Source organism: Anthonomus grandis, chromosome 6 (assembly GCF_022605725.1).
Source record: "Anthonomus grandis grandis chromosome 6, icAntGran1.3, whole genome shotgun sequence".
NCBI lineage: Eukaryota > Metazoa > Arthropoda > Insecta > Coleoptera > Curculionidae > Anthonomus > Anthonomus grandis.
In genome coordinates, this window is record NC_065551.1 from 6,067,235 (window position 1) to 6,139,323 (window position 72,089).

A 72,089-nucleotide genomic window follows, 5' to 3' on the forward strand; every position below is an offset into this window, starting at 1 on the left:
TAAGAAAGCTTCCGTAGATAGACTGGATACGAATTCTAAATGCAAAGCTTTAGTCGCAAAGCAAACAAACAAACATAAATAGGCCTTACTGGTACGACAGCCACGGTAACGAGACATCATGACAATGAATAGACCAGTATAATCAACGCCGGTATGAATAAAAGGTTTTACCTGTGATACGCGGGATGCAGGCAAATCACCCATAGCAGGTTGAATTGACTGAGGCCTACATCTAAAGCATCTAACACATTTACCAAGAATACGACGAATCACGGCTTTAGATGACAATATTCAAAATTGCCGTGTAATAAGAAACTGAACACTCTGCACACCAGCGTGAAAATACTTTAAATGAAAAAAAGGAACTACAAGCCTTGTAAACGTGATTACTGGGTAGGAGAGCGGGATCGTTATTGTTAAAACTTAAAGAATGTTTTAATCTACTACCGACACGTAGTATCCCAGCACAATCTAGGAAAACATTCAATTTTCTAAACGCTTTCGAAGGTATTTTATTTCCTTGAATTAACATTATATCCGAGGAAAAGGTTTGCGACTAAACATGTCTAACCAAAAGCATTAATGCATTGTGGAGTTCTACCAAAGTAAGGTTACCCTCATATTTTTTGCGGGGTAATGAAATATTATGCTTATAGTGAAGAATATAGGCCATAATGCGTTTCAGTTTGTCGAGCGACGAGAACCTTGAAATAAGATTATCCAGAAAACCCTTAAAAGAAAAAATTGAGAGACGTGTTTTCTAGGTAAAAAAGGTAATATTTCTTAGATAAAGGAAACGCGGTTGCTAACAAAAGTACTCCACCGATGCGGAGAGGCTTTAATCCAAGAAAGTGCTATTGTAGAATCACTCCAGGCGTATATTTTATTGATAACAAAAGATGTTTTATAAATATCGTAAACATGTAATAGCAAACGAGACAATAGCACGGCCGCACAAAGTTCTAGACGTGGTATAGAAAGTGTCTTTAGTGGTGCAACTTTTGATTTTGCACAACTAAAACGAGCGGTTGCCTACCATTAGATAGTAAACTACAAAAGTAAATAACGACACAATAACCCTTATTGGAGCAATCACAGAAACCCTGTAGTTCCAAAGTTTCAACAGGAGAATAAGGAAATAGTAGGCGATGAATTTTGAGGCTAGAAAGGGGTTGAAATATCTCTAACATAATATTGTTTCCAAAGATTAAGAATATCATTTGGAGGCGTTGCATCCCAATCCAACTTTAAATTCCACAAACGCTGAATTAAAAACTTGACGAAAAACGTTAAAGGTGAAAGAAAGCCCAGTGGGTCAAAAATTTTTGCCAAATTAAATAACAATAGGCGTTTAGTGCAACCCCTATCCACAGAGTTAACGAAAAATTGAAACACGTCAGAGAAATGGTTCCAATAAAGACCTAAAACTTTTAGCGGACTTTCTGAATCAAAATTCAGCGAAATGTCCTCATTATACAAATAAGAAGGGGGTAAATCAGCTAGCAAGCGAGGATCATTGCTACACCACTTTCGAAGTTTGAACCCTCCTTTCTGCAGCATTAGTACTAAGTCCTTTTGAAGTTTTCTAGAATCTTCTGAACCTCCAGTTAGATCATCAACATAGCATGAATTTAAAATATATTGCGAGGCCTCAGGAAAATTATCCTTTTCCTCTTCAGCCAGAACAAACAATGACTTGATAGCCAAATAAGGCGCGCATGTTAGTCCATACGTTACCGTGAGAAGGCGGTAATCAGCTATAGGTTGATCTTTAGAAAAGCGCCAAACAATTCTCTGATAATCAGTGTGGGCAGGGTTAACGATAATTTGCCGAAACATTTGACGAATATCCGCTAGGAAAACAAATCGATGAATTCTAAAACCAAGAAAGAAAGGCTGAAGAAATTGAAAATTTAGCTCAATCATTTTTAAGTTTATCCACTCAAGAAGGTTCTCAACTCACAAATCAATCAGACATGCAGTCTAACAATAAAGATATTGGTCTCTTAAGGTACCAAGCTGATAACATACCTCCGTATGATGGCAACCCTAGGCAATTAAATAGGTTTCTCACAGCTTGTGAACACTTTTTAAGTAACTTCCAAGATACAACAAATATAGCTAATCCCATAAATATTTGCCTAATAGATACCATTTTAATGAAACTTAAAGGTCGAGCCGCTGATATAATTTGCTCCAACTCAGATTTAAATAATTGGGCCGTAATTAAAGACGCCCTAATAGTAGCCTTTTCAGATCAAAGAAGCATCGAATGTCTTATCCAAGATTTAATTTCTCTAAAAATTCAAAGGTTCGAAAGTCCTACACAATTTGGCATGCGAGTGCAGGATGCCAGAAGTAATTTATTTTCAAAATTAAACACCTCTGTTGCTAATGATAATGAAAGGAAAATTAAAATTCAACACTATGAAGAATTTGCTCTGAAAACTTTTATTAGTAACTTGCCCCCTCAAATTCAGTTAGTTGTTAGATTACGTCAGCCAGAAAATATTGAAAAAGCTTTATCGTTAGTAGTCGAAGAAGAAAACTTTATATACTTTAGTCAAGGAAAAAATTATAACTTACAAACCTACCCACCACCATTTCGCACTCATTACAAACAATCAAAACCCCAACCAAGATCCCCATTACCACCAACCCCCAGCAATTTTCCATCATTTATACCAAACACTTTTAATTACGCCAGACCCCAATTTCAAAAACCTATAGGACCAACAAACTTTCAAAATTCTAATCCAAATCCCATATCGATTTCTAGGCCAAATATTCCAAATACAAGTTTTCATAATTTTGTTAGACCCAATTTTTCAAATAACACCTTTAATAGACCTCAATTGAATCTAAGACCCCCTAATTTCAACCCAAATAATAGTTTACCCAGTTCAGTCATTCGTCGAAATCAAGTCGAACCAATGGACACAAGTTCAGGAAATAGTCGACATACCTTTGTTCCTAGAAACAAAAGGCCCCGCGTTTCAGAACTATATGCCCATCAAATTTCTCCAGAAAGTATTGACTATAATCTCGATTCCGATAATACCTACTCCGACTATTATAACCCTTATCAGAATGATCAATATTATTATGACGATAATAATTATTACGATCCATATAATCATATTCCTGATAATTCATTTTCCAACCCGATCGAAGATGACACTTATAAAAGTGACGACATAACCATTTCTAACGAACAACAAAATTTTCAAAACCCCGATATCAACACACACCCAACATAATCCATTTAAATAACATTAGATCGGATTTACCATATATTTATATTGCTGACCTAAACGCATATTTTTTAATAGACACCGGTAGTAGTCGAAGTTTAATGAACCCTAAACTTGCTTACACGTTTTATCATAAATTTATTACAAATGAGAAATTTAATATCCAAACGGCACACGCTATGTCCTATCACAGTGAAGTCGCTAATATTCCAGTTTTTAAAATCTTTAAATTTAATGGTTACCATAAATTTTATTTGTTCGATTTTTCGCAAAAATACGATGGACTTATTGGTAGTGATTTATTAAAACAACTTAACGCTAATATTGACTTAAAAAATTGTAAATTAATAACACAAAATTCTACTATTCCAATTATTTATGAAATAAAAAAAACCAATAGAAACTCAAAATACCTTTAATGATCTTCAAAATTTTTCTATAACAATTCCGTCAAGATGTCAACAAATTGTAAAAATCCCAGTGAATCTAAAAGAAGGCTTAGGCATATTAGAATATCAAAATTTTGAAAATAATACAGAAATGCCTAAAGCACTTGTAAACATTTCAAATTTTTTTGCCTATACAACAATAACGAATGCCAATGAATATCCCGTTACCATTAATATTAATAGACCCTTTAATGTTGAATTAATAGATATTTTAGAAGTAAACTTTTGCAACAAAATCGAAACAAACCAAACCCTAACTAATGAACATGATAATATACTTAAAGAAAATCTTAAAAACCTGCGTTTGGACCATTGCAATAAAGAAGAGAAAGACTTTATTAGAAGATTATGCTTTGAATATCGCGACATATTTTACTGCGACAAAATACCCTTAACATTTACTAACCAGATTCAGCATAAAATCAATTTGACAAATGACACCCCTTTATTCACTAAAACATATCGCTATCCTGAGATACACAAAAAGGAAGTTAAAAATCAAATATCAAAAATGTTAGATCAAGGAATTATTCAAAACTCAGTCTCCCCTTGGTCTAGTCCAATTTGGGTTGTCCCAAAAAAAGTTGATGCATCCGGAAAAAAAAAATGGAGAGTCGTCATCGATTATCGTAAGCTGAATGAAAAAACCATAGGCGATAAGTATCCTCTTCCCAACATCGCAGATGAACTTGATAAATTAGGTAGAAGCCAGTATTTTTCCACACTGGATCTTGCTAATGGATTTCATCAAATTGAGATGGATCCCAATGATACTCAGAAGACCGCCTTTTCAACAGAATCAGGTCACTATGAATTCCGCCGAATGCCATTTGGGTTGAAAAATGCCCCATCAACTTTCCAAAGAGTTATGGATAATATCCTCCGTGGCCTCCACAATGAAATTTGTGTCGTGTATCTCGATGACATCATCATTTTCAGTACTTCCTTGGAAGAACACATTTCTCGCCTACGTCAAGTTTTCTCACGACTCCGAGAATCCAACTTCAAAGTACAAATGGATAAAAGCGAGTTTCTTAGAAAAGAAGTCCAATATTTAGGTCATCTTGTAACATCCAATGGCGTAAAACCAAACCCTGAAAAAATCCGAGCAATTCAAGAATTTCCAATCCCCAAAAATTCAAAAGATATTAAATCATTTTTAGGTCTCCTTGGATATTATAGACGGTTTATTAAAGATTTTGCTAAAATAACCAAACCTATGACCTCATGCCTCAAAAAGGATTGTAAAGTCATCCATAGTCCCGAATTCATAAAATCTTTCGAACACTGCAAACATCTTCTAATGAATGCCCCTATCTTACAATATCCTGATTTCGAAAAGCCATTCATTCTAACTACCGACGCTAGTAATTTTGCCATAGGTGCCGTATTATCACAAGGTAACGTCCCTAACGATAAGCCTGTTGCTTATGCAAGCCGAACCCTTAACGATAGCGAATGCAAATACTCCACTATTGAGAAGGAACTCCTAGCGATCGTCTGGGCATGTAAATATTTTCGCCCATATCTTTTTGGGAAAAAGTTTAAAATATATAGCGACCACAGACCCCTTGTCTGGTTATTCAGTCTAAAAGAACCTAACAGTAAATTAGTTAGATGGCGTCTTCGTTTAGAAGAGTTCGATTATGAAATTATCTATAAAAAAGGCCTCCAAAATACAAATGCTGATGCCCTCTCTCGCATTCAAATCAATGCTTTTGAAAACGAAAGTATTGTAAACAACCCTGGTGAACAAGATATAGACATAGATGAATTCTTAAATGACCTTTGCAACGAAGCATTAAAAAACATGAATCTTGAACCCCCTACCCACCATAACATCATATCCCCACAAAGTTCTAATACAGTAATACCCAAAATAAATATAATAGAAAATATTCAAACCAGACCACCCCAAACCAGGCTTCGTAAAAGACTTGAAGAAGCACAAAACACCTTAGCCACACCACACTCTTCTAGCGATCCCTACATAATAAACGAAGGCATTACAATTTTGGAAGACATAATTAACAACAAACCCCACCAAATAATAATTTCCAAAAATCCCTATAATAAATTAAACATTAAACAAGAACAATTTGGAAATAATAAAATACTTCATGTAAAAATTCCTAACTCTAACTCTAATGATTCTCTTATCATTGATTTATTAAAAAATTACACTAAGGAAAACAAAATATTTTATCTTTACTTCTACGATGATTCGATGTACTTAAATTTTAACAAAGTTTACATGAAACATTTTTATTCCTCCGGACTTAAATTAATAAAATGCACAAAATTAGTAAACTCCGTCTCTGAACTCGATGAACGAATCATGCTAATCAAATATCAACACGAAGGTAAATGCAACCATCGTGGCATTAATGAGACATTAGAAAAACTTAAACGTAATTATTACTGGCCGTCAATGAAAGCAGATGTAACAAAATATATAAACGATTGTGATATTTGCCAAACCAGCAAATATGCAAGAAAAAATCCATACGTTCCTCTGGTATTAACAGAAACTGTCGGAAAACCTTTTCAACTAATTAATATTGACATTTTTAAATATGATAACCAAGATTTTTTAACTATTATAGACGCTTTTACAAAATTAGGACAGGCTTTCCCTATTCAAGGAAAAACAGCTATTGAAATCGCTAATGCCCTTATTCAGTACTTTTCCTTTTATGGTATTCCTGACAAAATTACCATGGACAATGGCACAGAATTTAAAAACGATACTGTTAAAGAGCTTCTGCGTGCTCATAAAATTAATGTACATTTTACCACTCCACTCCACCACGAATCAAACTCACTCGTCGAAAGGCTACATTCAACCCTTATCGAACATCTAAGAATCCTTCGACAGAAACATCCGTCAGATAGTACCATCTCCCTTATGAATTATGCCATAATAGCATACAACAATTCTATACACTCTTCCACTAAATTTACCCCGTTCGAATTAACTTTTGGCCATACAAATTCTAGAGATCCAAGTAATCTTTTAGAATCGACATTTTATAACGAGTATGTTATAAATCATAAAGATAGAGTTAAACATCTTTACGAAAATATAACACAAAACTTATTAGATAAAAAACAAAAAGTCATAGAAAAAAACAATAAACTAGGTCCCAATCAAACTCAATTCAAAAAAGGAGACAAAGTTTACAAAGTTAACAACTCTAGAAATAAAAAAGATAACAAATTTAAAGGCCCCTATCAGATTGTAGAGCTCCTTAAAAGAAATAAAGCTAAGATTAAAAACCCTATTAACAACAAAATAATAACAATTCACATAAAAGAATTGAAACTACCCCCTGTTGTTACAGAATCTTCCAGCTCGCAGGCGCAGAACTAGCAACCCCTAACTTCCATAAAATTAATCAAAATCCAGGACTCCTTCCCCTAAAAATTGGTAATGCTCAAAACATAGCTGACTATTGGTCCTTTGTTGAAATATTAGACGTAAGTGACATCATTAAAGATTTTAAGTCCCTTGAAAATCATTATTTCCAATTACAATCTTCCATAAAAAACACATCCACTAATTATAATCATTTTCTAAACTCTTTTAATTTGATCGCGTCTCTAAAAAACAAAATCAATATACAGATAACACAAATCAACCCTTTCTATTCATTTTCACGTACCAAGAGAGGTCTCATTAACGGTTTAGGATCTATAGTCAAATCCTTGACTGGAAACTTAGATCAAAACGATGCTGAAAGATATGACAACGCTATTAATACTATAACAAATAATGAGAATAAAGTTAAAACACTTCTCAAAGAGCAAATTACTATCATAGAAAAATCATCAATAAATTTTATAAATATTAGCAAGAATTTAACATACAACCAACAAATTTTAGAAAAACACATTAGGCAGATAGACACGATTATTAAACAAATTCAAAACAATAATACCATTTCTTATGGTTACTTTACAAGCCAAATAATTTTATCTCAAGTAATCAATGCTTTTCAAAACATCTACGATATTCTAGAAAATGTCGGTATAGCCATCACATTTTCAAAATTAAATATATTTCATCCTTCCATAGTAAACCCTAATGACCTTTTAAATGAAATCATGTCTATAACACCACACTTAACATACAATAAACTTCCTTTCACTGCCACATTAGAAAATTTATTGCTTTTTGAAAAAATTATTGAAATTAAAAGTTACATAAAAGAAAACAAAATCACATTCATCATACAAGTACCTATAGTCGAAATAAAAAACTATGTATTGTATCGTCTATATCCCCTCCCAGTTCCCTTTAAAAATACCTTTCAAATCATCATTTCACCTAACAAATACCTCCTTTTAAATGAAGTTAGCTATATTGCATTTGACACAAAGTGCCAAGAGATAACGCCACAACACTTTATATGCAAAGAAAGCAGCCCTATGAGCATAGGAACTGATCCTCCATGCGAAGTAAACCTACTATCGTATGCAAAAAAAACCATAAATTGCCAAATTGTCGAGACAAAAATCAATAACCTAAAAATCCAAAAGTTAGAAGAAGAAAAATGGATGCTGATAACACCTAACGAAACAATCGCAAACCAACAATGTGGAACTAACAAAGAAAACATACCTTTAAAAGGAACCTATGTATTAGAATTCCCGCCTAACTGTACCATCCAAATAGAAGGTCACCTCCTTAGGAACTACCACCTGAAAGAACAAACAAAATTCCAGAACATTCAGCTGCCTAAACTCATCTTTGAAGCCAATCTGAATCCTAATTATATAGAAATCCCGCCCTTTAAAATGGATAAACTAAACCTTGAGGACATTGAAAATATACCCAGTATTATTGCCCAAGAAAAGGAACAACTGAAGGAAGCCCTACTCTTCAACGGACCTCTTCATATACAGCCCATCAGCATTTGGACCCTGTTAATATATATTATTATTCTCAGCTTCATTGGGTACCAAGTCTACGCGAAATACTTCAAGATGGTGCCCAAACTTCTAGAAGATGCCAACCGCTCTCCTTCACCCGAAGCCACAACCAGTCAGCCTCAAATCGTCATCTAAGTTCCCCTGCATCCCCAGGCTCACCTCTACGAAGGGAGGAGTTACACGCTACCAATCTGCCTATTCAGCTAACCAATTACCTATTGATTTACTTATTTGATTACTAAGCAAACCAACACTATAAATATATATATTGCCTTGCCATTAAAAACTAATTACATTACTATTAAGTTACTGTTCAAATTAAGTTAGATTTTAAGTTGTAATTTCCGCTCTCGAATAAATAATTTTTAAAAAAAGTTATTTTCGTGTTGACTACATATAACTAGCAACTCAAAAATGTCAGCTTGCAATTTCGGGCCAGACAGAAGATGATCATTAAGTGACATACCATCTGATGGTTTGGCAGAGGCATTGAATACGACACGAAGCTTAGTAGTGGGACTTGAATCCTTTAAAACACAGTGATGTGGAATATCGAACGACTTTTTTGGGATTACATCTGAAGATACTAATTCCATATGGTTCTGATCTAAATATTCCTTTATAAAAGCAGCATAATCTGCATAAAGCTTCGGATTTTGCTGTAACCTGCATTCTAACGATAAGAAATTGCGAAGAGCTAATTCTCTACTTCCATAAAAAATAGGCTCATCACCTCGGAAGGGCCAGGAAACCACTAATCGGCCATCCCGATTGCGATACGTAGTTTTACGGAAAATATTTTCGCATTTCTCGTCCTCGGGAGATAAAACGTTTACATCTGATACTTCTTCAACTTCCCAAAACTTCTGCATAGTATCATTAACTGATGCCTGATAACAGAGAAGCGATTGTGTAGCGATAGGTGAAGAGTTGGAAACCGTTTTACCCATCAATATAAAACTAAAAACAGTGTTAATTCCCACTGGCTCATTATAGTCACCGGTAAGTCTATCCTCCAGTAAAATATAGGGAAACAATGGAGCATCTATTAATACATCAATAGAGCTAGGAGTATCATAGAAAGGGTCAGCCAAGGACGCGCTGCGTAAATTAGGCCAGTTTGCGCTAGAAATAGAATGACTAGGTAATAGCCCGCAAATTTTTGGAAGCACTGCAGCTTCCAAATCAAAATTCGGAGTGAATGTATTACAATGTCGAATCTTGGTAAATACACTTCTTGCACAGTTTTGTACATGAGCTTCTCCAATACCTTGAACGGAGCAAGGCGTCTTATAGGAAGTAAGTCCAAGACGTTTAACACAATTTTGTGAGATAAAGTGAAGTTGCGAGCCAAAATCAAGCAATATTCTAATTTTCTGAAATGTTCCTGACATATCTAACATATCTATAAGAGCCGTAGAAAGCAGCACATTACTAGAATTATAATTGTTAAGGCTACTCGCTACCAGATGCGAAGAATTGGTAGACCTGGAATCCGCCTGAGAGCTAGATGGTTGATCATTGTGGATGGAGCTGGTTGATGAGAGTGCGGGTGGTGTAGTACTGCTGCTACTATCAGAAAAATAATTTCTCTAAATTCTTTCACAGAATGACTACTACTTAGGCAATATAAACACATTTTCAGCGATTTTACAAGTTGGTATCTATCATTAGGAGTTTTTGTTAAAAAGATAGGACAACGATAAACAGAATGTGCTGTTTTACAAATAGCACAACTGCTAGATTTAGATTGCTCAGTGCCTAGAAGAGCAACCTTGGAATTTGAGAAGCGATCCTCTCTCTTAAATGATTTTTTATCTTTTCCATGAAGGGCTGAGCAAACATTGTCGAGAGCGGCACAACGCTTATGTAGATAAGTTGTAAGCTGTTGAAATGATGGAGTAGTATGTGAATCATATTGCAATTCGAATTCAGTAGCAATAGAAACATGTAAGCGTTTAAGCAACATCTGAACCAAAATGAAATCCCATGAAGCTACAGGAAAGTTAAGATTTCCTAATGCAGCAAGATTATTAGAAAATGTATCCAAAAGTTGTCTTAACTCGGCAGGATTCTCAGTTGTGAGTTTGGGGGTATTTTCGATAGCTGCCCAGTGTGTGGCCGCAACTAAACGAGGGTTTTCATATCGCTTAACTAGCATTTCATAAGCGGTTGTGTAATTGACATCTGTCATCGGTAACTTCTGAACCAAGGTCAGAGGCTGACCACGTAAGAAACTCAAAAGATAATTAAATTTTTCTATGTTACGCAAAGTACTGTTATTATGAATCAAGGCATTAAACATATCTTTAAAAGTGGCAAACTGTGTAATATTTCCAAAAAAGGATGGAATCTCTAATTTTGGCACTGTTACATGGGACTGATTACTAGACGATGAAGACGAAATATTTGTAGTCAATGATTCTAAAAACAACTCAGATTAAATCGATTTAATATACCAAAAATATTTTTCAAATGAGCTTCGTACCGCGCCTTGTTCGGTGAATTGATCCTCATCATCTAGAATGCAACTAATGACAACGTTATGCTGCTTGAAAAACTCAGTTCTAATTGATTCCAAAATATCATAACTCAATTTAAAGATTATGCGTTGGGAAGTGTCTTCTTTAGCACTTCTCGATATATTAAGAATATCCAATAGACGATTAAATTCAGTTTGTCTAAGAACTTTGGCTCTTTTCAGTATATCGGACATCCTACTATATCCGAAAAAAAACGATGAAACCTGTTGGAAAAAAATATGTGCACTGTTTACCTTTAGATATAATCCTGCAAAAGAATTCAACTTGAAAAACGACCTGTGTTGATTTAAACGATAATTCATAAATTCTTGTTAAGAAAAATGCGATGAAATGTTTGCGATTGATATTTAAACTATCTGTAAACCAACTAAAGATGAAATGAACAATGCAATGTATTTTTGAAATTGAAAAAGAGAAGAAAATTGATCAACTAATTAATTGTACTTTTTAAGCCTATATGATTGAATTAACTGGGCGGTTTATTCTATAAAATTATAAGTTAATTTTTAAAAGGCCAAAGTGTGAATAGCAAAAAATGCGGTTCGAAGTGACCAAAAATAATGTTGATTATTATTGATATGATTGATTGTTGATATTGTTTGACGATTAGAGCTCGAATGAATCGCGCACTGTTTAAGGCCTCAAAACCAGGAGTTGAAATTCAAGAAAAAAAAATTAAAATTAACTAAAGAAAAAATACCGAGTGATAAAAGAACATGAATTAATATGAACTAAATAAACTAAATGAAAATTAAATGAAAACTTAACAAAAAGTGTGAAAAATTATAGTGAAAATAAATATTTCTAGTAGCCGTAAGTAATCATGTTTAGTAGTGTAAGTGTGTAAATAAATCAGTTGACTATTTTCGTGTATCGATTATTTTAATACACCTAAACGAACGGGAAAAACGCTACATTGGTGTTACGGGTGTGAATTGGACATCAGTCAACTACACATTGGTAAAAACAAATTATAGTGGTCTAAAATAAATCGGACTAAAGTAAGTGAAAATGCCAAAGCTAGTGGATTTAAAAGTTGCTGAGCTGAAAATGAAGCTGGAGAAAAGGAACTATACGACGGGAAATAAAGCGGCCTTGCAGGAGCAGCTTGGAGAACTAAGGAAAGTCGACGAGTGTGTGTATGAAACCCTCCGCACTGTGCTGCTAGATACAGATGAGGCAAAGACAATTAAAGGACCCAATATAGTAAAATCTCCAGCTAAGTTTCGGCAGCAAAATAGCGTCTACGAACTCCGACGGGCCATGGAGCGAATGTCCGTGGTAAAATAAACGTCATGTTTATCATACGAAAAGCCACATTTCGGCTGTAGAGATCAGCCAGGAAACCATTCTGAAAGATTTTGAAGAAATGATTAAGATTTCAATAAAGGTGTTTCACGAAAGTTATTAGAGCTAGGCAAATATTGTCACTGGCATAGTTTAGATCTTTTGAAGAAATTTGGTCAGAATCTTTGAAAAATTTTAAAATTCGCTTATAACTGGAAAACCGTAAACATTTCACTAAGGTCATATTGACATAGTTCGAAAGCCCATAGGAAGACATAACCCCAGTTAAAAGGTTTTACAAGTGTAACAGGACACCCTGTATATACAGTGCGACCGTAAAGTAGCCGATAAATTCAATAAAAATGAACCGGACCGTTTCCGAAAAAAATGCCCGAACCCGTCGATTTCAATATTTGGTTTAGGGTTCTACGTGGAAATTAAATATAGAGCGTGACTTAAAAAAAAGATCTGACATCATCAATATGTTTTTTAAATGGAAACTACCATTTTTAAATGCAGAATCAGAAAGAACGCATTTTTTACAAAGGATATGGTACAAATGAATAGTGGCTACACAAGCAATTTTGGACGAAAAATTATGATAAAATATAAAATTAAAGAAATACCTATCGAAATGAAATGTTCATAATAATGTGTGAAAGAATGGCCACTATTAAAAAAACAATCATATATATATTTTTTTCAGATTTTTGAAGGTAAAATTTATTAAAAATTAGGTTGGGATACATCAATCTATTCAGAAAAAAAATTGACGGTAAAATATACAGGGTGTTCCATTTAAAAAACAACAAGTTTATGCTCAATCTTAAAAATGGTGCTCTAAATTTTTTTTTAAAAACGCCACTGATTTTTATATAAAAATATCTATTATAAGCAGTTTTCATTTTTTTTCTGTTGCTGCTCCAAAGTCTCTGCAGTCAATTTTTGATTAATTGGGTTTAGAAATGCACATCAACTCTCCAACCAGAATAACTCAAAATAGTTCTAGCACAATCGACTATATTGTGTCATCATTTATTCCATCATTCGTTGATTGTACTGTCTTAAATGCAGGGTTTTCTGATCATGAAGCTGTGATTTATAGATTTTCTTTGGAATCTAAAAACAAAAATACTTTACGTCAATTAGGCCCTATTTTTGGTGATAAGAATTTATTAAATTTCAAGAATCAGTGCCTTGAGTGCAATTGGGATTTTCTTTCTGATGATATGATGAGTTTTCTAGATTTACAAGAACTTTATCAAATATTTCAGATAAGTGTTTTCCTTTGAGGCCTATAAAAATCAAACATCCTAAGCCTTGGTCTACTTGTGGCTTACGTATATCAGCAAAAAACATGCACTCATTATCGCATCTAAAAAAATTCTCCGTCAGCGACGTTTTCCACAATTACGTCAAGCGATACAGAAGAGTTTATCACAAGACAATAAAAGCTGCAAAGGATGCCTATTATAACAAAAGGCTTACTGATTCTGGTAATGTGTCTAAAGAAACATGGTCTATTGTTAACGAATTGAGAAATAAATCTTCCTCGCCTAGCACTATCACTACTTCACCGGAAGACCTTAACAATTACTTTGTAAATGTGGCTAAGAACCTAATGACCACCATATCACCTTCTCACGATCCACTTTCGTATCTTTTTAATGGTAATCTGCACAGTTTCTTTTTTACCCCTGTATCAATCACCGACCTTCGAAGTACAATTAAAGAAATAAAAAATAAATCATCGTCTGGTACAGATGGCCTAACTCTCAAAATGTTTGCAAACCTGCCTGATTGCACCTTAAGACACTTGGTGAACAACCTAATTAACATGTAGGTATTTATTTCAGAGGGAAATCTTTCCAAGCTGCCTTAAGACTGCAATTATTATTCCACTGCATAAAGGAGGGGATAAAGATCAAGCCTCAAATTATCGCCCAATAGCACTTCTCCGAACTTTATCTAAGATTGTTAAAAGACTGGTTAAAGAAAGAGTTTTTTCATTTTTGCTTAAATATAGAATTCTAACACCGAATCAATTTGGATTTTTGAGAAATAACTGCACCAGTGATGCTATGTTTTCGCTCCTAAATAGTGTTTATTTTAGCCTAAACAATCAACACTCCGCAGCTACAGTTTTCTGCGATTTCTTAAAGGCATTTGATTGTGTTAATCATAATATTTTAATTAACAAACTGCAACACTATGGGTTTAGAGGATCTTCTCTCAAATGGTTTAAGTCATATCTTAGTTTCAGAAGTGAACTCGTTAAGGTTGATACGACAACATCTTCATGCCAACCAATTGAATGTGGTGTGCCGCAAGGTTCAGTTTTGGGCTCTATTTTGTTTCTCCTATTTATTAATGACATGGCCAATCTGCCAAATTTATCTGTTCGCCTACGATACCAGCTTTACTTGGAGCACTCCAGATATCACGTCTCTGCATGCAACTATATCTAACGATTTACTTACCATTAAGTCCTGGTGCGATTCCAATCTTCTATGCCTTAATATCTCTAAAACCAAGGTTGTATCATATGAAAGTACTATTCAACCTTTTACTCTACAAAATACTAGTTTGGATATTGTTGAATCTGTCAAGTTCTTGGGACTAATTTTAAACAGCTCTCTAAAATGGGAATCTCATATCGACACCTTATCCACAAAGGTAAGCTCAGCATGTTTTGCCATAAGATCTATTTCCAAAGAATTAAGCTTTTTAACATCTAAATCAGTTTATTTTGCCCTTTTTGAGTCACTTCTTCGTTACGCCATTCCATTCTGGGGTTCATGCTGTGCTACTCAATTTGAGCGCGTATTCAAGTTGCAAAAAAGAGCGATACGCTATTTACTGGGACTTGACAGTACAGCTCACTGCCAAGAATACTTTAAAAAACATAGAATATTAACTCTTCCTTCACTGTTTATATTTGAATCTGTTTGCTTAATCCGAAAGCATGTGTCAGAATTTCCAAAGAGGCCTTCTCATAACTATCCACTTAGAAAAGCAGAGCATGATATTTATCTGCCAACCTCACGGTCGGAATTAGTAAAAACTTCTATATTCTATAGAGGAAAAAAATGCACAATCATCTTCCTTTTACGATTAAATCTATGACAACGTTTTCCTGTTTTCGCCATGCCTTAAAAGCTTTACTATTGGAAAAGTCTTTATACACAGTAGAAGACTTTTTTAATCTTTCCTTTTAAATACCACACACACACTGGCCCTAATTACTTTATAGTCTCCATCCCTAGAATTAGTTATACCTATATTGTGATAATAGTCGTAATTTAACTTCAACTTATTTTGTATACTTCTTTTACCTAATTTACATTTTTGTATTGTTTTATAATCTTTTTAATATCAACTTCTGACTTTATAAACATTTAGCTGTATAAGTAATTTGACCATGTACAATAGGTTACCTATTTTGTATAAAATCTAAATGTCTTGTGTTTTTGTTTTTGGTGTACTCATGTGTTTACTTGTATGTGTTTATTTATTTATTCATATTAGCTTTATCTACAAAATTCATAATTTTTTGACAATAAAGCGATTGTATTGTATTTCTATCTTATCAACATGTCGAAAAGTGAACATTTTCGTTTTCGCCCTGTATTTAAGGAACAAGAGTAGTTGGAATCTTTTTGTTTGTGGTTTTAAAACTTTTACAAAAAAGTGTTACAGGGTCGCGAAAACCGCAAAGCTGAAAATTGACAGAGATACCCTGCAATCTCATCCAAAATGCGACACATGATCATTAAATAAGAAACAATGATGTTCGTCTTCTTAGTGTTTGAACAAACGTTTTGAGAAATCCTATCGACGAGGTATTACAGGTATATAATAATTTACCAAAATAAAATTAAAAAAGAAATTAACTATAATAAATTCATAAAAAAAGTAAAACTTAAGTTTGCAAAGTGAACATATGTACATAATTATACTAGGGTCCTACGCAGACTGTAAATAAGGTTTAAAAACTTCGGTACCAATGGTACATACAGTACCAAGCAAAAGTGGAGAAACATTTTATTTAATTAATATAAAGCCAAAGTAATCGACTATTGCCAATAAACAAATACTCACATTATTTCTTTAGGTTCAAAGGAATGCAAAAACATATTTGGTATTTATAAATTCTTGCAACAAAAACAATCTATTTGCTTATCTTTATTTTATGAGGAGCAAAAGTAGAGAAACATTTTTAAGGTTCTTAGTTTATGTTTGCTTATTGAAAGCAATACACAATAATATTTTGTTAATTAATAAAGAATAACCTGTAAATATGCCTCGAGGTATTACTTTGGCGTTATGTATAAAACAGTTGATAATATCAAAATGTCAGTCGGGTGTTAAGCAAGCAATCATTGCTAAGCAGTTAGGATTAAACCGCTCAGTCGTTTCCAAAACCATAAAGTTACACCGCATTAGGAACTCATTAATAAGTCCACCTAAAACTGGTAGGCCTAGAAAAACGACGCCTAGAGTTGACGAGAAGATTAAATCAGCGCTTAACACAGCAGTGGATATAAAATCTCAATAAGACTATGTAAATATTACTAGTAGTGTCCATACTTGGTGTTAGATGTTGTCCACTTGCATCGCCCGGTTCAATACCACCACATAGGCGGCGTGAAGTGGTTCCATGGAACTCACGTTTCGCCGCCATGTCGATGTGTCCGGTTTCCAAAGGGGAAATGGAGAAGAAGAATAAATGCACGATGGCGCCCTCACGACCAAAACTTTCCGGAGGTAAACTCGCCTTCCATTCGGATCTCCGGGCGGAGGCTGGTCGGAGGGGTCTATCAGGCGGATCTAAAAGCCTTAAAATCAATTTCTGCAACATCAAAGGCCTAAACACCAATATTAATGCAGTACACCAACACCTGCAATTAAATAAGCCTCACATTCTGGCATTGGCAGAAACAAAGGTGAAACCTTCAACAACAAATGTTCACCTCATTTATCCTGGATACGATCTACACACCCGATTTCGACTAAACATTGGATTGGCAGTATTTGTCAAGAACGATTTGAGTTGCCAGCGGGAGGAAACGCTTGAACCTGCGGACTTCGACATCATGTGGTTCAAAATAATAGCCAGTGGTGCCACGAAATTTATCTGCTGTATCTACAGACCACCAAGCGACAACCAATATAGACGGCTCTTTTTGAACCTGGTTGATTGCATTAACCATCTGCAAATTGACCACCCAAGCGCAGAAATCATCGTCATGGGTGATTTTAACGTTCACAATATCAACTGGCTGCGCTTCTGCAATAAGAACGACGATGAAGGATGAGAAGCTGAGCTATTTGCCACCATATGCGGGCTTACGCAGCTTGTGGAGGAACCTACCAGAATCCCCGATCGAGACGGCGAGTTCGCGAGTCTCCTAGCTCTGGTCTTGGCTTCAGATCCTGACTCGTATACTGTATCAGTACATGCTCCCCTAGGAACATCGGACCACAAATTGATAACAATCTCTTGCCAGTTGGAGGTTAAAACGCAGGATCCGCCGATGCCGCCGAAGGTATGGCACTATAAATCAGCAGAGTGGAACCATCTTCGGGAATTTTATCGCTTATTCCCTTGGAAAGAAGTCTACTTCAGAACCAATAACATCTCAGAATGTGCAAACCAAATTACACAGACGATCTTGGCAGGAATGGAAGCTTATATCCCTTTTTCTACTAAATGCGGATCAAACAACAAGCAATGGTTCAACCTGAATTGCAAAAAAGCAGTAAACACCAAAAAAGCAGCATACCGCAAATGGCGTCAACATCCTTCCATCGAAAATCGGAGGAACTTTTTAGCCTCCAGAAATAGCTGCAAGCGAATTATTGATGAATGCAAACAGAGTCACAACAACAGGATCAAAAACAAACTGCTAAACTGCCCAAATGGAACAAGATCTTTCTGGTCGGTATCGAAAGCCGTTAGTCAAGGATTTGCAAAGTCGGCCTTGCCACCCCTAACAGCAGATGATGGTTCTATCGCGGTAACAGCAAGGGAAAAAGCCAACTTACTGGGTAAACTCTTCGCGTCCAATTCTACTCTGCACTCGCAAGGCAAAACACCGCCATATTTGCCAAGAGTGAATTTATCGATGGGAGAAATTTCGTTTCCCCAACGAATTATAAATAAAATTCTTAAAAGCGTAGACACCAACAAAGCTTCTGGACCCGATGGAATTCCAGCCCTAATACTAAAACGTTGTGCAGACGAATTGACTCCTCCCTTATGTAGACTGTTCACGGCATTGTATAAGCAGGGCCAATTTCCAACAAGCTGGAAAACAGCTCGAGTGCAAGCTGTACCCAAAAAGGGTAAGAAGACGATGCCCTCCAATTACCCCCCGATTGCACTCGTTCCAGTAATATCGAAGATTATGGAGAAAGCAGTCAACCAACAACTGTTAAGATATCTGGAATCATCTGGACTAATCAGCGATCATCAATACGGCTTCCGAAAGCTTAGATCCACCGGCGATCTTCTGGCTTACGTCACACACTTGTGAACAGAGGCCATGGAGAAGCACGGCGAGTCCCGCTCAGTCGCTCTTGACATTTCCAAGGCAGTTGACCGAGTGTGGCATGAGGGACTACTAACCAAGCTCTCCTCAATCGGCATACAAAACTCATTATTGAATTGGATCAAAAGTTTTCTTGAACAACGAACAATCCAAGTAGCCGTCGATGGATACCTTTTCGACAAATTTAACATTAACGCTGGAGTCCCTCAAGGATGCATTCTATCCCCCCACCCTTTTCATGATATATATCAACGATTTGCTAGGAATCACTGTCAATCCAATCTACAGCTTTGCGGACGATAGCACACTTATTTCCACATTTAAGTCCGCCAAACCAACGACAGCCGCAAGTTCTCAGAATCTTAGGCAGCAACAAGTAGCTTCAACCAACAACGATATTAGAGCAATCTTGAAGTGGGGCGGTAACAATCTGGTCAATTTTAACGCTAAAGAAACGCAGGCTGCAGTATTTACGATGAAGACTAACCTTGGTAGCCCGGAGCTGGTTATGGCAGGGAAAACATTGCCAATGAAATCATCTTTACATCTTCTAGGAGTCGAGGTCACCAACAGTGTGTCCTGGCATGACCACGTTGCCGAGGTCGCCAGGGCGGCTTCCAAAAAACTCGGAGTGCTTTTCAAAATGAAAAAACTGTATACACCAGAACAGCTGCTGACTCTCTATAAGGCTCAAATACGCCCTTCCCTCGAGTATTGCTCGCATGTCTGGAGCTTTGCACCCAAGTATAGTTTAAACCTGCTGGATTCTATACAGAAGAGAGCTATTCGTCTTATCGACAAACCAGAACTGACAAGGAGTCTGTGGTCTGGAGCACAGGAGAAAGGTGGCTGATCTCTGTTTATTCTACCGTTATTATCACGGTAAGTGCTCCTCTGAGCTGGCAGGCCTGATTCTACCCAGGGCTGTTCCGGCAAGAAGGACGCGTCTATCAGTTGCGGCTCATCAACATCGGGTCCACCTGCCTACCCCAAGGACGTCGCTGTATCGGGACTCATTCATCTGGAGAACATCTTCTTTGTGGATCGGGCTTCCACCTCACGTATTTCCCGACGCATACAACCTACAGCGATTCAAGATAAATGTCCACAAATATCTTCGCGCAAGCACCACTCCAAGAGTGACATAGGACTTTCCTCTTGTGCTTGTGTATACCATAAAAAAAATACAGTTCGAAGACGTTTAAGGGACAGTGGCTTGCCGGCAAGAAAACCATCCAAGAAACCCTGAATTGTTTGAAGCAGTTGAAGCTGCATGTCATTCTGTACCCAAGGAGACCTTAGGGAATCTGATTGGATCTATGAAAAGGAGATGCCTTGCAATATGCCTTGTAAGTTATTAAAAATGAGAGATATTCAACTAAATATTAATTTGTTGTTATTATATATTTTCTTTAAATATGTGTTTCTCTGTTTTTGGTCCCTTCTTTTTTAATTAATTTACATATGGCTTTATAATAAGTAGAATTATATTGTTTATGTTTTATTTTTATTATCTAGTTTGGTGTAGTATTATAGGATAAAAAATTTTAGTTAACTTTAATAAAATAAATTTAAAAATAAAAAAAAAAGTTTCTTTACTTTTGCTCGTGTCTAAAAGAAGGTGCTAGATAAGGTAAAAAGATGACTGGAGGATTTACGTGACTTTCGTCATGCTTTACTTTTACTTATTCCATTCTCCCGTTATTCGCGAAACCGTAACATAAGCCCAACCTACATCTCTTACCCCGCCAGCCACAAGCAATAAAATTGTTTACAAACCGTCTGAGTCAAACTAGAATGTTATTATTGTTATTACTTGTAAAAGAACTATTTAAGGAATTCAGACCAGCCGGTCTGAATTAAAACCGTTTTACCGGCATAATTAGGCGGTTACTCAGTGAAAGTCGACGACGGATGATTTTAAAACTATTTCAAATTGTCAGTTAGTAATGGACAAATAAATGTATTATGTATTTAGACGGATGTAGGCACATTCACGCAAAAATTTCCACGTTAATCATTCACAAGAATGTTGTTGTTGTTTTGACGTCTCGAAGTCAATTAAGATCCACAATCTATATTGTAGGAATGGAATGACCTGATATTTTGTTATATTTCCTATTATTATATAGATTTTTATTCTCGGTAGAAATACTTCTAGTAATTAAATAGGATTAACAGTTTAAACTGAAGAGGTTTTAGCATATCGGATTAAAAAAAAGTTCATAAAAAATTGGTTCATTCTTATTCATCATTTTTATTTTTGTGAATAAAAAACCTAAAACCTTATATTAAAAATGTTGTAAAGAACCAAAGAACATTTTAATACATATTTTGTTAAAACAAATGTGTTTTATTTTACCAGAACACATAAACGAATTATACGACAACAAGAATATTCTGAAGAGCCGCATCTGGGTTAATTCAAGAGTTTTTGTATAAGATTAACTAAGCGTAGTATCATGAAAATGTAAATACGTTAAATATTCTCCTAGTTTTTGTACTATTTTATTAATATTCTGTAGTTAAAGTTGATTCGTAGGCTTTATTTAGGGTTCTACTCAGTGGCGGCTCGTGGGTCAATCTTCAGGGGGGTCATTTTGGTTTGAAAACTTATAGTTTACTCTAATAAAAAAAAAACAAATCAAACTATTGATTTTTTAAAGTATTTGAAAGATCTTTTAGCATTTATATTTTAGATAAAAAATACAGACTTAGATAAAACTCAATAATATTTACCGAGATATTTACCCTATTAAGCGGGTAAAAATAACTTTAAATGCTTAAATCGTTTTCCGAAAATTAACTTTGCCTTTTTATTAGAGTAAATATTTTAAATAAAAATATAAGAAAAAGGGTATAAACAGGTTATCGAAACCACTCTACCCAGAACCATCGTACGTTTTGGAGATCGGCCGAAAAAGGACGAAAATGCGTATAAATTTACAAAAAATATTTTTATTGGTTTATGTTGACTCGCCGCTTTTTGCAGGATAAGATTAAGTTGATGGGCATAGCAGTGAATAAAGTGTGCATTTGGGAATATTTCTTTAATTTTTGTTTGTACTCCTCCCAGTTTACCGCTCATGACTGATGCACCATCGTAACTTTGGGCAATTTATTTTTCAGGTGCTTGATTAATTTTTGATAATTGAAGTTCTTCCAATATTACATTAGTTAAATGTTGTGCTGTGGCACCTGGAGGGTTAACAAATTTCCAAAATCCTTCATGTACAATATCAGTTAATACATATCGCAATATGACAATCATCTGCGTTTTATTGAAGCTGTTTGTGGTCTCATCTACTTGAATTGCCACAAAATTTGTCTGGCCAATCTCTTTAATTATATGAGTATGTACAATGGCTAACATTGATTCTAAAATATCGTTCTGAATTGTTTTTGATGTGCCTTTAAATCCTGTACTTTTTTCAATATGTTCTTTAAACATTAAATTCAGTTCAGAAACAAAATCGATAAGGCCCAGAAAAATTCCAGGATTATTGGAGCTGATACTTTCGTCATGACCGCGCAATGCAATTTCGAAAACTCCGCAAAATTTTACAGCGCCGATTAGTTTGTTTAAAATATACCTATTTGTAGAAACCGATTCATTAAAGTCATGCACAGATTTACGATATACATTATCAAGTTGCTGTCTTATGTTAACACCAAAGTATATAGTTTTCAACTGTTAGACTGTGTTAACACGTCCTAAACTTGCGTAACTCATTGATGAATTTATATGAGTAGTGGAAGAAGCAAGCTTTGTAATTTTCACTTTTAAATGCTTAATGTCAATTACTCCATTTTTCGTCCATACAGCATCATTCGAAAACAGTAAACACGGGTAGCAAAAAAATGCATTTCTCACACTGCAGCCACAAATCCAATCACACAAATTGTACATTGATTCTTTAAAATATTTTTGAATATCTTTACCCCTATCCTTTGTTGTTTGTTTTAAATTCATATTTGGTTTTGGTCGACCACTTTCCTTTTTCTCAAGCCGTCATAATTATTTAAATTAAAATCTGCTGGAACATCATAACTTAATGTTCCAGCATATTTCGTGCGGGTGGCAAACAGTAACTATCTAAAACAAAACTGAAAACATTCATCCAGTCGGGCCGTCGACTACGTTAGCGATATAGGACTGAAAGGTGACTCTCACTCCCGCTCACGAAATGCTAATCTGCCTTCTTTGTTCTATTTTACATGCATTTCTTCATAAGCCGTAAGAACTGTATAGGGACAATTTAAAATACGGCCCAGCCATGGGCTTGTGATGCGCGCGAGGCGCGACGTTAATAATATATTTATTTGTTTTGCCAATGCAGACTGCTTAGAGAATTTTATAATTCACAATGAAGTTTTAGATAAAAGATATTTATAATAAAATTGGTATTTTTATGAGATTATTTAAGGGGGGTCATTGACCAATTGACCCTAAGAAGGAGCCGCCACTGGTTCTACTTACGTTTGATTTATTATTTTTATCTATAGTATCTAAGTAGTTTTTAAGTAGTTCATCTTGTTTGAGAGCCCCAATTTAGGTTATTTCTGTTATATTATTGTAAATCCCTGTAGTTTTAATTTTCTACAATTTGTATACCGTAAAACGAGGTGACTTTACTCTTCTTTTTGAAGATTGAAGATTGAAGATTGAAGAAAAATTGCTAAAATAATTACAAAATTACGAAATTTCTTTACTCTAGTTGCATTCTACATACAAGAAACATCTTAAAGAAATACTATTTTGAAGATTTGTGCGTAAAAATATCGAATATCTTGTTTTTTTTTTAGTTTAAAAAGTGGAGCAAACACGCCCATAGCCCGGGGTTATTTTGCCCCACCCTAAATATGTAGGCAAAACTCTTACATTTTATACGTTGGAGCAAAGTTAACCTTATGTTTTATTTACTTTTCCCCGGCGAGTAAAAAAAAAGAAGTTTTTGAGGTTTTTAATATAAGGAAATGCAAATGTCTCTTAAATATTACAAAAAATGTTAACACTTGAATAACGCATTGCAGTTTAATTAAAAAATAAATGCAAAACTACAAAAATTAAAAATAGATTCTAAAAATAGGAAAGAAAACACGTATAATAGGTAAGGCATTAGGTTAATAATTAAAGTATGGATTTAGTCACTATACCAGCAGGCGAGCTCAGGCACAGAGAAGATGCCTCTTTTTGTAACTTGTTTAGGGGGTTTAATAGAACCGAACCCGAATACCCCGAACATCAGACCATGAATAAGTAAGCTCGTCTGGCTTTGAGGGCCATTTCCACATCTTTAGCGACTTTTGCATAGATTTAATTTGGACATCCTCTCTGGTAAAGGCAACGATTTACCCGGGGTAAAGTTGTCCTTCATAAACAAATACAATAAAACGCCCTACTTCCTTTACAACCATATCGAAATTATCTTTTTTTTGAGGGTCTATTCCTTCAACAAAATTTATAAACTCATTTAACTCAAATAACAAAGTCACTGCTCTGGTATTGCTAGATTTTACTAAAGCCTTCGATTTTTTAAATCATCAAATATTGGTAGCATTATTGCATTACATAGGATTCTCAAATCATGCTATAGCTTTGATAAAGTCATTTCTAAGTAATAGGTCTCAAATGGTAAAAATTGATGCAACCTTTTCAAGTCGTCTTTCAGTTCTTAATGGGGTGCCTCAAGGGAGTATATTGGGGCCACTACTATTTAGTATTTATACAACATGCTTTCCTCAATATCTTGAATACTGGAGGTATCACTTCTATGCAGATGATACGCAGTTGTATCACTCCTTTGCACCTTCTGATTATTTAACTGCTTTGAACCATATAAATGCTGATCTTGATGCACTTGTTAATGTCTCTAGTAAGCATATGTTAAAATTAAGCCCTTAAAAATGTGTAGTTATTCTCTTTGGAAGTAACGTTCAAATAAGGACTATTTATAAAGAATTTTCTTTGTTTGTTGGACATAAAAAACGTCAAGTAGTTGAGAGCACCAAGAGCTTGAGTTTAACACTAGGTTCACAGCTAAAGTTTAGTGGACACATATCAAATAATCTTAAAAAGTCGTATTGTGCTCTAAAAGCCATATACCCTCATCGACATTACTTAGATCTAAATATTAAACGTGAGCTATGCGACTCTCTTGTGTTGTCAAATTTTAATCATTGTGATGTGGTTTATGGACCTTGTCTAGATGGTCAAGACTCCTATAGAGTTCAAAAAATGCAAAACTCTTGTATTCGTTTTATTTATGGTATAAATAGGCGAGGTCATGTATCACATGAGCTTAATGATCTTAAGTGGCTTAATATGTTTAATAGACGTAAGCTACATTCCAGTGTGCTATTTTATAAAATTATTAAATACCGCAGTCCTCCCTACCTATATAACAAAATTACATTTCGGACAGACATTCACCACTTAAATTTAAGAAGTAAATCTTTAACTATTCCTAAACACAAAAATCAATTTTTCAAAAAATCATTCTCTTATAATATTTCTCATATCATTAATGCGCTATCACCCGATATAACTGATATTTCGAATTCCATTTATAGATTCAAAACAAAAGTAAGGCAAATCTTATTAGATAATCAGTAACATGCATATTAGAGCTAGAAGATTTATTTTTCATTTTTCTTGTTTATAAATTGTAATTGAGTGGCTAGTATTAGATATATTCTTCCGTATTTAATTGTTGTATTGTTGTAATCTGTACGAAATCATCAACTACCTAGATGTAATGTATGTACATATCTAGTAGTTAGTTTAATTTATTAGTTGTTAGTTTAATTCGTTAGTTTTATTTAAAAAGTAGTTTAGTTTAAAAAGTTTTTTATGTTGTAGCTATGTAGGTAGAACAGAACCTGCATTTTCAATGCAGGAGTCTGATACATTGGCTTTTATTTACCTCAATTATTGAATGCACCTGTAAGTTTATATTCTATGTAATTTCCATGGTAAATAATAAACGTTATTATTATTATTATTATTATTATTATTATTATTATTATTTTCGATTTCATGTTCTTTCTCGAGCTCTTCAAAGTTTATATCATCTGATGAATTGTCATTAAAATGAAGTATATCCTCTCTCTGTTAGGTGCCTTGTGTAATAAAATCTTCTTGTTCCATGGCTTCATCTATTGCTCCATCTTCTTGTTCTATTGCTTCTTCTTCTTCTTCTTCTTCTTCTATTTCATTCTTAGCGCACACACTCTTGCCTGGAGGAATATTAATTTTTTTTCTACGATTATTTTTTGTAATCGTACACAAAGTTCTTCTTGTGTCCAGTATTTTAAGGAAAGAAGATTCTATCATACTTTTATTATGTGAGGTTGAAGGAATGCGGGTTAAAACCTCTTCAATATTTAAAGGAAATATTCCGCATTTGCGAAAGCCGGAAAGCAAGTTATCTTTGATGGTTGGCTCAATCATATTCATCATTTTTGATAAGAGTGGAGGAAAATTTTGTTTCTGAATGTTTGTGTTTCTAATAGCATCTTCAGTGCCTTTCCATTCTGATAATACTTTGCGCCAAGCTATTTTGATTGGACGAAAAAATGCCACATCCAAAGGCTGTGTTAGGTGGGTACTATTTGCCGGCAAACAAACTAAACTTACTTGATTTTGACGACACAATCTAAGGGAATGAACTGTCAAATGAGAAGAACGGTTGTCACATATTAGCACTGTCTTTCCTTCTAATTTTTTCAATCTCGGCATTATTTGAAATTTGAGCCAGTCAGTAAATATGTTGCTATCAAACCAACCCGAAGAACTAGCATTATAGCGACATCCTTTTGGCCCATTTTCTGTCCATGTAGTCCACATATTAGTAGCTCGATAAACCACATATGGTGGCAACAATTCTCTAGCAGCATTTCCTGCGAACATGACAGATATTGATGTCTTCGAAGCATTTCTAATATATTTAGGGTATTTGGAACCTTTCTTGACAAGGACCCTTTTTCCCCGGATCGTCCGTAAGGTTTGTCTCATCAAAATTCCATATATTGGTTGAAGGAACATCACGTAATTCACTGGCCAAATTATTGAAAAAGTTGCGTAGAACAGTTTCAGCTACTGCCGCTCTTGCACGCTTTACATTCTCGGCAAAGCGTAAATATAAATGGTGATGTCTTGCAATAAACGAATTTGCCCATTCAATGCCGGGTAAATTATTCTGGAAGATCTTCACATTTCTCCCACATCTGTCCAGATAATCCTTAATAATATGACGCAGCTCTTGAGTATCGACTGGAAAACCAAAGTCTCTTAAAGCAATAATGCACCCAACAAAATCCTCGTCCTCTTGTAAAGAAAAAACAGGTTGACTACCTGGTTTTCTATTATGTTTTTTCTTAAGTTTATTTAAAATCGTTCTTCTAGATATATTGTACTTTTGTTCTGCTTTTCTGTGTGATAGTGCCCCTGATCTAACTTCAGCCAATCATTCTTCCAATGTTTCTTTGGTATAGTCTGCATTCCTTCTGGCCCCAGCTTTTCTTTGATATTTCCTAGGCATGCTGAAACAAAAAAAATAATTCATGACGCCGACCTTTAGTTTTTTTTGATAAAAAAACAAACAGCAGCTTTCTTCATTATTTATTTGAAATACTTTAGCCGGAGCAAAGTAACCCCAGACTTGTAGTATGAGGTGGCTTTGCTCCGGTGATAAGTAACCCCCAAAACTGCGAAATGTTGACAGTAAAACCGAAATTCGTTTTTCAAGAATTATTTACGACTATTAAATAGTTCTACTAGGTAAAAAATAATCATAGCATAATAGCATAATATCAACTTTGCCATACTTACTTGTTATACCTAGAATAAAAACCAAAATACACACAAAATTTTTTGAGGTTAAATTATAACAAAATATTAAGCGTATCTTCTCTCTGCAGTTGACTGAACGGTACTGAAGGTATCGACGTCCGCAGCGCGCTCCGTATAGCCAAATTGGTAATGTTGGATACACTCGCGGTTTGGGTGCGTTATATTTACACGTTTTTGAGCGGGAATTAAAATACACTTTGTTTTTAAATGGAGCAAAGTCCCCACGGGGGTGGAAAAGTCACCCCGGTTTACGGTACTTGCTTGCTTTGACTGTCAATATTCTCCTAAAATTATTGGTCTCTTTCGGCAAAAACAATGAAGATGACTCTAAATATTTCGAAACAGTTCCATCGGGCTTTAAAAACATATGCGAGTGAATATAGCGTACGGCATATCAACTTTTTCTTGCTTGGTAAAAATTTGAAATATTAGCAAATTTATTTAAATAACAAATAATAATTGCGCTTAACAAGATGTCTAATACATGTCAATTGAAAAATAAATGCAGAACGCGTCAAAACGCAGCCATTCAAGAAATGAAAGCCCTCTATGCTGTTTTTATTAATTACATGTGTTTATTTATGTGACTTAGTTTTTTTCTCCTTATGGGCTTATTTATCAACCCATTTAAAAGATAATTATATCAAATTATTGGGAAAATGAAACCGCATTTCAAAAGTGGTTGTTCCCAATAATGTGCTAATTAAAAAAGTTAACAATTTAAATAGGCGTGTAAAAGATTTAAGTCATAAAATGCAATGAAAACTATTTTTCGGTGAGTACTTGATTAAAAATTAAAACTTTGAACGCATTCATGGCACCCTATTTTAAAATTAAACAAAAAAATTTCTACGAGTATAAAAGAAAAAGTTAAAAATACAGTATCGTTGTTTTCAGAATATTATTTTTTATCGAAATACGTAATAATATACCAAGTGTCCCATTTAAAATAAGAAAGTTAGTGTCATTTCCTGTTAAACCGGAAGTGATGGAAAACAATAGAATATGTCAAAAGATGCTCTTATAACCATTCTATCGATACACCAAATTTCATTTGTTTATCTTGAAAAGTAACAAAGTTATTTAGTGTTCCCTTATTTCTGTGTCACCCGATATACCCGATATATACAGGGTATACATACAGGGTATTCCTTAAAGACATGCTAATATTTAAGGCGGTGATTCCTGGATGCATTTAAAGAAAAAAAGTTCTTGTGAACATATGTCCTAAACGTCTTAACTTTTGAGTTACAGGGTGTTAAAGTTTTCAAAAAAATTAAGTTTTTTAATAATTACTTAAACAATATTGTAGACATTTTTATGAAAATTAGTTCATATATTCTATGCATCAAGACGCATGTTTTGATGTGCAAAAAAATAACTTTCTCTGCCAGTGGCGTCCCTACAGGACTTCTTGAATTGAATCGCTAGAATCGCTAGCGATCTTTCTCGTACTAGTCTCAGGGTGTTCTTCAATTGGTTGTAGCACCGCGTTTTCAATATTAGGAGTTCTGATAGTTCGAGGTCTACCTTCGGGAGTACCGTTCTTAAAACAACCAGTTTCACTAAATCGACGATGAATATTTAAAAAGGTACGGCTCTGGTAGGACACGATTCGGATACCTTTCCTGATAAATACGTCTGGCTTCTGTTGCGTTACCATCGGCGAGGCGATATACTGCATATCTGTCATCAAATTGACAGATTTTGCTTGATTACCAATATTAAATACCATATTTTAAGAGTACAAGCATTACTTCGCAGAGATTTTCCGCAGCAGCGCATTTTGAGTCACAGATTTTGTTCACAGACGAAAATTTTTCTCGCAACGCTATTCAAAATTTTCACAACAATCATTTGTCGGAAGAAGAAAACCCCCATTTCAATTTTCGGTTAATGTTTGGGCAGGAATTATTGGTAATTACCTAATAGGCCAATTTTTCTTACCATGGTCATATTTACAGTTTCTCGAAGAACAACTGCCAGGGCTTCTTGACGATATACCACTTCTGTTAAGAAATCGAATATGGTACATGCACGATGGTGCCCCTGTTCACTTTAGTTTAATTGTCCGAAACCATTAAAATACCTTTATCCGAATCGATGGATCGGTCGCGGAGGACCACAACAATGGCCAGCAAGATCCCCCGATCTTAATAGTTTAGATTTCTTTTTATGGGGGCACCTTAAAACTCTAATATAATTAATTATAAAACTCCCGTAAATACTCTAGAAGATTTAAGAGACCGAATAGTTGCCTCGTGCGAAATATCCCGATAATATTTGAACGTGTAAAACTCGTTTTTTGCACTTAAAACCCTGTCTTTTTCAAAGTAAAATTAAGTAGATATTTCTGAACTAATTTCCAATTGATATTTATCATACTCAATAGCTCAAAAAAACATAACACATTTAATGGTATTTAACACCAACAACTTACTTTTTAAGACATCATCTATTGCCATCATCGATGTTTATGTATAAAAACGTCATTTTTCATGCATAACTAGATAAAGAAAAATTAGCCCATAGCAACGAGCAATAAGAAACACGCATAGGCGACTCTGAGACTTTATTTTGCGTTAAATAAAGACGCGTTACGGCACTTTTTTACTCCCATTTACTTTTTAAACGCGTTAAAAATATGAGTTTTTCTTAAATTATTTAATTTTTTTAACTTTTCGTAGGTACTTCTTGTAATAAATCTGATCCCTAATTTTCTTGCAATCGACGAACAAACATCTTCACACCGCATCAGATTTTTAAGAAAGTAAAATTGCTTTTACTTTTTTAAGCGAAAACCATGCATCGGACGAAAAAACCAGGATATGAAAAGTTTGCTAAAAAGTGATTGAGGATTTTAAAAATATTTATATTTTTAGAAAAAGCAGTGGCATAGTATTTTTTTGCACTAAAAATATCCAATAGAAGATCTGTAGGGACGGCACTGTCAGAATTTTTTTTTTCAATCATATTTTGCACATCAAAAAATGCATCTTGATGCGCAGAATACATGTACTAAATTTGTAAAACATGTCTACAATATAGTTTAAGTTATTATTATAACACTGATTTTTTTTTGAAAACTTTAACACTCTGTATCTCAAAAGTTAAGACGTTTAGGATATATATTCATAGAAACTTTTCTTAAAATGGGTCCAGGAATCACCCCCTTAAATATTAGCTCGTCTTTATGGAACACCCTGTATATGAAGCGGGTGACATTCAAGTAGCAAAGCCATAAACTCAGCACCAAGAAGCGAAGTAAGATAAATTAAAAAAGCATTTACCCCTGCTCTGTTAACATTATTACTTGCCTTACAAAACCAAAGAAGGGTAAGCTCAAATAATAAATATTAAACGCGTCTACTGCTTGCTCTACAGAAATAAAGGAAAGATAGACCCAAATAACAATTTCAACAGTAAATAAAACTCTATGCTCAGAAGCAGGTGTGTCAACAGGTGTCCCTTACCCACGAACTTAATATACCTGGACTAACAATCTATTGCAAAATAAATCCCCACTACTAGGTGGCCGCCATTTTGCGTGGTTGTGTCTTTTCAATGTTGGTCACTCTGACAAATTATAGTGGTACCAATTGTAAGGTAAGAAGACAATTACAGTTCTTGGGAGGTTATGTTTACAAAAAATGAAATAGAAAGTTACATTTAGTTTAGTTAAGAATTTAAGACAGTTGCACCATTTCTGATATTTTTAGGTATTTATTTAAGAATCTCGTCAACATTTACGAAGTTTCAATTAACTTACAGGTATAAATGCATGTACTTTAAAATATGTGTTTTATTGTTCTCATAAACTTATATCTTACAAATCCTAATACCATAAAAATGATGGTCTTTATTTAAATTTTTTAAATTAAAAACAAAGATTATTCAAACCCTATCATTTGGTTTTTATTATACCCATTTTAACAATTCTAACCCCTGACACATGTTTTAATTTAGAATATAGTTTAATAACATTGTCAATGAAAATGATCAGATGGTGATGGTAGATATAAAATGGTGTAACTAAAAAGTATGTACTTTATGGTTTAAATAACAAAACCCAAATAAGCTAACCAATTCATTAAAATATAAAATAAGTTTATTATTTAAATAAAATTATAAAAAAGAAATTAGTGATTTAAGAGCGAAAGAATGAGAAGTTCTACAGGTAAATGTTTTAAACAACTCAACTGGAATGCACAGGAAAGAGGTATAGAAAAAAATGGTATATGGTTTCGCTACCTAACGGAACCAAACTCCTTAGAGGAAAGCTTTCCAAAACATGGACAATATCCTCCTGCAAAGTCATATTTTAGGGATATAAATTTCAGGCATTTTAAAATTAATATGATTTTTATATAATTTATAATCTGATTTCATTATTTGAGTGAAAAAAATACACCACACTGTACGAGTGTTTTATATTTAACTTCATGTCAGATGACATGTCAAACATCAGTGTCGTCAACTTCATTACCTTTATTTAATATGTCTTTTATTGGCAACACTGAAAATGTTCAGAGTGACCAATCTCAAAAGGACACAACCACTTTAAAAATGGCGGCCACTAGGCAGTGTTTGTATGTTTATGTATACCAGTATTCGGGTCAAACAAATGCAATTGAGTTTTTTATGAGCAAAACGATATGAATGAATAAGAGGTGACATTATATAGTAAACAAACTGTATTTCAGTCCTCAAAATCGGATATTTTAGATCAAAACAGGGGGACAAGTGTTGAGTATATGTGTCCAAGAAAACCGGACTTTTCGGGAAAATTATGGAAAACTGGACCATAGTTTATTATATCCTTCAAATCATGTATAAAAGGAGATGTAAACAGTGTATATAAAATGAACGGAAACTTCATGAAAATTATTGAAAAACATAAACTCTAGTGATAAAAATCTATCGGTTCTAGATATTTATTACTCCTCGCTGTCCCAAGACAAACTAGAACTGAAAACAACGAAGGTCAGGGATCACAACAGTCTACGGGATCTGGGTACAATCTAGTGAAAATCTAACTGGGTACTATCCAGTTAAGACACCTCTTAAGTTGGTTAATCTATTTATGTTTATAGTTACAAGCCACCTATAACCAGGTAAGGCTTAAAATACAAATCACATAAGTAAATTATACATTCTAGAATTAAATATTAATGGTGCAAAGCTTTCTGGTAAAATACTGCCTGGGCTAACCTATATTTCTATAAACTAAAAAACAAATCATGTAACTTCGTTACAGGGTAGTTTAAGTAAGATTAGAATAATGCATTTTTTTTGTTAATAAAATAATTATTTATTATAAGTATCAAACGTCAAAATAGACATTGCTTTACAGACTTATTTAGGATTACCAAAAAATAAAAATGGGATAAATATTAATAAAAAGTCCCGAAAGAGATTTATAAATATAATTTACAATCATTACTTTGGAATATTAATTCGGTTTCAGTAAGTTTCATCAGATTTATTATTAGTACATATAGTACAATTCTTTTAAACATATTTTCATTGTTTTTTGATACATTAAATAGGATTTTTCTTGCATAACAAAAAGTTTAAACCAATTTTGCGTTCCAGCTAAAATAGTAATCACATGTATAATAATTTTTCCACCAAGGACGGATAATATTAATGTTACAAAGAGTCAAATCTAAACTGTAACTTCGAATTATAATGTCCTAGATATGCGGCTGAAAAGAAAGGGCGCTATCGAACCCTAAATCTCCGAATTCCCTTGCTCTTCGCACAGTCTCATATTCTATAGTATAGACATATATTATTGGATTTTCTTTACAGAGTATATAACATATAATAAGAAATAACTTTACGGCTTTATTAAGAGGCAGGTTGTTATTTTTGAATCATGTATCGAGATAGTTTAATAATATTTTGCAATCTAAGATACTAATGATGCCCTAATAATATTTTATATCATCCGCAAATAACAAAAGATTCACAGTCAGCTGCTTTGATATACTATTTATAAATGCGTTAAAGAAAAGCGAGCCTAATATGGAGCCGTCTGGAACTCCATCCACAACTATCTGAGCCAAACTACGATCAATCCACGTGCTGAAGGTGAATGGTAAATTAAGAGTTAAAAAAGTTTATTAAACGGAAGAAAAACTGTAGTTTTGGTTAAAATTATTATAAGAATACCATGGTTTAGTTGGTCAAAATCTTTCGAGAAATCTCAATTAGGTTTTTATCATTCCTTTTATATTTAATATAATTTAATCGAGACTTTTCTGTTAATAATGAAACGGCCAGCAGAATTTAGTTTATGAAGTTCGTACATTGAATCAATGAACGGCAAACATTATAATGTGGTGTGTGTTAGTTATTATTGTTATTATTATTATAAAACATAACATAAATATTGAAAAGTTGGTAGGGGAAGTCTTTTCTCCACCAATAAAATGCTAATCCTCTAATTTCAGGAGTGTTGCATTTCGGCAAGTGTTCTTGCCATCATCAGACTCTAAAATATATTACGAACAGTTCAAAAACATATACGAACATTTTTTTCCTTGACAGGTGACATAAAAAAATAGGCAAAATTGTAAAATTGTAAAATACTTACTGAGTTACTTAACACATACACCAATAATAAACAATACTTGCATGGTACGTTGCACGACATCTAGTGGACAGTCAAAATTATAACAAAATTAAACAATATGAGATTAGCAGATTTCTACTCAGTACTGGGAGCGAGCAGACCAGGTATATTTATTAAGTTCGTACAGTATAATTCCTCTTAACCGGTCACCTCGGGACTGCATACCTGGCCGGTTGCCGTTTTGACCGGTTAATCCGAAGTGTACTTATATATGTGTACATAATACATATTATATTATGTTCATTATCTATGTTATGTACATATGTATGTATATTATGTAGTGAAGAGAGTATTACACATATACAGGGTGACAATTTCAAGAGTAGCCATGGCTTATAATTTTTAAACCGTAAAAGATATAAAAAAATGCTTAAAACCGTTTCTATAGTAACAAGGGGGAACCAAAATGATGAATTTTTTAGGGATATACTATCATCCCCCTAACCCCCAGAGCCACCCCCCTTAAAAATTTTAAATTGGAAGGGTAGTCGAGTGATACCTTGTTTGAAAGGTCTATTAATTCCCTATATTTTGCCGTCTTACTTATTAAAATCAATGCAACCATTTCCGAGATATGTATGTCCTTTTAAATGTTAGTCAATTCATTTTACTATCAGAATAAAAATATTTATTCTGATACTAAAATGAATTGTTAAAAGCCAAAACAAAACTCCAATAAATAGTACACTTATACTGAAATTATTGAATTGTCGGAATGGTATTTGGCGATGTAAAAAAAAGGAAAATTTTCGATGCCTGCCATTCTCGAAATATTTGTTGTTTTTTGTTTATTTAAATTTTGCCTTAAAATGTTCAATTTTTGGTTTGGTTAGTAATATCGTGGTTCTTTTTGTGATTTAAAGTTCTCTCACTGCTCTAGTTTTATTTTTACAATGGTTTATACGATCGCCGAAAGAGTTGAAATGATATTTATTTATGGTTCTCAAAATCGCTGTTTTCGTAGAAGTGCCACAATATTTAATGAGAGGCACCCCGATAAGCAGGTTGGGCATTATTACATCCAGAAGTTGGTAAGAAAATTTGAAGAAACTGGGTTTGTAGGTGATATAAAGAAAAATCAGCCAAGAATACTGGATGAAGCAACTCAGATTGAGGTTCTTGGGCATTTTGCTATGGATCCTGGTATGTCGACTCGTCAAGCAGCAGCTGCTACAGGAGTGTCTCGTGAATCAGTACGAAAGATATTAAAAATTAATAAATTCCATCCTTACAAGCTACAGATTGTTCAAGAACTTGGTGATGACGATCCAGACAGGCGGATCGAATTTTGTGAATTAATGACCCAAAAAATAATAAATGAGCCACGTTTTATAAAAAACATTTGTTTCAGTGACGAGTGCACTTTTTATTTAAACGGTAACGTTAATAAGCAAAACTGCCGTTACTGGAGTGATGAGAATCCCCATATTTTTAGGGAAGGGCACACCCAATATCCCCAAAAAATAAATGTGTGGGCCGGAATTCTAGGGAATAATATAATTGGGCCATTGTTTATTGATGATAATCTAAATGGAGAAATTTATGCTGAAATGTTAGAAACAACTGTTGAGCCTTTAGTAATAACGGAATTGGAAAACCAAAGGGATGAAAATGGAGATCTTGTTCTTGATGAAAATTTATTGCATTTTCAACAAGATGGGGCCCCACCACATTATGTATTGCCTGTTAGAGAGTAGCTAGATAATCATTATCCAGACCAATGGATTGGTAGAAGAGGACCTATTGAGTGGCCGCCAAGATCGCCAGATCTCACCCCTCTCGATTTTTTTCTTTGGGGTCACCTAAAATCGGTCGTTTTCAAAACGCAGCCTGCCACCATTGAGGAGCTAAAACAAAGAATTACACAAGGTGCCGATTATTAACAACTGAAGTTTTTAGAAATGTTCGTCAAGAGTTTGAAAACAGATTGTACTTTTGCTTGCAAAATAATGGAAGCCACTTTGAGCATTTAATAAAATAATTAAAGTTTGGCATTAAAATTGGCATAACTCTAAAATAAATGCATTGATTATTATAAGTAGAGTCGCATAATATAGGGAATTAATAGACCTTTCAAACAAGGTATCACTCGACTACCCTTCCAATTTAAAATTTTTAAGGGGGTGGCTCTGGGGGTTAGGGGGATGATCCTAAAAAATTCATCATTTTGGTTCCCCCTTGTTACTATAGAAACGGTTTTAAGCATTTTTTTATATCTTTTACGGTTTAAAAATTATAAGCCATGGCTACTCTTGAAATTGTCACCCTGTATATGAACATAATAAATATAAAATAATGGTGAAATATTCTTTATATAGTTATGTATTTCATATTTACATACATGAAGGTGCTACATCAACAAATATACATATGTATGTAAGTCTAATATGTAATTATTTTTTGAAAAAGTCTGTGATTTTCTTCTATTTTTTAACCTTCAGTGAATTTCTGAATGCGATATCCCTCCATTTTCTAATCACCAAAACGTCTAATGCTGTTGACTCATGTTGCTGCTCAATGTATTTTAATGCAAGTTCCATTACATTTTTGGCTTCTTCATGCGAAATCGTTTTTTCCTCTTCAATGTCACTACTCTCATCATATTCCTCTGGTTCTTTGGTTGCTAAATCTATGATTTCTCCATCATTCAAAAAATAATTTTCAAGATGATCGTCACAACTTATCATCCAATTTTCCACATCTTCTGGTTAACTTTTGAAGGTCTTGTAGAGTGGATTTGTTTTCTTCTTCTGCAGTCCCTGCAATATTCGAGATCGCAACTAGATTCTCAACATCTGGCCAAAGTTTTCTCCAGGATTTAATAAACGTTGAAGAGGGCATTTCTTGAAATGCTGTAGCTAACATATAGATAACGTCCTTGATATTGATCTTTTTAATGACTTCTAAAAGACCTTTGTCTTCACTCTCCGAGTGTTTTGAAACAAGTTTACGCTTGTATCGTCTTTTTAAGCTTTCGATCACTCCTTGGTCCATTGGTTGCACTAAGCTTGTCACATTAGGAGGAAGATAAACTAATTTTATGTCATCTACATCGCAGTCATGAGGATGGGTTGGAGCATTATCTAACACTAGAACTGCTTTGATAGGCAAGTTAACACTTTTTAAATGTTTTTTAACTCTTGGAACAAACTCTAAATTAAACCACTCTTTAAACAGGTCTGAATTCATCCACGCTGATTTTTGTGACTTATAATAGACCGGAAGGGATTAAGGATTCAAGTTTTTGAATGCCTGTGGTTTAGCAGACTTGCCAATAACGAAAAGAGGAATTTTATGAATTCCCGCTGCATTCGAACAAACGGCCACTGTAATACGTTCTTTGTTCTTTTTAAAGCCAGAGGCAGACTATTCATGACTGCCTAGAAAAGTTTTTTCTGGTAACATTTTAATGTTTAGCCCGGTCTCGTCCATACTATAAACTTGTTCTAGAGATAATTCCTCTGTTTTAACCATTTCACCAAACTTAGTTTTGAATTCTGTCGCACCTGAAGTATCAGCAGACAGTTTTTCTCCACTTACATGTGCGAAATGAATTCCATGTCGCTTTTTCCATCGATTAAGACAACAATCACTTGCCACAAATTCTGGTGGATAGCCAGAGCTTTTTCTTTCAAAATTGGGCCGCCAATCGGTGTACCTCTTCGACGTTCCTGAAAAAACCAGATCCACAAAGCTTCATCGACGGCCTCGCAAATCGGTTTTTTTCTCGTACAACGGCTGCCCAGGTTCCTATCAGATTCAATTTTCGAACAAAACTCCTCAATCGAATGCCTATCTCTTTGCCAGTCATTTACAGTGCTTTTTCTATCATTAAATTCTGCACAGATTTTCGCCACAGCTTCACCATTATCAATCCGCTTTAACACTTTTAAACGTGTATCCATCGAAACCACAATTCTTTTGCGCTTTGCACTCATTGTTAAGGAAATAGTTATGCTTTGTACGTACCCACAGCAAGAACAAACCAAACTGATCCAAACGACAAAATAATCCTATCCAACATCGCTTATAGTTCAGTTCATAGGAATCTCCCCGTAACAACAGGGAAATCCCAGCCGAATCGCCTCGCCGGTGAATTTCTTGGAAAATATTGCATTGAGTTCGGCTGTTGTAAACAGGCCGGTTAATCCGTCGACCGGTTAATGCGAAGCCGGTTAAGAGGAATTAAACTGTATTTACACCCTATAACACTACAGTCCGATGGTTCTCTCTCACTCGCTCCCAGTACTGAATAGAAATCTGCTAATCTCATATTGTTCATTTTTGTCATCATTTAAACTGTTCACTAGATGTCGTGCAACGTACCATTCAAGTATTGTTTGTTATTGTTTAGAATTTGTTTATGTGTTAAGTAACTCAGTAAGTACTTGAATGAAATTAAAAATGGTTGAACTGACGTTTATTACCTGTTGAATGCCCGATGGACATGTAGCTAGTTAGAAAGCATCTGTATTTTATTTATATTCCTGCATTCTTTTAATATGTCGAACTTTAACTACTATAATTACGAAACATCATTGCATATTGCATCGAAAACTTGATCTAAATATATAGAAATATGCTAAATATATATTCTACTCCTTAATTGTGTATCTCTTCTGTTATTTTATTAATAACTAACAAACATCTTTTATTATCTATTAGAGGCGTAGTCCAAATATTTCAATTTCTACAATATTCAACAGGAGTTGACAAATGAAAATTAATTAAATCCTGCTCTAAATATATATTTGCAAGTTTTCCTGATTGCTTGTTATGGTATTCCTTTTGCATACAAACGGTCCCAATTTTAAATAACCTTATATTCATTTTTATTTTAAAGTTTTTCTGTATATGACTCGTGTTTAAAATAAATGAAAATTTTGTCAATTGCCAAATTCACTTATCAGAATTTAAAGCTACATGTAAAATGTTTAAGAGAATAATTATATTTACTTTCCTCCTATACTTCTAATAAGTGAAGACCAGCTTGAATATTTATAGCAATAAAGACTTAGCGAAGACGTTGCCATAATAAAGGGCCTAATGATGAGTGTAGTATAGTGTAAGTATAGTGAACCAAGGTTGCCTCTCGGAGGGTCTAGTAATCAACCACAATAAAGCAGAGCTTCTACTATTTACGAGGAGACCTAACTTTGGCATATCACCAGTTGTGTCTCTGGGAGCCTTGCAGTTGGAATACTCCAAGATGGTTCGATTCCTACGAATCATAGATTTATCATTAGGTTTTAAACTCTGGTGGTACGATTATGCAGATGTCAATAATGAATGCCACCTGCGCGCTTTTGACTTGTAGGAGGGCTCTCAGAAGCACCTTTACTAGATTCCATAACTATAGATCTACTCATCTATTGTTAAACCGCTTCTCACATACGGGGTTATCGTTTGGTGATCCTATACGGAAGAAGCAACCATTCGAGCTCAACTGGTTTGTAGGTCCCTTTCGCCCCTGGACTCTGTGGTGCAATTCAAGGCAATGAGGACTACGCATAGGCTACATATGTCCTGACTAAACTACGAGCTGGACGCTGGTAAAACGGTTCATGCAAAAATCTGGTTACAGTGATTTTATGACACCCAATATAGTGTATTGTAAGGGTTTTGTGACCTATATCTCATGCAGAAAAGAATTGTAGGACTCCAATAGACCTACACTGTTAAACAGAGAAACAATCTTATATGCATATGGCTTCAGAATTAATAACAGAGCTGGTGCAGAGTTGTGCATTGCTGCTCTATATACTAGCATAGCATACTTATTCCTACTTTTTCCAAGCTAAAATCGTGGCTTTATTAAAATGCGGATAGGAAATCGTAAATTGTGAACACCCTAATACTGTCATATCAATCTGTTCATACATTAGGGCATTCAAAGACTATTATGGCTCGAAAGGTGAGTTGCAACCTCGCAAACTGGTGAAGGTTCATCTTGTCTGGATGCCTGGGCCCTCAGGCTATGCTGGAAATGAAAAAGGGAATTTCTTTCCTAGACGGGGATCTCCTAAACGACCGTTGGGCCTCGAACATATATTGGGTATAGCCAAATGTTTAGCTGTTACATCAATGAGGAGTCAGGGGAATAAGTAGACCCTCCGAAGATAAACGGAAGCACGTAATTTAAAACAGGCTACGTAGATTGGCCCTCTGCCTATCTCACCAGACAACTACTGCGCTTAAAAAGGTGCAAAATCCGACTAGTGACAGGTTTTTCTTACGGGACACTGATATTTAATACGCTATCCGTAGGCACTGCGGACAAGCACTCCGGAATGCCGATGGTATTGGGAGGAGGATAAAACTGCAGATTACATAAAACGCTAAATATAGTATCGAGAAGTACCCAGCACTCACGCGCGCTAGTTGAAATACCTCGGTTACCTAGCGACATTAAGTCTTTCCAACCAGTGTGCCTCATTGGTTTTTTAAAGGCTATTGACCTCTGGTAACCCTGGGCAGGGCATGACGGATACATTAAGAGAACATATTATGTGCATAACACCCCTTTTCGCTGCTTGATAAACTACAAGTAATCCTGACTCATTTTCTATAGCCACAGAATATATAGCCAAAGATTAAAATAGTCTGTGAAATTTGTTAAGAAGAGATATTTTTAGTAAGTAAATATTAGAACATAACTTTTTAAAAAAATTATGTGCATGAAATTTTCAGCGTAACCTTGATTTAAGGTGCACCCACTAAAGACATCTTACGATAGTAAACTATCACAACTTACGGCGTTACCTAAAATACCGAAGTATCAGGGGCGTTTACGATCTAGAACAAGCTCTAGATATTCGCCCACATCCGAGTCGTTAAATTTCTTCTGAATATCATACTATCGGTCCAAGGGAATATAAAATGGAAAATCTGCTCACTTTATGAATCTTTTATTTGTTGATAAACAGATCTTACAGCTTTAATGTGAAAAGCGTATAAATCAATGTATCTATTGAAGAAACTCTAAATATCAGCCGTGAAAAACTCAATAAAATTGACATTGCACATTTTTTTAATGTCTTTCTACTAAATAACAGAAATTAGTAAAATAAGTCAGCAATAAACTAAATAACTGGCATGTGACTAAATCGGTAAGAAATATATTAAGCTAAATATATTGAAAATCAACAAAAAAAGGAATGTTTAAAAAGCTAAGAATGTATTGAATATAAATGAAAATATTATCAATATCAATACTGAACAATCAACAAAATGCGTTGATAATAAAAAGGAAGAAAAATAAACTTGAGGATGACAAAAAATATTTAATTTAAATATAGAATAACACACATATATTTGAAAAAATATCCAAATACATTCCGGCTTTTACAAGTGTAGGTTTCATTAAATCTAATTAATTTGTTATGCCATATTACCATTGTTACCAAATATTACCATGTTTTCAAAATGTTCCAAGGCTTAATAATGCCGTAATAAATCGATGGAACTTGACCTGGACACGACTCTATTTTTCTGATACGCACAATAAATATGTATATTTTTATAGGCATAGAGGTTCCTGGGTTTTTTTTACCAAATACCATATAACCTAACGTACATACATCGTAAAATTTCGGTCGTCTATTTTGGTCTTCCTCAGATGATAATGATCAAAAAAAATTACCATTGAAGCATCTAAAAAATAGAGATCACATTTCATCAAATTTTTCTCAAATTATGTAATAATATATGCTTTAAAATAAAAAACTTATGAAAACTTTCATCTGTTGATAAGTGTATTTCTATCAATAATCCTAACGATTATATACTAAAAACATATAAATGCTTAACATATAATTGTTTCTTAAAAAAAAATATTGCAGATTGCTTTCAATTTGTAGAAGATTATGTGTTTTAGATAATTTTTTTCATATTAAATAATTTCTGAAGAAATCTTATGTTTTGACCACATTGTGAGCATTTCTTGCGATTCTGCCGTCGAACTGAGCACAATAATATAATATATCGTTCCAGAATTAGCCTTTAACCTATAAAATAATGCTTTTTACTCAAAAGATTTAAAGCTTTTAAATTAACCAAACTCTTACTCTAAAAAGTAGCTGACCAATTTTATTAAAATTTAATACACACGTACACTTATGCCTGTCTTTGTACGATTAGGAAAAATCAATTGTAAGTGACGTATAACCCTGATCTCATACTACGACTCAACAAACCCACAAAATATTTTACCTTACTATAGATCCAATAATATCTAGTATTATTCAAAAATAGGCCAGACATACCTCCCTTGCCCCGAAGCCCATCCCCTAAAATACAATTGCGCGTCATGCCCAAGAAAATGCGCATTTCGCAGCAGCGATGCAGTCTAGCCGCCCTGCGACCCTTTTTGCGACTCCCTTTACCCTCGTCCCACCCCTCCCGCGTTTCCCCCATTTACATTGATCGACCCCATTTCGGAGCCCGTCGGCCTATTTTAACGGCCCCAAAACAAAACGGCGTGGTCGGTGAGTATACATAGAGACTGTGCCACGTTGCCACTTTTATAATGTGTCTGGCGGGAGCTGTGGATCGATGAAAATATTGTAAACCTGCGGAAATATAGGACGGGGATTATATAGTGACTACTTAAATGTTCTTGAATATATATGTAAGTCCTAGTTTCAGCTGGAGAATGTTTCGACTATGTCTTATTCCTTTAAGTCCCAGACAGCATAAATGTGTCCTATGGATAACCAAAGGTTTTTTTTAAATATGAAGGTCCAAAGGACATTCATTAATTTCTTCAGAAAATCCAATGGATATCCATAGGATCATACAAATGTGCACAAAGAAGGCGTTCATATGACCATTTAATAGATTTATCAACTTATCAATGAACAATTTTTAAATGCAAAGGGATATATAAAATAGCATGTCTCATTCAAACACTCGGTATTATCTCATCGATAATACAGAGTGTTTGAAAAATGTATTTTGTATATCCAAATATTTATGAAACACAAATTGATGAAAATCGCTCAGATAGCACAGACATACCTTATTTATGACATGAATATTTTAAAGACTTTTTTGTAAAACAATAATATTGAGGTATCAAAAGAAGTATTTATTTTAATATTGTAATTTTTACTGTTTATACAAAAAGACATATGGCAAATATGGTTTCGTAACTTAAATAAATATCTATGACCAGACGATAAAAATGTTAAGACGCAGTGTTAATGCATGTTACTTGCAAATGTTAAGTGAGTTTACGATGAAAAGAACAAATTCGTTTAAAATTCAGGTATTTTTTTCTTCATTTATTTTATTTGGACTTATGGATTAGTATTGCCACTTGTGCGTTTTTTCAATAAAAAATATCTATACAGGGTGCCTCAAGTAGAAACTATGACCTCATCTATATATTTAAAACACTAAGCCAAATTTTTCAAGTTCGTGAGAGAGTTGTATTGCATCAATTTACACGATCTTTTTTTTTAAATAATCCTCTGGTTACCGAGACCTTTCAACACTATTTTTTTATTGTTTAATTGTGCATATTTTTTTATAAAAACAATATAGTTTTTAAGCCGATAACATTTTCTGTGCAGTATGGCGAATGCGCTGCACAGAGGAGTATCCAATATTAATATGCGGTCAAAATTATTTTATAGCTTATTTTCATACAAACTTTTTTTAAAATGATTATAAGACAAATATCTGTTATTCTTGATAAATAAAAACAAGATGTATACAGGGTGATTAAAAAAAACAATATTAACTTCAAAATATAAAAATAGGTTTATTGACAAACTTTAATTTTTTTTTATAAGCATTTTTTTAATTCTTATCTTTTAAAAACATTAAATATTAAATATAATATGTATATAAATATACAGTGTGTCTATTTAAGTTTGCACCATAATGCAAAAAACTTAAAAAACTTTAATGCCGGACTTTTTATTACTTGTTTTTTAAAATAAAAGTTTCCTATAATTATATGAATATAACTGTGTGAACTTATGTAGATACACTGTATATTAATAATAATGAAAACTATAAGGTGATTTTTTTTATTTAAATCTAAACTAAACGAAACGTTTTGTAACACAATATGCGCATATACAAAAAACTCATGTAAACAAACATGAAAATAAACCTAATCCTCATCCGAAATTTTCTAAATTCTAAATTCACTACATCATCTTGTTTTTCATATTTGTCATCAATATTATTATAATCTGATAATGAATCATCTGGAATCTCTGAAACAAGCAAACCTAATGTTTCTGTCATAAAAGGTTTACTTTTTTTTGCCTTTTTTCTCTTATGGTAGAGAGATAGGGATCAGAGGTTAGTAGAAGTCTATTAAGAATATCTCTATTCGTATCTATTCTTGTAAATTTCCGAGAAAAATTTTCCTATATAAGCGAAAATGCTTATTTCTTGCCTCAGCAGCCTCTTCAGATAGCTGGCCTATAGGCAAAATTGCATGTGAGATTACTGTAGCACCATGCAGCAAAATTTTGTGTAATGTTGGTGACATTGGGTACCAGCCATATAGTTCGACATAAAGCTCAGCTGTTTTTCTTGTATAGAAAGCAAATTTTTCCACATTTATAGCATGGCCACTAGAAATTGCCTCCAAAACAACTTTTACTCTTAAAATTAACTCTATATTAATTCCAGTAATTCGCGAAGATATTTCTGGGTTTTCAAAAAATCTTCTTGATGTGTTCCCATCATTCGTATTCCCAAAACCTGCCTTAGGGATATCAATTAACAGACCTAATTCTCCTTTAAAACCTTCTTGAATTTTGCGTTTTGTTTCTGCTATTATTGTCTTTTCTTCGAAACTTCGAATTTGCCACTTTTTTACTGGTAATTTATAAGACACGTAAAGAAGTGACTCAAAGCATCTTATTCTGGCATGAAGAACAGACAAACCAAACCTAAGAGCATCAGGTTTAACTTCTTTTAAATTTTCCAATTTATTAAAGTTTTTTGAAGTTTCTCCGCAAAGGTAGCATCTCATTGTAGAAGCCGTATTTGTTGCGGCCAAACATACTTTTCCATCTACCATAGTAGGAACGAGAGTATGAGAAATTTTAAAAGTAGACCCTAAAGAAGTTTTTATTATAGTTTTATTTAAATTTGAAGCTTGGCTTTCGACGTAATTGATTTCTTCATTTGTTATATCATTTGACTCGTGAAGAAATCTGATGCGAATAGGTCTGCAGTATCTTGTCGATGAAGGTACAGGATTTTGCCAAATAATTTTTCTATCTTTGTTAGAAGTTACTAATCTTACAGGAACAAACGAGCTTTGAAAAATATGAGAATCACTTGCTGGAACTCCAGTTTCAAATTTTTGCTTAAATTGGGATTGATGAGACCCATCACATCCACACTTACATAAAAGTTCTAACTCAGTTTCTGTTTCAGAAAAGCTATCTAAAACTTCTTCTAAATATTTGCATAAACGTTCACACGTATGGTCCAGTAGCTCCTGCAACTTAATTTCCGCACATACTTCGGTGACACATATTGCTTCTTCCTTCGGATAACAATCTTTTTTTGCAGTTTGTATAAGTGAGTAGCAAGGATAGATGTTTTTGTTGCAAATCTGAATAATTTCATACTGTTTTCTTGTAAGATCAGCTTCGACAAAAATTGAAAGAGCCTGAGACGGACTGTGTTTTTTAACAATACATTTTTGTGAAGAAGAAATGACTTTTCTAATTTTTGAAGCCCTGGTAGGAGTTAAGGTAATATCCTTTATAATTTTAGATACGTCAATGTTTCCGTCACTTCGTTGACTCATTTGGGCAGCATACGTAAGCTCAACAGAGGATGCTTGCGCTCTTAAATCTTGGGTTTTACGTCGCTTACTGCGTTCACTTAGATCCCCAAATTCCTTTGGTGGTCTACCCGCTTTTGGAGTTATGTTTTCCCACATAATTAGGCTAACCGACCCATTAAGCCACTGTTCGTTAGTTGCTAAAAAACGGTCCTCTTTTCTTGAAGCGTTTTCCCATTTTTTCTTTAATTCTTTTTTAAAATTCCCTAAACTTCTTTGAAAATAAGAATTTTCATATTCAGGACATTTTGTGATGAATTTCAGTTTTTTTTCTAAATATAAAATTCTATCAGCAATAGTCTGTTCGTTGCATTCTTTCATAATTTCATATAGCGATCTTCTTTTGAAGTCCTTTTTAATAATCTCTGTAACAAAAGACACTTCATTAAAAACATAAAATACGTATGTTTTTAAATCGTGTTTTGCATCTTAAATGCGCATGAAAGGTAAAATTTTAAATTTAATAGGCCATCTTAAATAACCGATATTTGACATTTGTTTACATGACAATAAAATCTTGAACTTTGACGTTTTTTAAAAATTAAAATGATGCAAGTAACTTCTAAACCGCCTACAACTTACACCAAGATCGAACAAATTGTGATTGCTAATGGGTAATTTATATATCTATAGCTACTCCAAAAAAAAAATATTTTAAGCAAATGGCGCAAATATGCGCAAGACTTTTTTTTAGGACATTTGTGTCATAATGTCAACCTATCGTATGCTTCAAAAAACTGAGCCCGATCTAACCAGATACACAACTTTTTACTCTTAGTTAAAACAAGAAAAAAATGAAAATACACTAAATATTATGGAAGTTTATTAAATACATTAGAAACTTGATGCAGTTAAAATTAAAAATTAAATTATATATCAAAATAAAGTACTTACCATCACGATTCCCCTCCATAATTCTTAAAATATAATATTACTTTATACAAAAGCACGAACGGACTTTAAAATCCTAACTTAGTAGCACTACTAAATGAGCTGTAAATTCAATTTTAGTTCCTTACCTGCCACTTGCTTGCGTTGCCAAAACAATTTACATTGTTTTCAAAACAATTGTTTTTTTTGCCTCGCCAACTATTCCTCTTATCGCAAAAATGTTTTATTTACGGTTATATATTATATTGAGTTTTGGACTTATGACCGGGTTTTTGATTTGAATACTCCTCTGTGCGCTGGTACGTGGATCGACATGACCGGGCGAGGCGACTCGAGGTGCGACATGCACATCTAACGTCACACGAACCATAGGTTATAAATACTACTGCCAGAGGCACTTGCTTCATTGTTGATCGTTGCTCTACTTTCAACATTTCGTGTTCCGATCGTAGTAGTCGCTGATCGTTTATAATTTTGAAAAAGTTAGGATAGTTGTCGCTGTGTTTATTTCTTTTTTGTTATTATAGGATAGTTGGCGTTAAAATGTTGAAAGTTGGCCTTTGGACGTAAAATAATTTTGATTGGGGGAGACTTTCGACAAGTTTTGCCGGTTGTTCCTCACTCTTCGAGACAGACAATTGTTCACCATTGTATTAAATTTTCTCCACTGTGGTCGAAATTTAAAATATTTAAATTGTATAAAAACATGCGCGCTAAATCGGAAGAGCAAGACTTTAGTGACTTTCTTCTTAAAATTGGCAATGGTGAATATCCTGCTTTAAGTAATGAGCAAACTGAAAATTCAGTTTTGATTGAATTGCCTTTAAGTATAATAAGCAAACAGACGTGACCGAAATTTTTGGCGTTGGATTTCTAAAAGCTGAAGATGTAATACAAGTCTCCAAATACACAATTCTTGCACCAAAAAACAAACATCACATTAATACAAAAGTTTTAGATTTAATACCTGGAATCGCAAAAACGTATGTTAGTGTAAATCATTTAGTCACTGAAGAAGAAAACGAAATTCTTCAATTTCCAGTAGAGTTTTTAAATAGTTTGGAATTAAGCGGTTTGCCTCCTCATATTTTGACACTAAAGGTGAGTGCCATTGTGATGCTATTAAGAAATTTAAATGTATCTCAAGGCTTTTTAAATGGAACCAGATTAATTATAAGACATATGTATGAAAACTGTTTAGATTTGGAAATTATCACAGGAGTTAAAACAGGACAAAGGGTATTAATTCCTAGAATAGATCTTACGCCTTCAGATAGTTCACTGCCATTTAGTTTTAAAAGACGCCAATTCCCCATTCGTCTTGCTTTTTGCATGACTATAAACAAAGCTCAAGGACAAATTTTATAACGGGTTGAAATTTATTTACCGGAACCGGTGTTTAGCCATGGCCAGCTATACATAGCTATGTCTCGCGCCCGATCGTTTGACAATTTAAAAGTACAAATAGTACCCAAGGGCAACATTACTTCAAATGTTGTCTACAAAGAAGTTTTTTGAATTGGAAGACGGGTAATTTTATAGATTACTTTTTTTAACATGCTTTGGCCTGTGTTCTAGCGTCGAATTTCGACGGGTTCAAACTAGTTTTTTTTTTAAATTGAATCAATACAATTCAATACAATATATTACGGAAATTTTCACAAGTACACAATCCAACTTATAGACACAACTTAAAAGTTATAATATAATTCATAGTACTAACTATAAATATTTTAACAAAAATTGATGTGATTCTTATTTTTCATATTATCTCAATTAAACAATGAATCCATTAGAATGAAATGAAAAATTTTACTAGACCACAAATTAGGCTTGTGTTCAAAATTTTTAATTTCCTACACTGACACAAAGATAAAAAAAGTTTTTGTTTCCTTTGTAAGTAAATAAATATGTTATTCTACTATAAGGAGCAGAGGAGCGGAGGAGGCACAAGCAGTAACTAGGAGGAAAATAAAAATTCAAACAAAATTGCAAAACAAGTGAATCGACTTTCAGAGGATTATATTTTATGACAAATGGCAACTACGTAAACTGATAATCAAAAATAATTAACAAATGCACTTTAAATTACTTTATTAATAACTTTTTAAAACTATTATAATTTTGATAAATAAACTGTGTTAGTTCAATATTAATTTTTTTTTGGTTATGACTTCCCTCAACTTTTGTTTTTAAATTTTGCGGTAAAATCTTAAGAATTTTCGAAAGCAAAAATAATATATTTCTTTGCAAATGAGATTTGTTAAAAAAATATGATTGTATTTTATTATTTCTTATAGAACGGGTGCTATAATGATGATCAAGCTCAGTGAAAATATGTTTTATTTTTTTTGTAGAAATAAAGACATGTACTTACAAATAATCCTCTTAGGTTTAAATCATTAAATTCAGAATAAAGATTAATTGTAGGGTACTGGATATTTTTTAATAGAATTATCTTTAAGATTTTGTTTTGGCACACCTTTAAAATCTGCAATGCAGTTTCGTGAAGACCACCCCAAATTGGTAAGCAGTATCTTAAAATAGACTCTACAAGGGAATTATAAACTATTTTTATTGTTTTTCCATGTAGAATGTTTCGAAGCTGGTAAAATTTGTAATATAGTTTTCGAAATTTTTTCGTCGTCTTGATAGCATGCTCATTCCAGCGAAGATGTTGATCAATATTGTATAAGCCTATATATTTAATTTTATTCGTTTTCTGTATACTTGGACAGGTAGTACAAGAAGTATTAATTAAATTACAGGTTGTGGCATCAATTTTAATATCAGATTGTTCGGGTTGATCGGCAGCCGTTAATGAAAATGCTATAAATTTAGTTTTTACAACATTTAGGCTTATTTTATTGCTACTTATCCATTTTTGTAAAACGCTAAGGCCTTGTTTAGCTTTCAAAAATGCATTTTCCCAATTGTTGCCTGTAAATGTCACTGCAGTGTCATCGGCAAAGCAAATAATTAAATCATTCTTCAGCAATTGTCCCAATTCATTAATATAAACTAAAAATAAAACTGATTCCAGGCTTGAGGTACTCCAGTGCGAATGACCGTTCGGCTACTTAATGTATCATTACATCGCACTTTCTGGATACGATTTTCCAAATATGATTTAAAAAGTTCCAACACACGGCCTCTCACCCCAATACGGTCTAGTTTCCTTAATAGCAATGAGTGAGAGACCGTGTCGAATGCTTTAGCAAAATCCATATAGATTGTGATGCATTTTAGATAGTATATCTGATTTTTTTAATTTGGCGCTTATACCGTCTTCACCCGGAGAAGAGTCTAATCACCCTATATTATTATCTTTTCACATTATTTTCGAAAGGTTTCCAATTTTAGGGCGCTTACTTGATAACGGTTTGTCATGCATATGTAAGTATAATTGTTATATTAGTTATTTCACGCATAATTTTTTAATAAAACACGTTTATCTAAGACAGAACGAATTGAAATATTTATGATGATTAATTTTGGAGACCGGGTGCGTACACAACAAGAGCGCTAATTGGACTTTCTAAAGTTTGAACTTATCCCTGCTTTAGTTGTTTTATTCCCTGATCCAAAAGAGGCATAACTGGTAACGATATATGCTTTTCCTAACAGATAGATTGGATAATTAGATTAGATTTTTTCTCATGGGGGTATCTGAAGTTCAAACTTTATGCAAATAAATTAAATAATGATGATTTAAAGTAAAGAATTCGTCAAGAAATTATAATAATCAACAAGTGATTGCAAATGTGCAATTGGAATTTATATATAATAGATTATAAATGGTCAACAAATTAAACATCAGTTGCATTAAATATTGTTTACATTTTTATTTTTTAATATCGTATCATTAGTCTATTACGTCAAATTTGACAAACCGCTGACTTACTTACGCATATTAAGTCGAAATTATACCCATTTGTAGTTACGTCATCCAGATGAGAAAAAACGTATGGCGTAGATATTCTTGCCAATCAATATTAGGTTAGAAACTTTACCATCGCCTTCAGAAATTAATAGTCTGCTATGTATTTTTATACGTTCAGAAATTAACAAATGATTTATTGTAGCAGCATATTATTATATTTTTATATTCGTGTATATACTTTCATTCCCAAAAAATTTTAAAAAATCTTGTAGTATTTATTGTATTATTAACAAATTTAACAATTAATAAATATTATTATAATTAATCATAAATAATGGGACATAAACAACAAGTCCGAAACGGAATTGCACTTCATATTGAGAATGTGATAGAGCGAGCCGCAGATGCAACAAAATTGAGCACAACAACGATCGCAAATATAAAGAAGAATGGGATAAAATCAGATCAGGATTACGCTGCTCATATATTTTTCAAGCAAAAGACCGCAAAAACCAAATCTACAACATATTTGAAAAGTAGAATTCGGCACGAGCAGTAGACGTAACAAAACCGAGCTTACAAACATTTTGAATAATGGTATAAAATTATTTTAACTCACTGGGAAAAATTTAAATACTGACAATTTAATTTACTTGTTCATGAAAAAAAATGCTGCTTGAAGGAATATGTTAACACATTAAAATGAAAATACCATTCCAAAAAATAAAACATACAAACTCAAAAAATATTGTCAAGTATTGTCAGAGTCAGAACTGAAATCAGAGATATTGTCTTCGTCATCGTCGTCTTCGTCAGTCGTAATCAGTGTAAGTAGTAGTCGTAAAGTGGCAGAATGTCATAGGCATCACACACTTGTATTGCCTCCCAAGCCTTTTCAATTACCTTTTCTGTATGAAAAACATACTTTTGCCAATGATCTATAGAAATTTCGTTTATTACCCTTTCCCATGTAGTCAGAACTTCTGAAGGTGACCCCTTAAAATTGGAAATATTATATTGATCATATTTTCGTTTACATTCAGACCATACCATTTCAATTGCATTAAACTGGCAATGATATGGTGGCAGTCGCAAAATTTTGTGTCCTAACTCCATATTTTATCTTTCATGGCTTTTTCTGGAAAGCCAATATTCTTTTTCTTCAACCATTCGGTCAGTCTCTGCTTTGTCCAAGATTTTCTCGGGATTTCTTCTAATAAACCAGAATGGTAATTTGCATTGTCCATGATTATAAATGACTTTGGGGGAAGATTTGGAACCAGCTGAGTTTTAAACCAGTTTTCGAAGTTTTTCCTGTTCATATTGTCATGATAACCTCCCGTCTTTAATCCACTCTTAAATATTAAATTTGCACCCTTGATGAAGCCATCTTTGGTTCCGGCGTGGACCACGATATAATGATGACCTTAAAAATAAAAGATAATTCAATTCTCTTCTTTTAGAAATCATTCTTCCAGAACAAAAATTTATTATAATTAATAAGTAATGTTCCATGCACATACGAGTAGTGTATGGAGTTAAATTCCCTCATATTGTCTTAGAGAGAAATTATATGAAACTATGAAACAGATGAAATAATGAAGTTAGAGGACCCTTACAAGAGCAATAGTTTTTATTCAAAAAAAAATCTTAAAAGATGAATAGATAATTTTTACCTTCACTGTTTTTCCTTGAATCCGTGTGCTTGGTGTCATCTTGCCAGCTACTACGAAATGATCCCTTGCTAAAAATCCACGTCTCGTCAATGAAAACTGGAGTAAAACTTCCGGACCTACATTTCTATTTTTGATATACGAGTACTCCCTTAAAAAATTGATTCTTTTATGAACAATATTTGGCAAGTTCATCAAATATTTTCTGTTATTTGATTTTTTCCACTTGAAGCCTATATCTTCTTAAGGAGTCAATAGAAAACTCAAAATATTCAATTTCTTCCCTGAACTTTTCTCTTATTGTTGCCAATATTACATATCCTTTTCTGGCGTACATAGAATAAATTGTGTCCCTAATTCTATATTTCAAATATGTTGTAATTTTGGTTTTTGCTGTCTTTTGCTTGGAAGATATACGGGCTGCGTAATCCTGATCTGATTTTATCCCATTCTTTTTTATATTTGCGATCGTTGTTGTGCTCAATTTTGTTGCATCTGCGGCTCGCTGTATCACATTCTCAATTTGAAGTGCAATTCCGCTTCGAACTTGTTCCTTTTCCAGTTGAAAAAAAGCCAATCTATTTAAAATCATCAGCTGTGATTGTTCATTATACCTATTATATCTTTTTTTAGGCATTATCTAACACTTTTCGAAATAACTTTCAAGAACAAGTTGACAAACCAATATTTTTGATTGACAGTGACGGATATTTCACATAACCTAGTATATAAAAGATGAATAATCATCAGACACCATTTTTTTTCAAAAGTTTGTTGTCGCCGCTGTTTGGAATATGCTAAACAAAGGTAAACAAAAAGTACGTCATTACAAATGGGTGTAATTTCGACTTTAGTATACTACACAAAAAGTATTCAGAATATATCGTAGAATTGTAAAAAATATTATGATATACAGGATGTGTCATTTAAAAAATGTTGACGCCATAGTTTCTACCTGAAGTACCTTGTATAGAAGTGTCCATACTAATTGACGTGTCCGAAAAATATAAGAAGAAGAAAAACCCCGAATTTTAAATGAATTTATTCCTTTCATCGTGTGAGTACACTGTATAATCTTAAATTTTAATACGTACTTGATATTTACTGATAATTTAAGATATTAACACAAAAAAAATTCAAAATACTACTATAATAGTAATTATATTATAATAATATGAATAAAAATGTCTTTAACTGAAATGATGCTTTTAAACTTTACTGCATAATTACAAAAGCTTAAAAGTATTTTAAAATAATATAAAAAAGTTACTACGAGTTATTACATTATATAGAGTGTGATGTAAATGCTCGTTATTTCATTATATCGCATTTAACTAGTAGAATCCAGAATATAGCATACAATAATCAATACTCGGAATCTAGTCTGATTATTAATAGTGTGCCGCAAGGTAGCATAATTGTCCCTTTGCTTTATACCATTTATTCTGTTAACTTTTCTTTATTTTTAAAAAATTGCAAATCTCACTGTTACTTCGACAATACTTTTCCTTAAAGCGAGGCTGAGGTGTATTGTATAAATTCTGATTTGTCAAACTTCTTAAACTCCTCCAATGATCATGTACTTAAACTCAATCCCAACAAATAATCTGTTTTAGATTTTGGCAACAATAACCAAAGTTCCCTCTGTAAGGAAAATTTAAACATTTTTCTAAATGGTATAGCTTTACTTACCTCTGAATTTAAACTAAGATTTACAGATCATACTCCATCAAAAATTCAATTGGCCTACTCGAATCTAAAACTTATTTACGGTTACGAAAACTTTATACCACTCTGTACTAAAATTGTGTGTGAATATTTTGTACCTTAGTACCATTTCAATTTTCATATAGAGTCTCGAGAGATCATTCTCTTTAATTGAATCCAGCCAAGAGCGTGGCAATGTTATTTTGTGGTGATAATAGCAGAAGGGCGGTTTGGATGTCCAGCCAATTCTTAATGGAGATCTTATCCCTTTTCATGTCTCAACTAAAACTCTAGGCCTAATTATAGACGTCAAGCTAAAGTTCACAGATCACATTACAAGTTGCACATTACAAGAAAGGATTTTCAATGCTAAAAAAATTTTACAAGCATAGATCTTATTTGTCAAAAGAAACAAAAAAATTTTTATGCGACTCATTAATTCTATCCCATTTTAATTATGCAGATACAGTATATGGACCATTTTTAGACTGCGCTAACTCTGCAAGAATTCAAAAATTACAGAACTCGTGCATAAGGTTTATTTGCGGAATTAGACGTAGGGAAAGAGTATCACATAAATTAGTTGATCTTAAATGGCTTAAGATGTTAAATCGCCGAGAGTTGCACTCCATATGCTTTTTTTTATAAAATAATGAAATTTAAAGCACCACCATATCACTATAATAAGCTCAGATATCGTACTGACGTTGACAATATAAATATTCGCAGACATGACCTTTTGTCTATACCTTTACATAAGAAAGAAATTTTTAAAAAGTCATTTTCTTACAATATTGTGTCCAAAATTAATAAATACAAAATTTGGGATCTTTCTAAATCTACATCGGGTTTTAGTACAAGTTATTTTTAAATTTCGTGTTTGTGACCCAATATCTTCAATATTGCGGAGGGTTGTTGGGTGGGGTCAGAAATAAAACAGAAACCTGTTTACCTAAATGTCGACGTTTCGACTTATATTAAGTCATTCTCAGGACACTAAGTCTAGGTTTCTTAAGTTATAATTAAAACACATTTATAATAGGAGCGTAGAATTATTTTTAACATGGGTTAAATTGTAGGTGTTATTGTGGGCAAACCAGAATCAACAATTAATCAATAACACCTACAATTTAACCCATGTTAAAAATAATTCTACGCTCCTATTATAAATGTGTTTTAATTATAACTTAAGAAACCTAGACTTAGTGTCCTGAGGATGACTTAATATAAGTCGAAACGTCGACATTTAGGTAAACAGGTTTCTGTTTTATTTCTGACCCCACCCAACAACGCTCCGCAATATTGAAGATATTGGGTCACAAACACGAAATTTAAAAATAACTTTAATTTGCGTATATTTACTGATGAAAATTAGGTACCCTGCATTTCTATACAAAAAAATGTTTATTAAAAAAAAATTAGAGAAAATATTCAAAATTATTCCCATTAGCATCACGACAAGCTGCTAATCTTTTTATTTGATTGTGATGCACTCGTGGACGAATTCTTGGATTGTTTTTAACTGTTTGAAATCCTTTCTCTATTCTGTGTCTAGGAACATAAAAATTGGGTATTGGGCGAGAATAAACAAGCTGTTTTATTTGTCTTCATAAGTTAAATCAAGGGGGTTTAGGTCAGGAGACCTAAACCTCCATGGTGGCCACATGACACTGGAGTCTGACAAGGGTTTTTTGTGGCTATCCAAGATCAAGTAATACCAACAAGAAGTTGTTTAAGGTTTGTCATAGGTGATTCGACGGTACGAAGTGACAGATGTAGGTATGGATGTGAAAAAATAGGTCTGACCTAACACTAATCGATAAACTTTCTAGGAACACAACCTAAGCTATTCCCAATAATAACAACCTAAGAGCAAAAGATAATAAAAAGATTGTTAGGTACAATGATCTAGAACGCCAGATACGAAGATAATGGGAAATGAGAGAAGTGTGAGATTATTGTGTCAAAAACAGGAGTAATACCAAAGAGCCTAATCGAAAACATGAAACTGCTCAACCTTAAGAAAAGCATCTATGAGCTGATGCAGAAGTCGACGCTATTATCCACATCTCGAATCGTCAGAAAGTTCATTGGAAACGCAGATAACATCAACTAGTTTAAAAAACATGTCATGTACTTTTAGTTTAAGTTTATTATTTGTAAATAAAGTTAAAAAACAGAGTCCGATAACATGGAAAGGACTCCTCCAGAGCTTCATCCTTCTGATATCTGAGATATCTGGGATAAGTGAACAATCCCCCCTTCCCCAGGGGGAGTGCGATTGCCGTTTGGCATGAAATCTGATAATTATAATAATAAGCAGCACAACCATCAAATGACTGAAAGCAAAAAACACTTTTACAGAAATCTAGAAAATCCAACCTCAAAAACTAAAATCATCCTTTCACCTAAAGAAGCAATAAAAGAGTGTTGGTAAGGAATATGGTCAAACTCTTTTCACCATAATGATGACACTGCATCGATCAAGACTGAACGGGATAGATATTCACATTATGAAATGGATCCAATTATATTCGCACCAGAAGATATTAAATTAAGCTGCAAAAATTTAAAAGCTAATTGAAAAACTGCTGGACAAGATGGTGTGCAAAATTACTGGATAAAAGTCTTTACTAACAGTCATCAATATGTCGCTTCAGCTTTTAGTATGATTCTTACTGACCCATCTCTTTTCTCTCTATTCATGACTCAGAGATTAACCCATCTAATACCGAAATCAAAGATACATTAAATCAATTCCAGTATCTCCCAATCACTTGCTTACCCATGATTTACAAACTTTTTCCATTAATGCTTGGCAACAAAATATGAACTTATATGGAAGAAAACCAAATATTTACATTTGAACAAAAAAGATGCACAGGCAATAATTGACTATGACTGAGCAGGCAAAAAGTAAATTGCGGAATACACATATGGACTATGTCGACTATCAAAAAGCCTTTGATGCTATCTATCATAGCAGGCTTTTAGAAACTAAAAGCTTTAAGGATATTTTATCGATCCTAAAGTCATAGAATTTTTCACAGAATCTATGAAAAATTGGTACATAAAACTACACATAAAATCTGAAGCTGGTCTGACTGTAGTTGACAAGATCTTACTTAAGAGAGGCATTTATTAAGGAGATAGCTTCAGCTCATTAGGGTTTTACCTCGCGCTGAACCCCTTGACAGCCACGTTGAGCCCTAGTGGATATGAATTTAAAGTTAAAACTGCAAGTAGATCACTAATAGGTAATGACCTGGTCATCCTATTTACATGGATGACCTAAAGGTATACGCTGCCACACAACAACACTTAGAGTCAATCATGCTGCTCATTTCCAAGATTAGTGGAGATATAGGTATGAGCTTATACCTATAGGTTGGTAGTTAGCAAATGCCAAACAATTACTGTGAAAAAGGGTAAACTAGCAGAGGGTCGTGAACTTGATGATGATGTTTGGCAACCATTTGACCCATATAAATATCTGGGATACCTTTAAACATACCGCATTAAATACAAGGTTATCAAGTTAGCTTCGAAACAGGCTAGTATCACTTCTTAAGACAGGTCTAAATGCATTGCGACTCACTAAAGCAATAAACAGCTGTACTATACTTAAATTATCCTACTCATTTGGAGTCGTTCATCAATGTGCCAAAAAAATACAAAGTATTTTTACAAAAACAGTAATGCATTCTATAATACTATAGCAGAAGCAGATGTAAAAATGACGCCTCCTAATCTCAGTGATAAAAACTATTTACCTTTCGCTAATCTAAAACCTGCCGATGAAAAGAGAAGTCAACTGTTGTCCAAAGAGCTGCATGGTAGATTTCAAAATGACTTAAATCAGAGTAGTATTACAACAAGTCGGCTTCTGTGTACTGGATGAATATTGGAATTATCTTTCCTGAAACGAAAGGGTTTATGCTGGATATTTAAGACAATCTAATCAACACTAGAAATCATCAAAAATATAAAATTGACTGACAAATGGAAGTGCAATATCCAAAGTGAAACCATAGAACATGGATGCACACAATTAGCAAACACAAAATACTTGGATAGGCATAAAAACGTGTCTGCAATTGTCTACCAAGAGCTACTGAAGACAGACAAATGGAATCATGATACCGATATCCCATACTACAAGTTAAACCCATCACCATTTATTGATAATAAGAAAGTTAAAATTTATTGGGACAAAGGACTATTCACAGATCATACAGTCGAACATAACACACGAGATATAACAATTATTAATAAATTAACAAAGGAAGATATGCTTGCTGATATTTCAATCCCTAAAAGTCACAATATTGAGGCAATTATTAAAGAAAAAATTAAAAAATACAACCGTCTTAAACGCGAAATCAGGGAACTCTGCATGCTTGAGCGTGTCGAAATTGTCCCGTTACTGGTATCAGCGGTTGGTATCATCCCGAAGAACCCGTAAAAGAACCTAATTAAATTAAAATTATCAGAAAATACTTACCAGACTATACAAAAATCTGTAGTCTTGGACACAACGCACATCATAAGATTAGTTTTGGAAGCATAAGCCAGCGTACGTATCTTGCTGTGAAAGCCGATACGTAACCTAAAATAATCGATAATCACCTAAGTGTATTAAAAAAATATATCCAACATCTAAGAAGGGCTCCCACTCATCTGCTGCTACTCAATATAAAAAGAGGCATGGCTTAGTGGTATTTTCTATTAAGAAATAGCTATTAAGTTGGGAGTTCTGCAAACTGATAGTTTGTGAGTTCTCTATTATCAATACATCCATGATGCAGTGCTTGAAAATGCTATATGTGGATCGTATTGTGGTCACCAACCAACCAGTAGGTTGGTTGGTTGGTATGAGATCTCTTATTACTTACTCTCTACTACAACGCTGATTGATGCCAAACAACAAACTCCGTATTAAACATGACCAGATTATTTCCAAATATCTGGTTATGTTTAAATAAAGTGATCTTTAGGTACAAATAAGAAGGCAGCGGAAAATGATGAGTTTCCAGACAGTCTCCATCATTCTCTCAACTACTGGCATCATGCCAAAGCATCTATCAAATATTATAAAACAGCTAGTTCTCGGTGGGCATCTTTACAAGGCCATGAAAAAAGTGGTATTTTACGGGTAAAGTTATCCAAATTCGCATTAATTTTCAGTACTGTTAACCAGCAAAAATTTGAAACCCAATATAGGGAGAAAGAATTTTCACTTTGAATTTGTTGTGGTGTGCCTTATCGTGTTTTCGCAAAATTTAATTATATTATTATTCCTTTATTAGAAATACTTTTACTCAATCTCTAAGTAATTTATCAATTATTTTATTTAGGTTGGCAATAAAAAACAGCTAGTTAACGTCAACATTAACATCTTTTCTTAAAACCATTGTGTAAACAGATATCAAAGCGTTTTTGCTATAATTCGCATTAATGTCACGTGTAAATTTAGTAAATATTTGAGAGTGCGAGCTAAAAGGCTTCGGAATATCCGACCTATTCGGATGTGAAGCAGATAAAATAAAGGTTTCTACTTTTAGACTTTTTCTAGTGCCCCTCTTCTAAAGAAGCCAACTTTTACTTTTACGTAGAAACGTTTACTCAATATATGGTTGCTTTTAACATGCCATTTCCGTTCATTAATGTGTAGTATCACAAGTATTTTATTTATTTTATTAAATTTACGGGAATCCCCATTTTACAAAATAAATGTACAAAATAGATTATTACATAATAGATAACTTAACCTAGTGAGCTGATACAATGTAAATACGTATATATATTTATATATTTATCTTATATATATATATATATATATATATATATATCTTAGAACTTATCTCTAACAGCCATAGTCTGCTCAGGCTATTCTTAAAAATATACAGTGAACTACTACATAAATCAGTGTTATGAGCGTTTAAGACACTCAGAGATCTATCGATAGGGGAATGACGGCCATATTCAGTTCTGTGAATAGGAACATGATAAAGGTCAAAATTGCGTAGAGTTCTATTTGGAACATTGAGGCCCACTTTAGAAAGAAGGTCAGGAGCATTAATCATGCTATTAACCAGCTTAAAGACAAAACAAAGATCAGCGTTCACACGCCTTTTGGCCAAGGTTACGTCTTACTCTCATGTCCTCACGATGGTACTCGTCAAAGCTAATGCCCATTCTAAATGCAGCACACCGTAAAAATCCATCTTGTACTCTCGCAATCATATCTATTGAATTCTGATATAGAGGAGACCACACTACTGAAAAGAATTCAAGATTAGATCTAACCAGTGAGACATTAAGGAGTCTATAGGCTTGCAGAGAGAAATGTGAACTATACCTGTTTACAGCACCCAGCACTCTTAGTCCCTTTAAAGTTATTTTAGAGATGTAATGAACAAATCTCAGATGCTCATCAAACCACACGCCCAAATCCTTGACTACATTCACATACTGCAAGGACTTACCAAGGATACTATATGTAGAATTGAATCTCTTCGAACCTCTATGAAATTATATGTAGCAACACTTGGAAATATTGAGCCTCAATCCGTTCATCACTGACCACTCACACAAAGTATCAAGGTCTTCCTGAAGTTTGGCTATATCACTCACCTGCTTAATCTGCATGTAGAGCTTTAGGTCATCAGCAAACATACTTACAGAACTATGATTGATCACATTAACAATATCTTTCACAAATAGATTGAAGAACAGTGAGATCCCTGGGGAACCTCTGAGACTACATTAGTAGGTGCAGAAGTACAGCCATGCACCTTCACACTCTGAGTTCTTCCTATCAGAAAACTCTTTAGCCATTTTAAGAGGGAGTCATGAAAACCAGCATTTTTCAATTTGGCCAGCAAGAGACCAAAGTTCACCCTGTCGAAGGCCTTAGACCGCAGTCAGAAGATCAGTCTGAATCCCCCCCTCCAAAGCCCCCAACAGATCACACTCGTATTGAACCAAACTGCTAGTTGTGGATTTCCCAGTAGAGAATCCTGACTATTTTTCACTAATGATTCCTTTGCATTGCCATGTTAGCTGACCGCAAACCAAACTATCAAACAATTTGGCCAATGAGTTTTGAATACATACTCCACGATAATTGGCAATATCCTCCTTATTGCCAGCCTTAAATATCGGCATGATGAAACTGTGCTTCCAAGCTTCTGGGAAGGTAGAGCCCTGTAAAGACATATTAAAGATCATCTGGAAAGGCCTACTAATCGTATAAATACAGTTCTTTACAAAGACATTAGGTATATTACCTGGCCCACAGATAAACTTGTTAGGTAATTCTGGATCTTAGAAAATAACTCCGAGAGAGTGAAGCGTCCAACAATAATATTCTGGGAACCAAATTCAAGAGAATCAGGAATGGGATAAGTAGAGTTGTCGTAAACTGTAGCAAAAAACTTTGCAAACAAATCAGTAATTGCTTCCCTAGACTCTGCCATTTCCCGGCCCAAAAGCATCGAATTTGGAAATGCATTGCTCTTTCTTTTGTCATTGAAAAACCTCCAAAAGTAACGACTATCATCCACCACTGACCTCTCCACTTTACCAATATATTCACTAAAGCAACGATCGTGTTCTACTTTACATCGAGATCTAAGGGTCGAAAAACGACCATAAGAGTCAGGTGCGGGAGTAGACGTATATTTTCTGTGTGCAGCCTTCTTTTTACAAATTAAGTCTTTAAGTAAAGGACTACACCATTTAGGAAAAGATGAAGACCTTACTATTTTTTTGGAACATACAAATCAAGGCAATCCTGTAAAATATCATTTAACTTACCCGCAGCACCATCAACATTCAACCCATCAAAATTCATACTTCAATCAATAGCCCCCAAATGAAAGTTAATAGCCCCAAAGTCGGCATTCCGAAAATGGAAATAAAATTCATCAAGCATTAATGAAGATGAGTCAGTTTGAATATTAATATGATAAGAAACGTTGTGCAAACTATTACTAAAAATGCAGTCAACAGCAGCTGAAATATTAACATTATGCAAATCAGAAAATACTAAATCTAAAAATGTGTTTCTGTTATTTGGTACGTTATTGTATTGAAACATATTATGATAAGAAAACATTTCAGCTAATACTCGGGCTGGATAGTGTTCATTGCAAGTGTCAGGACCTAAGTTCTTGAGGGGGCGTCTTATAATACTTCCAGTTATTTTTAATTGATTTTAATATATGTACAACATCTTGTCAGGAAGTATTACAACAATAAACTTATAAACAGTAAACTTTTAAACAGTAGCAAAACAATAAATGTACTTACAGTAACTTGTGGTGTATATTTGGAACGTGTAAAAAGACAGAATGATGGATGTATTGCTTACGTCAGGATTCGAGATCATTGATATGAAATGATACGATACTACATACCTAAAAAGTAAAAGGTACCTGTGAGCAAATATTTTACCCTAGTTATTGTGATTATTAAAAGTAAAATAAATACTATAAATATAAGTAAAACTATCAATAAGACTAACATCCTTCAAATTATAGACATCGGTAGTCCTTGTTAAAGAGTTATTCTCCAATCCAAGTAGAACAAAACCTGATGTCCAGCATTAGAAATCGAGTTGATGGGATAGTGCTAGCAAGCACTCCACAAAACAACCCACTGATGTAATGGCCAATTACACAGTCTACAAAATAATCCCAGGTGCCACAACACTCTGGGTTGCACTAGTGCCACACACCTACTTACACTAGCTAGCGTTGTTTTACGTACCAAGGTATCAGGTCACTACACCTAGCACGGAAGGATGCGCACTTAAACATTACTTTCTTTATACTAATAATGATTAAAATAATAAGAAAAACATAAGGTAAAACATTGCTCAGTGAAAACTCTCACCTTTGTAATTTGACAGGTTTGATAGTTCAATAAAGGCACTAACCACAACACTAGAGAAAAGTTACAAGAAAACAAGTGGACACTGCTCCACGACTGTTTTCGAGTAAAGTTACCATCGAACTGAATTCTAAAAAGGATCATATTAGAAATATCCCTTCAAAGAATTCTGGTAAATATCTGTCATCGCCTATGTTTTTGAGAACTTGTAAATACCAACATTCCCACACATTATAACTTTCTCCGAAGTGACCTTTTTACTCACATATGTACTAGTAAGTGCTATTTCTGTTTATTTTGTTATCTCCGAAAACCTCTTAAAATCATAAAACTTAATGATTCTCACAGATCGTCCTTATCTTTACATGTCAGCCCTTAACATTCCGATCGGTTATCGTTTCCCTTTTTTATTAATTTTTGATGATCGACAAAAACCAGATAAAATATAATAACTAAAATAAATTCACGTCTTACACAAGCTACACAAACCCCATCAACATCATTTGACCAAACCGCCTCAGGTAGGTTGTAATCACCGAACACAAGCACCGATGATTGTTGGTAGCTTTCACAGATTTCATGAACTGACATCCCATGTAACTCGTACTTATCGCGTGTAGCACTTAGTAGAATATACACTCCACCAAAAACAAATAACTTCTTGCAAATATTTACTTCTACATATACTTGCTCCACTAAGATGTAAGGAGTAGCAATTTTTCTAGATCTAAATTTATTACGAACAGCTATAAGCACCCCACCACCTCTAATCTTTGTACTTGATTCCAGGGTACGGTCAGTGCGGTAGATGGTATAGCCAAGCACAAGGCTTTCACTGTCAGAGATATCCTCATTCAACCAAGTCTCAATTTTTATGGGATTTCTCAAGGATTATGACAGTAAATAGCAGCAGTAAATGCAGCAGTCAGATAGCTGCACTCCGTGATGAAATTGTTCAATTTTAGTGCGCATACCACCAACATTTTGTCAGTAGAGGCTTAATCGTTTTTTGAGTTGTTATCACTATCTTGAGACCTCACATTTTTCAACGGCACGATCTTGGGCACTCCTCTAATGTACTTGATTCCCAGATTTTGTTCTCCATTATTAAGGCGATTCGAAAGAGTAAGCTTTAGTTCCTTAAACTGCTTTCTCTGGAGAAAAGTCTGATTAGGACCTAATTTAACACCAGTGTCACTATACACTCTGCTCCTCAAAATCTTCAATGCCACTTGTTCATTAGCAAGAACAGCCTTGATAGGTCTCACTCCTGTACCCCTCTTCCCAACACGAAAAACTCTACTAATTTGATCCTCTAATCTGTCCTCCACCACGTTCTGAAGCAAGCTTCTAACTTTGTTCGTATCAAACACCACTCTCTCTCTAGCATCCTCAGATGTCGACTCAGTCACATTGTACAGCATGATGTTCTTAGATCGCCACTTTCGCTCCTTAAATTCCTTAAAAAAAATCGCCACCTGTATTTGAGGCAATGAGTGCTCTGTTTTCACCTTCACTCTGAGAATTAGATCTAGAAAAGGCTACTTGGAGGTCACTTACCGCCTGTTTCAAGGTAGATACTTCCTGTTCCAGGCTTTCAATACGATCTGATTTTTCTTTAGTCAGGTTGCGTATTTCCTGCAAAGTCTCATGCAATTCAGTTTTCTGATCAAGCATAATATTGAGCATATTTGAAAATAATGCAATAACATCTTTGGTGTTCACATTCTGTTTGTTCAGAAGAGATGACACCTGGTCCTTAACTCCATCAAAGGGAGAGATCAGGGAACCGCTAATCGGGGCTTTGAGGAAATTGCTATTGTTGCATCTTGTCTCATTGGTGACAGTCATGTTGCCGCTGCTTGAATTAGATTTCAATGGTTTAGTAGAAACCTTGGGTTTAACACCCTGCGAGCCACTTGTACTAGGGCCGCAAGCACCCATGGAGACTCTCCTGGCTTCAGTTCTGGCACATACTTTACATTCCCAATCATGTGCACCCGTTTTTTCGAATGTCGAAAATATCAAGTCAAATTGCGCATTACTCAATTCCGTACATCCCTTGTGAATCCATGTGCAGAACTTTTTGCACTCAACAGCATGTTGATTTCGTCTGATATCACGTTCACAAATCGAGCATACATATCGATCCGCCATCCTGTGGTTAACCCACGATTGAGAAACTGGACCCAAGTGTAACCCTGCTCACAAGTGTAAACCCAGCTTTAGATGCTTGTCTGACATGTGACCTCGTGAAGTGAGGTCCAAGTTAAAAGAGAGAGAGAGAAAGAGATTGACCGGAGTATTTGACTTAACAATAAAAACAAACTAAAAAAGTGACAGGTCCAAATCCAATGAAAACACGCTAGAAAAATTTTACAGAAAAACAGCAAATTTCACCTTAATCGGTGGCGGAAACTTAATACATTTATTCACAGCGGACAAACACACCTTCAACTTCACTTTTCAAAAGTTCTCAGGATAATCAACCTTAATAAACTCACAAAAACAGGTAAAACATCGGGACAATGTTAACGTTCTTGCCTATTCTTCAGTCTATCTATTTAACGGTGTTATCGCATACCAACAAGACCGAACAAGCGAAAGCTTATCGCTTACATACCAGGATGACTTAATAAACACCTTAGTGTTGCGGAACCAATTTATCAACATCCAAACAGACAACAGCCTAAAATCCTCATACATTTATTGTCAGCTTGCCCAGTGCACGTTGTCAATGGTTACATTCATCGACACAACGATTCTTTCTAGAAAGTTTGATATTTGAGGCACTACTACGGCCTAGATGAAAGACATTTTGCCATTTGCGCCCGACAAAATTGAGGCTGCATTCATTGGAACTATGTATTTCCTACTGCACACTGAATTCAGAATAACAAGGAAAACTTCACTTTGATTGATAGAGAAAGAAGCTGCACCAGCGGAAATTAACATTAATCTGAAAGAGTGGAAAAGGCGAGGCAAATATCTAGATCTGATTGGTGAACCTTACATGCTCTTTGCATACTCTATCCATGATATACTGTGCAACTTATCCCACATTAATCATATAGGATCCGTGTTTTCCAAATAGGGTTGATATATCTCGACATCAAGCATCGTTTCGCTATAAAAGTAACGTAAGAACTTTTATAGCGAAGTACAAGTCTTTGTAATACAGCTAACCGCTAACAGCCTTATACATATTGACCGCCGGTGATTTTCATGCAGTAATTATTTAACGAATTAAATTAAACTTATAATAACGACTTAAATTAAACTTTACCTAAAGTGTGAGTGCCTGATATGGAAGGAACGATGAACTGGTAGCGCTACCAAGCCCGACTTTAACGAAGCAAGGTAAGCCTTTATGCATCACTAATGTGCGTTCGAACTATTTATTGAAAGAAAACGAAGAACTATATTAATACAGTCCACTAAATCAAAAGTCTGACGACGACAAATACAGTCCTTGACAATTAATTTTTTCTTGCTTGTTTAATATTTTTAAGATATGCGGAAGTGGATCCTCGTATGAAAAGTTTGAAGTACCCTTGTAAGCATATCAGCAAAAAATTAAATTATAATGTAGTTTCTTTAAAAGAGATTAAATAGCAAAGAGAAAAAATGTTATGGCTTCAAAAGTTAAATTGAGCAAGACTTGTGATATCAGAGTGCTTTCCTTAAAGGTAAGTATTTAAGAAAATAAAACAAATATATTCGCACAACAACTAAGACTATACCTATATATAAAAAACTTCAGTTGTAAGACATCGGTATTGTTAATAAGTATTCTAGACTAATTAAGACCAATAAAATTATAGTTTTAACATTTATTCTCAGGAGCAAATGCTGCAATTTAATAAGAAAATCTATCAGATCAGATCCTCATTTATTGCCGCTGCCGAGGCCAAATTTATCTGTTTATATAATTCCAATAAGGATAAATCCGATGATAATTGCGAAGATTATTCACTAATCTGTAATAATCTGTATGTTAAAGAAATTTTATCCAATTTTATATTTTTAAAATAAGCTACTCGAACTCTACTGGATTTCAAGAAAAAAAAGGGACGATGTAATTTATGGAAGATATATGTAGCGGAAAGAGAAGGAAATGTAAAATTTATTGCGCATGCAAGAAAAAAACCACTACTCATTTCTTTTCATTTTTTTAAATTTCGTTAGCTTTTATTTTGCCTTTCGGATGCTTGCAAATTATAGGGATTGTAGTAACTTATATTCCGTTTGTGACAAAGTCGGTGTTCTCTGAAGTCTAATTTTGTTTAATAAAGAAATAAAACTTATATATCTCATATTTAATTTGGCCATAATAGAAAAAGCTACAATAGGATGGGTTGACGTTGAATATGCGATTGACGCTACTCATCACTTTTGGTAAGTCGTCAGAATAGTATAAGAATTCATCGCATGATATAATCGAAGAAATATCTAGAACTATCTATATGGAAATGGAAATAGATAAATGTGGTATTATTTAGATCAAAAGAGAAAAAATGTACCAGGAACAATCCAATTTATGTGGATTATTAGAATTATTATTCCAAGCATAGAAGACAAATCCGAAGACTAAAAACACATTTCCCGTATTTAATATTGCGAGATTAATTAATTGAAATAGATCTGCAGAGAAAAGTATTTTTTTTAAAAGTCATCTGATTAAAATTTAATGAAAAGAAATAGCGCCAGTGGAATACGGTAGACTCACGTGAAACAAAACTAAACTCTAAAAATATCAACCTATGCGATTCCGTGCTTGACATTTGTTTTTTGGGGTGGTGTCTTGGTCTAACACTGACCTAAATAGCATTAACATTAAAATAAGAACAACTGTGACAAAATTTACAATGAGCCATCCAAAGTCTGCGATAGAGAGAGATACTCTTCCAAGAGCACTTGGCGGAAGAGGATGGTTGGATATTAAAGAACTGTGCAATAGTCCAGTATTACAACTAAGATATAACTTCACAATAAGATGAAGAAGCTAAGAAAATTCACGGAAGATATCGATAAAATCTAACCTAACGCAACATCGATTCAAAAGCTTTCGTGGGATGGCTCATCGAAGGAACCCTCATTATGTGTTACATCATTGTAACCAGCATTGAAATGTCTATTCAACATTGCCAGGAAAAAATTAAATCGGTAGACTTGTTTTATCTTCATTTTCTAAAATATACGAAAAACTACTTAAAACTAGAATAATGATATATCTAAATAAAAATAATATCTTACGGAACAATTAATTTGGTTTTCGAAATAATCGCTTTACGGATGAAGCATTAGGACTAGTGACAATATATTATAGTTGACAAATATATTTGATGACTTCGACAACTCTACTCCATCTATGAGGATATTTTTAGACCTAAAGAAAGCATTTGACACCGTCGACCACACTCTCCTGTTAAAAAAAACTACAATCATTGGGTTTTAGGGCAGTGATATTTACACTGCTAAACAGCTACCTTACAGGTTGAACACAAAGAGTAACCGTTGGAAGACACACGAATTCTGAAAGCCTAGTAGAATGTGGAATTCTGCAAGAAACAGTGTTGGGTCCCGGTCTTCCTAATTTATATAAACGATTTGTTGGATATAGCCCCGAGCTCTGTAATGGTGGCATTTGCCGACATGGGGGTGTTTGTGAAAGGAAGTTCTTGGGAAGAGGTGAAAAATAAATGTGAGGGCACTTTAAGATTATTAAAAAAATGGTTTTAAGCCTTAACTGTGACAAAACAAAATGTCTTCCGTTCTTTATTGATATAAGATCAGGTCCAACTTTTGAAAACATATAAATTCAAGATTGCAAAGAAAGAAAAGATTGTAACTGTTCTTTAAAGATTGAAGTTGTTGAAACTGTTAGATATTTAGGCATAACTCTAGATAGTCAACTAAGGTTCAAACGACAAACTGAACAACTAGCTATTAAACTTAAAACAAATTTTTCATTTTTTAAATTTATGAAACCTATATTAAACCTAGCAAATCTTAGAACAGTGTACCACGCGATTTTTGAATCTATAATGCAGTATGGAATAATCGCCTGGGGTAGCGGCTATGATATATTATTAGACAGTCTGGAAGTACTGCAAAATCAATATATTAAGATAATTTTGAACAAGGACCCACTCTATGCAACAGATAAATTGTATTGACCTTTCCAGTGATGAGGTTTCGCCAACAACTTTTACAAAAGTATATAACATGACTTCAAAAATTTTTAAAACCTTACCATACGAAATAAGGATAATTACTAATCAAAAATCAAAATGTAGACAACTTTATAAAACCTTTATAAAATTACTGATTTTAGTTATCTTAAGAGTTGCTTTACATAAAAATTTACTAGTTACTTGTGCTAAAGAAAAAAAAGAACACATATCAGATAATGTTTACTGCTTATATATAAGAGTAAAATTATTATAAATCTTTGCTTGTTCAATTATTTTAATGTAAGTAATATTGTTTTTGTATGTTTCTAGGTGTAAATATTGTAAAAGCATTTTAATTAAAGTTGAGAGTCTAAAATATGAGGCTACCCGAGTTCAATCCTGTCCTACATCCGCAGAAAATGTACCCAAACCCAGCAATAGCTTTATCAATACCAAAGCAGAATGACGCTATCCCAGGAAGAACAACATTTTGGTCATTGGATCGGATGTTAGAGGATATCTGTCACTCTTTAAAAAATCAATTGGTAGCAAGTATGATCTAAACTGCCAAAAGACATCTAATTTGCTGACTGAAGACCTGCTTCAAGAAACTCTCCAATTCTCCGAACGGTTTACTAAATCGGACTTTGTTTTTGTGTTTCTTGGTTCACTTGAATCAGTGCTCGGGAAACGATGCAGCATTGGGGATATTCGTAAAAGACTTAGAAACATGGATAATACAAACGTAGTTTTAATAGGACCTTCTCTGTTTAAAAATAGGCCCATACTTTATTCATTTATAACGTCACAACATCGCGAAATCTCAAAATGCATTGAATCCCTAAATGGAACTACGCTTGTACCCATTGTTGGCGATTAAATAAATAAGGAGCGCATGGTAAATTATCTCATTGATTTCTGTCAATTAAATAATATTAAATTGAATTTTCACCAAGACTGTCAACATCTCAGTCCAATGTAACATTTGGGAATAGTAAACTCTCTACTGTTGACATACAAGCTAGCAACAATCATGTAAATGTAAAACACATTCAATCTAATGTTTTACCTAGCCAACTAACTCTAATGTTGTTAAATATTCAATCTCTGCGACATAAAACTAGTGAACTTTCACTTTTTTTGCATGACTTAAACTATCCTAATATTTTATTACATACTGAGCACTGGCTTAAACCGGGTGAGCTTATTGATCTACCAAATTATGTTATTTTGTCTAGTTTTTGTCGGATTTTGTCTTCTCATGGTGGATGTATGATATTATTATGAAAAAACCTTTTAGAACACAACTCTTTTCAACAGGTAGATAAATTTAACCATCTCCTAAAGGAAATGACTTGAATTTACTGTAATTTACTCCAAATCCATAAACTTATATGTAATTTGTATTTATAGATCTCCTCTAGGTGACTGCAGCGAATTCTTTTTAAAATTAGAGGCACTTTTGTTTGAAATTCCATAGGCGGCTTACGTAGTTCTTACAGGAGACTTTAATATCAACTTTAATTATAAAAATGTTGTCTTTACTCTGCAGCTCGATCATCTAATGGGGGCATTTAATATACATATGCATGTAAAAGATTCTACTCGTATAACACAGTCAACAAGCTCCACTATTGACTATATTTGTTCTAATATAGTCTCCTCCACTCCGTGGAGTGTTCAGTCGCAAATTCTGCTTTATCAGACCATGAGTTTATACTATGTAAAATAGCAAATATACAAAAGGAATGTAGTGTATCTGCACAGTGATATGGTCGAATTTTTGGTATTAATAACTTTAATAAGTTTCGTTAACTTTCAGCTCTTGAGTCCTGGAATTCTATTTTCGATTTATCTTCCTTTCACGCAAAAATTATTAAGCTCTTTGATGCTTCCTTCCCAATGATTAAAATCAAACCGAAATCCAAACCTATAAAATCTTGGTTCACGAGGGGTTTGAAAGTATCTTCAAGAAATCTGAGATCTCTTCACACAATAAGAAGGTTTACTGACTTTCCAGTTTTTCATAACTATTTCAATTCTTACCGAGCCTTGTATCGTCGTCTGATAAGAATCTCTAAGCAAGCTTACTACTCCAACCGTTTAAGTGGTTCATCTAACAAATATAAGGAGAGTTGGAAAATTATTAATGATATTCGTCACAATTGTGGTAAGCAGTCAAGAAAATGCCCTGAAGTCTCTCCCAATGATTTTAACAATTTTTTTTCTAATATTGCTCTACAACTTCAGCAAAATTTGAACCCTTCAGTGGATCCTCTTTCCTTTATGCCAGCCATTCATGTTCCAAATACCTTCTTCTTTATACCTATAAACCTAAGCAAACTCAAGAATATTCTGTATACTGAAAAAAATAAAAATTCAACTGGAGAAGACAACCTTTCAGCTAAGATTTTTCTCAACCTTCCAGAAACGGCGCTAAAGGCACTAGTTGACGCAATTAACCTTTCTTGGAGCAAGGGGTTATTTCCATCTTGCCTAATATCAGCTAAAGTTATCTCAA

At 33.9% G+C, this 72,089-nt stretch overlaps 1 protein-coding gene across 1 annotated transcript; it reads right to left on the reverse strand.

Moving 5' to 3' along the window:
* Positions 1 to 44,706: 44,706 nt before the first annotated feature.
* LOC126737493 (uncharacterized) lies at positions 44,707 to 47,532 on the reverse strand. The gene is made up of 2 exons (XM_050442407.1): positions 47,235 to 47,532; positions 44,707 to 46,705 (listed from the first exon to the last, which is right to left on the reverse strand). The coding sequence occupies exons 1-2, from the start codon at positions 47,251 to 47,253 to the stop codon at positions 44,871 to 44,873; spliced, it is 1,854 nt and encodes a 617-aa protein (XP_050298364.1). The 5' UTR covers positions 47,254 to 47,532; the 3' UTR covers positions 44,707 to 44,870.
* Positions 47,533 to 72,089: the final 24,557 nt, after the last annotated feature.